The 71,974-nt window shown below is 34.7% G+C and overlaps 3 protein-coding genes, 2 long non-coding RNA genes and 1 pseudogene across 5 annotated transcripts; 2 read left to right on the forward strand and 4 right to left on the reverse strand.

The window, feature by feature from the left end:
• The first annotated feature begins 19,539 nt into the window (after positions 1–19,539).
• On the forward strand, positions 19,540–20,042 carry LOC148206206 (transcription factor PAR2-like). Its single transcript, XM_088113044.1, has one exon. The coding sequence runs from the start codon at positions 19,694–19,696 to the stop codon at positions 19,904–19,906; it is 213 nt and encodes a 70-aa protein (XP_087969170.1). The 5' UTR covers positions 19,540–19,693; the 3' UTR covers positions 19,907–20,042.
• Positions 20,043–26,606: 6,564 nt separating this feature from the next.
• Positions 26,607–37,851, reverse strand: LOC148206207 (uncharacterized). The gene is made up of 2 exons (XR_015785934.1): positions 37,605–37,851; positions 26,607–27,166 (listed from the first exon to the last, which is right to left on the reverse strand). It is a non-coding gene; the product is annotated as an uncharacterized LOC148206207 (long non-coding RNA).
• Positions 31,913–34,551, reverse strand: LOC148206208 (uncharacterized). The gene is made up of 3 exons (XR_015783527.1): positions 34,407–34,551; positions 33,850–33,948; positions 31,913–32,201 (listed from the first exon to the last, which is right to left on the reverse strand). It is a non-coding gene; the product is annotated as an uncharacterized LOC148206208 (long non-coding RNA).
• A 13,048-nt stretch (positions 37,852–50,899) lies between the features above and the next one.
• LOC148206209 (uncharacterized) lies at positions 50,900–52,482 on the forward strand (annotated as a pseudogene).
• A 3,081-nt stretch (positions 52,483–55,563) lies between these two features.
• Positions 55,564–55,908, reverse strand: LOC148206210 (uncharacterized). The gene has a single exon (XM_088107243.1). The coding sequence runs from the start codon at positions 55,906–55,908 to the stop codon at positions 55,564–55,566; it is 345 nt and encodes a 114-aa protein (XP_087963369.1).
• A 173-nt stretch (positions 55,909–56,081) lies between these two features.
• Positions 56,082–56,845, reverse strand: LOC148206211 (uncharacterized). Its single transcript, XM_088107250.1, has 2 exons — positions 56,544–56,845; positions 56,082–56,343 (listed from the first exon to the last, which is right to left on the reverse strand). Exons 1-2 carry the CDS (start codon positions 56,843–56,845, stop codon positions 56,082–56,084), a joined length of 564 nt encoding a protein of 187 aa, XP_087963376.1.
• Positions 56,846–71,974: the final 15,129 nt, after the last annotated feature.

Here is a 71,974-nt window from a genome sequence, read left to right on the forward strand (position 1 = left end):
TATTCTCATTTGAAACGTAATTAATATTTAGAGAAATACTCATAAAAAATAATATAACATAAATTCAATTAATATAAAAAATTGATCTCATCTTCAACTCAAAATCTTATAGTTTTTTTTTATATATTATTTGATTTTTTATTTATAATTAATGCGAGATTTTAAAAGCTTAATGGTATTTGTATTTTTAATATGACTTGATAAACTTTGTATATGAAATATATGATGAAAATAGTAAGGGAAGTGAATATTTATAAATTGAAAAGAAAAATAAGAGAAGTTAAATATTTGAATAGGAAGATAGAAGAAGGTGTTATGATTGAGTTGGGAAAGAGGGTAATAATTAGATTGGGAGGAGGGAGACAAGGCCTAGAAGTCCGGCAACCAACGTCCCAAATGGACCACACACCATGAGACTGGCCTTCCTTCCGGTGAACACGCTCCCACACTCCCACCTGTTCACAACCATCACCCTTTCACACATTCACTATTTCCGTTTCATTCATTACTTTATTTTCTACATCTTTTAAACATTCAACTAATTCAATTTCATCAGAGGATAATTTCTCTACTCTCTATTTCTCTGCAAAATCCTCATAATTATATGTTCTTTCGTATATGAAATTTATATCTTTTATTGTCATGACATCTTTTTCTCCTCTAAATCACTATCTTATTACCACCTCATCTCCTCAATGAAGAGGGTGACAACAACAGGCTTAACATCTTTGCCCACATTCTCATCTATGGCTTTGACTTTTTGAGTTTCTCTTACGATTCCATTACCATCTCTTTGTTTATTTGCATGTTGCTTTCTACTTTTTTATCTACATAGAATTATAGAATTACTTATGTTAGGTTTTAGGTTCTATGTTATTGACTCTGAGTTTGAAGTGAGACAATGATAATAATTGAAGGTGATGATATTAATTTGGGGTGATGCTTCTGAGATGGAGACTATGCTTAGAAGAACAATCACAATAATTTTGTGTGGGAGAAAAAGTTTGCAGAAACACACACAATCAATGTGAGATGAAAAAAGAATTAAGAAATGTTACATGGAACCGGTTTAAACTATATATTTTTTCTATTTATAAATGCATACCACCATGCAGCCTGGTCTTCCCTATCGCATAGTTAAATGAATTAAAATGCATAAAGGTATGAAGAAGAGCTCCCGACTTATTTGTTCACCAAACTCATTCCTAAGAGTAAGCTTATATGCAGAATTTGGAATTGCTAAATTATGATTGTTAATAGAAATTATTTGTGCAACATTATAAACGAACTAAAGTCAAGAGCGAGATTCATTTAGTTTTACTTTTTCTCTTCTAATAGCATTGTTGAGTTGTTTTGTCTAACAGCTATATCTAAATAGATATTCTAAAAATGAGATTGATTTAACTTTTTTTTACCAAGTTTTGACATGTTTTGAGCACATTCGAAGTATTTTGGAGTTTAAAATTTTGTTATAATTTTGTTTCTTAAAAAGAGTATTAAAAGATGGTGAGAAAAAGTATATTTACATTAATTTTGAAATTGACTTATAAGTAGGTGAAAATATTAAATATATCAAAACATGCATTAAACAAACACTTTTTAGTTGTATATGTGATAATAGTGGGTTGTTGGATGTAGCTTAGCATCTACAAATTTAAATAATATTTGAAATTATTATTAGTGTAATGAGAACATGTTGGGTCACATAAAATATTAGAAAAGAAAAAAAATATGAAGTATAACTAATATTTCTTCTTGATAAGCCTACAATGTATCCCATTAAAGAACTTCACTCTTAGTGTAAGATTTCATAATTATTAAAATAAATATACCAAAGAACTACTAAATACACTATAAAAAAGAGGTTTGACGTTTGTTATTTTGATATTTAACGTTTGAGAAAACACTAACATCATATCACGAAACATCAATTTGGCATCAATAGGTGAAAAAGTCGTTAATTGACGTCGAAAAAAAAAACAATTCTGATGTCCTATAGCGTTGAGCGACACACCCTTTCCAGTTATCGAAAATTTATGGGGTACTCTCAATAATGATGAATGGGATTTTTTTTTACGTCAGAATGATGAATTCTACATCCTTTTCACTAGGCCACGCCTTTCCCGCTCAATGAAGGTTTGTCTCTGTAATTGACATTGTAAGGTTTTTGATGATTGAAAATATACTTTTCGACATCAATTGATGTAGAAAATGGACATTTTCAACATCAATTGACGTCAAAAAGTGTACTTTTGGACAATCTTTCTGTGTTTTTTTTATAAAAGCTTCACTTTTACACTTTTAGCAAATCTGAAAAGTAAAACCAGTTTTGACATTTCATATATCCATAACTCATGAACAAAGTATGTATTAATCACAATTCAAACTATAAACTAAAGCTATGACAATTCAAACTATAAACTAAAGCTATCAAAACACAAAGTATTGAAACTAAACTATTGTATGCCTAACTCCATCTCTCCAAAAGATATGTTGCCCATTCCTACCGCATTTTCATCATTGTGGCCTCTGTTATTGGGGATGGATTGTTGAACCATTACAAAAATATGACAACTTTACTACATTTGCATTCTAATGTTCAAAGTTGAATGTGATTTTGTAAGATGTGAAATATATATTATTACCTCAGTCCAATCATCTTTAATTCTTGCTTGGATGATGGTCTTAATCCAAGACATGATGTAGTACCCACACATGCCCAAGAATCTGACTACTTGTTACACTAAACATGACAAAGAAAATAGTCAAACATGATGGTCCAAATTTCACATACGAACATTAATAAGTTAAAGATCAATGAAGTCTAACCTTTGGATAAATTATTTGAATTTGTTGTGCTCTAAGTCTACCCATAACTCTCATTAAGTTTGAAACATAGGTTAATATAATAATGAATTGATATGAAAGAATGTAATACTTACGTTTGTAACAAGGATTTCAAGTTAGGTTTCATCTTCCTATGCAGGGAACAAAATCATACAACTTAGCATTATCTTGGTATGATCATCATCACTTGTCAATGGCCTCTATCATGAATCACAAACAGTGAGTCGATTGATTAAAGCTTCAAAAAATTGTACAATGTGTAACACCTACCCATCAATGTATGGCGTGTTGTACATCTCTCTTTTGGACTCAATAATCCATGTTTGCATATATTATTGCTTGAATTCTATTGTGTTTTCCGATGCTTGAATGGTTTGAGGTTAAAAAAAACCATACATGGATGCATGAACTTGGGCCACAATGATAGTGTCCATGTACCTATAATAATAAAGTTTATATATATATATATATATATATATATATATATATATATATATATATATATATATATATATATTAAAAAGTAGCAATTTGAATATTTAAAAAGGTAAGATAATGAAAAATATTACATGCACCATAGTTGTATGATTGAAATGTTTAACATTCTTTCTCAACCAATGACCTCTAGTGCATCATTTAGAGTAATATACAATGACACATGACATTGGAGACCAAATACTCTAAAGTCTCACTCCAACTCCACTGGTCCTTTATTCAACCTGTGTACTTTTCTCATCAACTTGGATAGAGGATCATCTTCTTCTACTGCCTCATCATCTTCATGGCTCACAGTTTTAGGCATTGGTTGTTTCTTTAGGCGGTAGAACTGAAATAAATATTTTAAAATTTATGAATCATTAATTTCTAAGTTGCACATAAATATACTAGGAATAACAATATAATACATGTGGTAGGCCAAAATATGACATGATCAAAGTCTTAGGCCAAACTTTACATGTGCCTAAGGCCTCCCCCACGAATTGTATTTCAGAAGTTGGCATAGACACTTAAGTGTGGGGGTCTTTGGCTTCATCAATTGTCACTCGCACATAGTGGGGCAATAGAGGAGCACCATGATGGTTTTCCCTCCTATAAGTTGTCGTCCCATGGCCACTATGCATGGGGGATCTCCATTAACCAATAACTCATATTGACAAGTGTAGTAAGTATGATGTACAGTAGAGCGTGACCCTTTGGTGCTCACGCGATGTCCTATTGGATCTTCAATGCAGGTATCGTTCTTCTGCTAGGTCATGGTCTAAAGTCTTTCTTCAAGTGCCCTTTGAATTTCTTGTTGTTTTTTGAGGCATTCCATGAAGCATTGATCCATAATGCTCATGCGCTCATTTAATCTTTCCTCCATCTAGAGCTGTAACTTCCTCAACGCCTCCTGACTCTAAAGTAGTCTTTCATTGTAATAGATCCTCCAATGCCACACACATAACCTAGGTGTTATGGCTTTCCAATGGCTGCTGTGAGGATGTCCTCCCTACCTTGGTTGACATATGTGCCTTGAGTTTGTTGGTCAACCAACTCATCTTGCATATCATAATGAAGTTTGATACGTAAAAAAAGTTTGTTACATAAAATTCATATGAACTATGGTAATGAATTAAGAATTCGTACCTACAATTCTTTGTGATATATGTTGAGTTGTTTATGATGTCATCTGACCATCAGACTTAGTCCGTGCAACCTTCCACATCTCATACTTAGTAGATGGAGGTGCTAGATCATGTGACTCAAGACCTAAAGCCTCTATACAATACTTTCTAGTTTTTATTCTCTAATAATGAATAACCACCACGTGAGAATACGTGTGATGCATCATTAAGTCTCTGTCTCTACTAGGTGGCAATCCATTTTTTCTGTCAAACCATAAAAATTAATAAATTTATATAAGACATGAATGTCTTGTATGAGTATAACAAAGTATTAAGAATCAAACATGTCAATCCCTAAACTCTCTAGATGCTTTAAATTGCACTTACTCATCATTAATTATTCTAGACTTTGTACAAGAAATGTCATTTTGTCTATCATCGAACATATATAGACATGTTAACCTGATCTTAAAGTCCCGTCATCAGATTGCAATATGGGATGAGACCTTCTTCCTTATTTTCTCATTATTAGGAATGTCAAAATTTTGTTGTTGAAAACAAAAAAGTGTTAATGATTGAAGTAAAACATCTTAAACAATGTATATGTTTTAAGTAAACATACCATAATTGTATCCTAGCATAGTAGATCCTTCTCCATCTCTGAAATATCATCCTAAGAGGCAATAATAATCGACACTAAACCTTTTTGCATGTGGGCCATTAGGTGTACTTGATTGAGGATCAATCTCCACCACCAACCTCTCTATAGCAATCTGAGGAAGATGTGACATCAGGCAACCAAGTCACAAATCTACCATGTCCACTCTTTCTTGATCTAGAGCTCATCATAAATGAAAATAAAGTGTTAATGAATTATATACGATGAATAAAACAAATTATTTCTATAAAGTTAGAATAAACAAAATAAAGAAAGTATAAAAGTGGAAAAAATAATAAAAAGACACTTATTAAGGAATTGTTTCCTCACATATGCTTTCGTTGTGATCACTTTGAATTGCATGAATTTCATCGACTACGTCATTGACCTTATTTTCAATGGTTCTTGATGAGAAAGATGTTGTCTTAAGTATATCTAGAGAGTCTTCTTTATCATTTACGTGCATGGTTCTACCTTCTAATACCACTAACCATTTATGATTCGTTTGATAAATGACATAAATATTTGTCTTGCTTGACTAGCCATAATAAATGGTTCATCCGTATAACTCGTCTATTTAAGATCCACCAAAGTGAATATGAGATCATTTGTCACCATACCAAAATTGCTATCAAGCCATTCACACTTGAATATTGGAACTCTAAAACTGACATAGTAAACTTTCCATATTTCTTGTATTATTTTGAAATAACTGATGAATGTTGTAATTGGATTTTTATGTTTAGAAATGACGAAGTGTACAACCAAAACTTGGGGTAATCTCACTTTTTTGAACTCTACTTTTATCATCTTCCTACTTTGAATAGAAACAATAATTGTTTATGTAGTAGTCACCATATGTGATCACGTTGGTATTAGGCCCACGAGCTAGCCTCGATAGATTTTCAGAAACATTTGGAGTCGTGTAAACCTTTTTCTTAAATCAAGTTAAAATAGTTTTGTGTTTGTTCATGAAGTTACCATTTTTCACTCATCCGTGGGGCAAACTTTATTTCATCAATGTTATGTGAAATGTAAGGAATAACATCGTATGTGTTGTTTAAGATATACAAATGAACTTGATTAACTTCTTTTCTACTGAAATTTTCAATCTTTACTCCTTGAACACCCTTACCTTCACATTTACCTTCATGTATATTCTTTGGAAGCTCTATTAGTTCACAACTTGACGAAGCTTTTGATTAATATTGATTATTAACATATTCCTTTAAGATCTTCATGTTTCTCTCAACTGGGTACACCCACCTCAAGAAAACCATTCTATATATTCAAATTTTCCACACTAGATGGACTATTAAATGAACCATGATATAAAAAATTTTGGGAAAGAATTACATTTTCAATTAAAAGAATAGTTTGATGGTCTCATTTTGCAAATCATCTAGCAATCGAGGATAAACAACTTTCTTATAAATGACATTAAAGAACAAACTCAAACGTGTGAGAATATCTCTAACAAAAGCCGTTAATATAATTCGAATAACTACTGGTAAAATTTGTTGCATTAAGACATGACAATCGTGAGACTTTAAACCAACTGACTTTAAATCTTACATAAAACAAGACTACTAATATTTGATGAGTAACCTTGTGGAACCTTCGCACTTAAACATTAATAAAAAAATTATTTTTCTTTTTTTAAAATGAGTGTGCCAAGCTGGGGGAAGGCATGTACGTCTTCCAATTGATTGAGGATGTAACTCAGAACAGATGCCCAAGTCCACCAAATCTTGTTGTTCTTTTACTCCATCTTTTGTCTTTCCTTTTTGTTTAGTAAAGTCCCAACGACACTATCATATACATTTTTTCAACTTGCATCACATTTATGCAATGCCATACATCTAGTTTACATCAATATTAAAGAATATTGATCGTTTCTTCCAAATGTTTTTCTCAATGGTCTTCTTTTGATGTTTTCCAAACACAACAATCAATTTTCTTCACATGGTTATATACTTCTTCCCTATTTTGAGGTCTCAATACAACATCATCTTTAGGACTTCCATTAAACGTGTTTTTCAATGTATGGTAAGGGTCATTTTGAGGAAGGGATCTTCAATGTCTTGTATACACAATTTTTTGGCCATGCTTCAATTGAAGATACTAGTATTTCTTCACAATTGGAACATGCAAAATGACATTTAATACTGTAACCACTCAAGTTTTCATATTCTGGAAAATCATTTTATGGTACAAAACAACATTGCACATAAACAAAATTTTTCTTCAAAATATGAATCGAAAACCTCCACGTCCTCTTCCCACAACATTTTCAAATCATCAATTAACGGTTTTAGATACACATCAATGTCATTTCCAAGTTGTCTAGGACCCGATATCATCATATACAACATCATATATTTTCTCTTCATGCATAACAAAGGAGATAGATTGTAAATCATCAACAACATTGTCCATGAACTATCTTTGCTACTTAAGTTTCCGTAAGGATTCATACCATCGGTAGCAAGTGCAAGTCTTAAGTTTCTTGGCTTTGCACCAAATTCTAGAAACCCTTCATCAATCTTCTTCCATTGTAGGAAATTAGCTAGTCGAAGAAGATTATCATACTTTCTTTCATCCACATGCCATTTAAGGTTCTTTGTGTATTCTTTAGTAGAAAAAAATGGTTTTAACCTAGGTATTATAGGCAAGTACAACATCACCTTAGCAGGTAGACCGTTATTGTCTTCATCACCATGCCATTTAGGTTCTTTGTGTATTCTTTAATGGAAAACAATTGTTTTAACCTAGGTATTATAGGCAAGTACCACATTACCTTAGCAGGTGGACCATTATTGTCTTCATCACCATTATTTTCATCAACTTTATTCTTAAAATGTGATAAACCACATGTTGGGCACACCTTCAGTGAAACATACTCATCTCTACACAATCATTGAGACATGCATGTATCTTTTGGTATTTCAAACTCATTGGACATATAACTTTCTTCGCCTCATAACGGATAGGTAACATGTTATTTTCTAGAACCATTTCCTTCATCATCTCAAACAATTTCGTGAAAATTTTATCAATTAATCCATTTCTTACTTTTAAACTAAACAATTTTAAAGTTGTCGACAGTCGTGTAAAGTTGGTGTTTCCTGGATATAAATCTTCCTTTGAATCATTCTTAAGATAATCATATAAATGAGCTTTTCCAAAATTTTCTTCACCAATATCATGTACCATGTCCTTTAAATGACCACTCATTCATTTGTTTGCATAATTTATTCCTCTTAACATTGTAGAGTTATGTAATACTTCTTTATGTCAAGTCCAAACTATATAACTCATTATTATTCTATAGATGATAACAGTTGTTGTCAAAGTCTTGAAATATTTGATTAAGACAGCGAACACAAGGACAAAAAAATGTCTCGTTCACTAGGTTTGTGTGTTCTTTTGAATATATTGTAAGAACTCAAAAACTACCTTTTCATATTTTTGACTGTTACAACGTTCATTCATCCAGTTTCGATCCATACTATTTTTAAAAAGTTTATAAAAAATAAAAAAGCAAAAATGCACATTAAAAAATTAATCTAACTTACAAGAAACATACAAATATCAAAGATAAATACAGCAAACATCACACAAGGTAAAATAATGAAACTAAAAATCACGTATTTAATAATATATGACTACATTACAATGTCATTCAAAACCAACAAACTAATATTGATAGAAGGGAGTCGTTGGCAGCAATGCACAATGAAGATTGTTTCTCTGTTGGTGGTAGACCTTCATGGAGAACAAAAACACCAAATGAATACAAAAATGACAAACAAAATCATAACCACCATTTGCAAAAACACATACATTTATGATAAAAAACACAAAACTGACCTTTATTCTTCATTGGCTTCGTGAACAAACTATTTGGTTTACTTGGGCGAATGGAGTTCCAACTTGCATAAGCAAGTCAATAATAAACGAAAAAACAAAAACAATCGTCAAAACTAACAAAATACATCAACAAAGTAAAGGGAAATACTTCTGAAAGAGGTAAGTGAGTGAAAACTAACCTTTCTTCTTCCTTGCACTCATCTCTGAAAACGCAAGTTCAAGCAGCATGAAAGCGCGAAGAAACAATGTACGTAAGTCATGTTTTTATAAATTTTTATAAGACATATAACGTCAAAAATAATGTAATTCTGACGTCTTAAAACACTTTGACGTCGGAATCTAGAGTTTCCGACATATTATGGTAGTAAATTTTTACAACTGCTCACAAAAAGTTTTAATGTTTTCACATAATTCAAATGACATATAATGTTTAGAAGGTGAATTTCCAACGTTAATGGACATCGAAATTCACCTTTTTTGACGTCTAGTTGCTCACTAGGCAACCCAAAGGTCTTTTTTGACTAGGTTGACATGATTCATGAAAACATATAACATCTAAAAGGTCCTTTTCGAACATTAATCAATGTCAAAAATTAGCTTTTCTGACGTGTAATTATCATTTAAGGTTTAAAACCTGCACAAAAATTTCCTTTGTGACTGTTCAGTGAGCAAATAAATGAAGTATATGTTTCTAAATTTTAGCCATATGTAACTCTTGAAACATATACTCTTCTCCTTTCATGTATCCTCCTCCACCTTTACTTCTTTTTTTTGTTCTCTCTTTCAATGCTTTTGTTCATGTCTTTCTCTTTATATCTTCTCGAACGTCTAAAACAAGGAAAATATCCATACCTTTTAGAGATTCCATATCCATTAAAATTTCTCTCTTGATCGTATTAAGAGTCATTTTTAAGATTTCATGGAGATCTCTCTTATAGTCAACTTTCAGAACATTTGTATCCTCCAAATTGGTAATTTTTTGTCTTTGGATTTCAATAAGCTCTTTCATGTTCACAATACCTATTCATAAATAGGACCAAGAAAAGAATAGATTTTGAGAACATGAAGGAGTTTATTGAAATCTAGAAACAAAAAATTACCAATTTTGAGGATATAAATGTTGTGAAAGCTGGTTGTAAGAGACATCTCCAGGAAGCTTAAAAATGTTTCTCAATATGGTCAAGAGGGAAACTTTAATGGATAAGGAATGTAAGAGACGTCAGAATTTCCTTTTTTAGACGTCAAATTGCTTCATGGATACCCAAAATGTCCTTTCTATGCAAGTTGGCATGATTCATGCAACCATATAACGTCCAAAAAGTGAAATTCCAATGTTAGTTGACATCAAATTTCCCCTTTTCAGATGTCAATTAGTCATATGATGACATCAAAATATGGAAATTTTTGACGTCTAAATAGGAGAATTATTTATGACAATGTCACCAGTCATTTTTAACGTTGGCTTTTTTTCAATGATGACATTGAACCCTAGACATGGAAGACTTATTTTGCACTAGTAACAACATGAAATTTAAGGTCTTAAAGTGACATGTCATTCTAAATAGTCATGTGTTGTACTCAATTTATGTGAGATTTTAGTGTATCTATCATGGTCTTATCCTTCCTTGATCGTGAGAAGATTGATAATACTATTTGTGTCAAGTTTGTAGAAATTCTAGAAAATGTGATTTGTGAAAAAAAATGATTACCGAATGTAATTTATATAACATAACTATATGCTCTTTACATTTTGCTATGAATGTTAAAATGAGTTCAAAATTTATGAGTTAATCTAGGTTACCATGATTTTGAATTGGGTTAGATTAGAAAAATATATATTTTTTTTAAATTTGAAATGTGAAACAAATTAAGTAACTAACTTAATTCGCAGCAGGTTAAACTATTTATGTACATTTAGAATTAAGTTGATCTGTAATTCACACACAAAATTTTTTTATAATGTTTTTCATTGTAATTATTTATTATATTTTTATTATGTAGATTGAAACTTTGAGTTTTTTTTTTAAATGAAAAAGTTGTTAAATAATATTTGAATGACTTGGATACTTACTTTATTTGTTTGCTCTAATGGTTAAACCACTTTCGTAGTCCTTATTTATGTGGCTTTTTTTCAGTTAGGTCCCCGTATTATCGGTTTCCCCCACTTTAGTCTTTAAAAGTGAAAAATTGACTCAATTGGGTTGGCTTAACGGGGTTAAGTTTTTTATGACCTAGGACGTTGACGTTGACAATTTTTTAAACATGGCATTCACATAGCTTTATATGTGGAATTTGACAACATTTAACATTTTCTTGTATTATCATTATTTGACCCGCAATTAAAATATTATTTTTAAATTCTATTTATCTTCTTTTTAATAATATTTTTGCCTCTACAACAAAGTTTAATCAAAAACCAAACTCTTGGCATGTAAGCCCAACTAAGTTCAATCTAAACCAACAGTGACATTGTCGGGCCACCGTGACTCCTCTCCATAGCCAAGCAAGGAACCCAAAGCTACCATCAAGTCTAAATGAGTATGAATTGGTGTCCGCCATTGCAGGCCACTTTAAAGGTGGAAATCACCACAAACAATCTCAAACCCCAAACGTAAACACAACCAGATCAAGAAACAAGATTTCCCAAACCAGAATTCAAACCCTCAAACATAATTTGAGAAAAAAAAACAAAGCTCCTAAAAAGAATTCCCAAACCAAAAATCCCAATTTTAAGATAACAAGAAAACCTAAATTCCCAATTTGCAATTCTAGAAACCTTAAACCCAAAAATTTCATTCCGTAACCATCAAGAATCATAATCGTGAATAGCAGAGGCAAAAGGAAACCCTAAATCGTAACTCGAAACCCCAAAATTTTCATCTCGTAACCATCAATCCCCGCACTGCAACACTCACTGTGCCACGAGAGGAAGATAACTTATTTTCCACGAGAGAGGAACTCAAAGATTTGGGGGAAAATAAAATCTGAGTTGCGTGAATATTCTATCAGGAAACTAATTTAGGGTTCACTTCAATTGAATCTGATTGGAATTTTAAAATTACCTAGGAATGATAATTAAAAGTAATTAAAAAGGAAAGTACTAATCGTAATCTGTTATAATTGAAAGAAGGTTAAACCACTCTTGCAGTTCCTATTTCAGAAATCCTTATTTTTAAAATGTTAAATGTTATCAAATTCCACATGCTCTATGAATGCCATGTTTAAAAAACTGTCCATGTCCCAGGTCATAAAAAACGTAACTTCGTTAAACCAATTTAACGATAGGGACCCAATTGAATCAATTTTTCACTTTTAAGGACTAAAGTCGAGAAACTGATAATACGGGGACCTACGTGGGAAAAATCAATGTAAATAGGGACTGAGAAGTGGTTTAACTTATATAAATTAATATTTTTATATTTACTTACTATATTCATTATTAACTGTGGATAGTGAGATAGGTGATATAAACATATGATTGAGTGAATCCACTTTGATTTTATGACAAAAGAATATATAAAACAATTTAATAGAATAAAATATATTTAAATGAGACAATCTACTTAACTTACAAATATATGATGGTTCAAATAAGATTGCAAAATTTTTATGAAGAAAGAAAATATAATTAAATTGACTTATTTTTAACTCAATCAAGATTCGTATGAGTTGAGTTAGTTCACTTTAATACACAACATTACCAGTATATCCAAACTAGATGAAAAATAATGAAAGAATGAAAAATAGAACCCTAGAAGTTGAAGAATAAAGCTTGAGCATCCAAAATCCTCCTCCAAGGGGTGAAGAAAGTGTGATTCGCCTCTTTCTGTCCAAAGATACTAACCCTAATTCAGCTAAAACCTTATATAGTTTCCTAAAGATTACAGAAAATAGGCCCAAGCCCAACTAAATGGCGCACAGCGGCATTTTTGCCGCTCAACGGTAAGTGCGGGTCGTCAGAATTGATGCTCAGCTGTAGTTTTGCCCTTCAAGGGTGGTTGCGGGACTTCAGAATGCCGCTCAGCAGTAGAATTGCGCTCAGTGGTGACTGCGACTTTTCTTTTAAGCACTTTCACTTCGTTTCTTGAGTCCAGCTCCTTACTACTTCAACTTCTTTCATCTAATTCATCTCAATTCCTGCAAAAACAAAGAAAACCAAGCATAAAACCCATCCAACTCTCTTATTTCCAAAACATAAGCAAAAGCATTATTCCAAGCTAGTTTCTAAGTCATAAAGGTTGTTTTTTATGTCAACATTAAGTATAAAAATAGCAGTTTTTCAACTGTTATCAAAACATAATTAAGATCATAGTAGTATGCAGACCAATCAATATGTCATCATATGTATCAATTATAACGAAACATTTACATATCAACATTTGTATCAATCACAAATACACATTTTTGTTGTATCATGAAAACATATATGTGTTGTTACAATCAATGTGTCATCCTCATAAAAAACCAAACACGTCAAGGAATGGGTTTAGCACTCATATTGGTCCCCCTATCAACAATTAGGACTTAACTAATCTTAGGTTCATCTCAAAAACTATAAACAGAGGTCAAATGTAAGAGGTAGGTAATCCAATTTATTGTGAATTTAAGACTTTGCTCTGACCCCCAGACCAGTTTGAGCATTAACGAAGGAGGACTTGGACTAAAGACGAATGTAGTTACTCGTGCGACTAAGGAGTAAAAGTGTGAAGGGGTGATTTGTGGAGTTACTTGACTCCACACCCGAAACATTTTAGCGCCCACCGTGGGACCCGAGTGATTCAGAAGACCCAATGATGACCACGAGAAACATGAGCTCAGAGGACCCGACGAAGATTATTATAATGCTTCAAAAACATATGACAAAGAAGCAACAATGTTATGAGGGGGAGTTGGCCGCCCTTAGAGCTGAGAATGCGGCAAGGGCCGCCAAGGAGAAGATTGTCGAAGAAGGGGACAAGATTGTTCATGCGGAATGAACAAAGCAGAATTTTGTGTCGGTCAGCACCAGTCAAGCTACTAGCACGAAGGGTAGGGAAAGTGGGACAAATATTGTCCTAGAGGAAAGTACTGTTATTAGTAGGGAGCACCATATGGTGAAGACGGAGTATACAACTAGTATATTGCCATTCGTCCCAGCTATAAAGGAGGTCCACATTTCGAAGCACTTCGCTCCCCCTAACTTCAAGATGTATGATGGTTCGACATACCTTGAGGACCACCTAAAGATGTTCATTAAACAAATGACGTTCTACACTGAGAACGATGACATCCAGTGTCGTGCTTTCTCCTTGTCTTTGGAAGGAGAAGCGTTGGAGTGGTTCAATTCTTTGCCACCAAATTCGATCGAGCATTTTGCGAGCATCAAGTGCATGTTCGGGCTTAAGTTTGCAGGAAGTTGGGCCCAAGATCTAAATGCTTTCTCCCTTATGAGTCTCGAGCAAGGAAAGGAAGACTCATTGAAGACCTTCATGGTCAAAAAATCGTGCGGCGAGTGAAGAGCTTCAATCCTGAGTTTTCCCTCCAACATGTGTTGACGACTTTCATGGATCGATATCAGAAAACTGTCGGTGCCAAAGACAATGGAGTAACTTAAAAACGGACTGCAAAGTATGAAAGTGTACTCTAAGAAGTTACTCGACCCACACACAAGAAGGTTAAATGCAAAGCTCCTAATCAACCGAAGAAAAAAACAGTGGGACACTACAAATAAGTCATTCAACCACACCAAGCCTTCAATCAATGTGAGAAAAAGTCAATTGACTAAGATATTCAATTTATTTACACTAAGTGACAAAACTCCTAAAAGCATTCACAAGACAAACTCTCTAAGTTCTCACGTTGTCTAACATGTCATAAAACCTAGGGCATTAAGCATGAGCCTCGGCTTGTTCAACTGCCCCAAGCCTCAAAACAAGGGTAAAATTTTATCAAACACAAGCCTAGTGTCATTTAACTATATTAATTAATCGTCAAATCATAGGCTCCAAAAGATCAAGTTCATACCTTTAAGTCATTCATACACATCAAATTCCAAAAAATCAAATATGTAAGATATATAAAGATTAAATCAATTGACTTCTCTTTGAGTACAAGCCTTAATTAGGTCCTCATCCACTCACAAAACAACCCTGAAAAAATTGGCTAAAAGCCTAAGAGATTATAACATTAAGATAATATACACTATTGTTCAATGTGTACGGACTGACCACACTGTTCTCCATATGCCCAAAAAATTGTGATGATTGATATCTAATACCCAACATGCATCACTTAAGTTTGTAAAAACTAAGATGGTATCGAGACAACCCAAATATTACCACAAAAGGCCTGTTTTGTCTCTAACTATATATGTTAACATACACTTAAACATGAATTTCAACGATGGAATTGGAATTCTGAGAAACGGCCATGGATACGACATCGAGCTTTTCTTTTTGTTGTAATCTTGTAAACCTTCCATATCATAAGGTCAAACTCCCATTATGCCATAAGACTTCACAATCCCACTCAGTATCATACAAAATATCTTGTATAATCAAATATTAAATACACAAGGTCAATAATTGATTACACAATTCCCTCTGTCAACATTAGTCTAGATCAATTCCCCTGTAGAAGTCTTTATAATCACATCTTAATAATGAGAATGAACTTGTAATGAAGATTTCCCCTTCTAAAAACACACACATATTGTAAGACCATAACTCATTACAAGAACAATGAGAAAAAACTGATTTATCGGTGCTTAAAGATTAAAAAAAATGTTGTTCCATGAATGGGTATAAGGAATTGGTGATAAAGAATTGAATAATTAAAAATAGGATTTTATAAAAAAAGTGAAGGGAACTAAGAGCATTAAAACTGAAAGTGGGTGGGGGGCAATGAATTAATAATAATAAGTTTAGATATTAATTAATCTGTTGGGCAGGATATTGTGAAACTGGGTGAAATGAGGTGATAAGGTGGGAGAGAATTGGAAGAAAGGGTAAGAATTAATTGGTGAATTAATTGTGAGTTACACGAAGTTCGAACAGCACCATTTATGCGGGTGCAGATAATTTATGTGTAAGTAGGGTAATTACAGAGAGACAAAAGCAAAGGCCTGTGACGTTATTAATGATTTGCACATCCTAGGGTTGTGTAAGTAGATGGGTCTCACTCACTCTACCATCTTCCATCTCAATTTACTACTTCTTACGACAACCCATGTGAATTCTCCAACTTCTTGGTAACCTAAAAACTGTTACTGTTATACTGTTACTATTACTGTGCTTACCCCAGTGGCTCAGCATTCTGCATTAACTCAACCACACTGTGATTTCACCAAGTCAAATAACCATTTTTATATCTTATGGTATTGTCGTGTTTGTGTGTACTAGGGTACGTACGAAGAAGCATGTAGGTGTTCGATTTTAGATGTCTTCTGTGTAATAAATTTTTCACTTCATCTCTCGACAAATGTCATCGTCAACCGTCACATGGCATGGGTTTCAATGACCCTGGAAACTTTCTTAGTCTTCTAATAAGGGGACCGCTTTTTCGCTACCCAGCTCGCGCTAGCAACCTATTCTACAGCTCCAACACTCACATATATTAATATCTATTTTTATAAAATAAATTTAAATTATTTTATAAGATTAGACAGCTCCTATCCTCGTATATGTATCGACATATATAATCTTTAATGTAGTTCATATATAGCTAGGGCATGACTCCTATACGCACATGCAACAAGTGTAGAGTACATATACTTCCTTTTAGATATTATGTGCGTTTTGTGGACAATATATGAATGCAAAACTTCAAAGTTAAGAGTGTTTACTTTTGATATACATCATCAGTGCGAATAATTCGTGTAAAATTTTATTGATTAACGTATACGAACGAATTCGTAGCTGACCAAAAAAAGAAACGAACGAAGTGGTCACTTTTTTTGTTTATTCAAATTTAGGAACTTTTTAGTGGAATGTTAAGTTTCAATAGGCCCTAAATAATATAAAATTGACCAAGGTATTACAATTTATTACGAATAAAAGAAACAACTAATTTATCAATCTAAAGATGTTCATAATATATAGTAGACTAGTTTATACAATTTATTTCACATACTTTCTGTAATGTTTTGTTTGTGTGTGTGTGTGTATATATATATATATATATATATATATATATATATATATATATATATTTAAAAGTTTTTATTAAGAATCTCATAAAAAATAGTATTGAAGGATAAAAGTTAGATTAAATGTGGAAAAGAATGAAGTAAAAAGAAGACTAAATAAATAAAAATGATAAGTAAATAAAAGAGATAACTAATTAAACAGGTTAATGAAAAGTTACTAACTCATTCACTCGAGCTTAGACACATATTTCTAACACAATCATAGACATGTCTAACATAAATTTCGATGCTCAGATATCGTAAACTGATCCAACAAAAAGTAAGGCAATTGGGATTTGATGTACTTATGGAGGAGTAAATTACTTAAAACAAGTTAATTTTATAGCATTCAAAAAGTCAATATATTTGAAAACATTCTTGAAGGCTATAATTGATATAATAATTACCGTAAAGGTCTCAACAACCTAAACATGGTGATTTTATTGTTACATGTCTCTCGTAGGTATCCTAAATGCTTTGAGTTTTCTTCATGTATATTTAACTGCTTAGTTTTTTTTTTTTAAAAAAAGACATTTTCTACCTAACTGTTTTCAACAAACGGAGGTTTTAAAATTGTCTTCGGAATTCTGTCCTAATAACATGTTGTGCTAGAGTTTTTGTATACCTAATTGTTGGTTATCCGAAAAGGAAAAGGGACTAATAAATGGATTCTGCAAGGCCTAATTAATTGTATTAAATATTAATTAGATTTTCACAAAAAATGTAGCCAAAAATCGTTCATAATTATGAAGCCAGGCTAGTTTGGTCCCATGTAATTAATCAATTCGAGAGACGTAAAGTAGAGGCAACTAAATCTAATGTGGTCTTTCTGGAATTAGAAAAAAGTTAAAATAATAACGGAGTGCCATAACATTAAAGAAATGTATCTGTATATTATAAACCAAGACATATAGCGATATATATTTTTCTTTCATACTTTAATATACAACCATTTCATTTCCTAATATTCTATCTAAGTTGCATCACACATGGTCTCGTGTATCCCACTAGCAATGATAAATATCAGGATGAGGAGAGAGAGACTCAATCATAATCTCTCTCTCTATACTATAGTATTCATAATTTGCTACATATTTTAACCACTAACGTTATAAATTTTTCTTAAACTTAGCCAGCCAACACATGATGTTATTTAAATAAATTAATTATGTTTTTTTTTAAGTTTAACCAGCATATGTTCTCTGATAACGCAAACTAAATGAATGTAGCAATTGTTAGACATTTAATATAAAAGGCATCTCTACACCACAACTTAATTAATTAAAGAACCAAACAGAAAATGTATTAAAAAGGTATATGACTCATTTAATTAAATAATGAAAATATATATAACTATTTATAGTTTGAGAGCATAAATATTACGCAACCAAATATCATAGATCAAAGCCTTTACCAACTAGTTTGAGTGGACCATGACCTCAAGATTTTGATTACATCATCCATGGATTTTCAAATTTGATTCTTCTTCTGTCGTTCTAAATGTTTCGAAGTAACAAAATGTTACTAGTTAAGAAAAAAAAAACATTTATTTTCAACTTTTAAGACTAATTTATTACAAGAAACATATAAATAAAAACTTTTTCTTTTAATTTTTCCTTCAACATAAAACTTTATTTAAAAGAGTAAATTTGTCCCGAGAAGACTAAATTTTCAATCACTTAGACTAACGTACTTTAGCTATTTATCTCAATTAATAATGTTTTATTACCTTTAAAAGAAAAAAAAAGAAAGTAGAAAAAAAAAGAAATGGGAAGATGAATGATGGTGGGTGCAGGCAAGGCAAGGGTGAGTGAGTCTCTGGTGAAGAGAAGTGTTCTGGAATTTGGTTGGACCTCACCACCACACGAGAAAGAACAAGGCCATGTGAGGCCGCACGTGGGAAACCGAATTTCGCGCGTGGGGTCCATCGCAGGACCATCGTTAGCCGCACGATTTGCTGACTCACACTCGGATTTACGATGGGGCATGACGCAACCGATCCGATCCCGTGACAGGAGCGAACAACTGTCGGGATTCGAGGATTACTAGGACACGTGTATGCAACGCAAGCCGTTCATAAATCTGGCTGGTGCCAGCCACTGACAGACACGTGCGTGGGCCGCTCCACGACAAACAAGGGCCTGGCCCACCGGCCCGTACACGCCAAACTAAAACCGAGTCTCCCTCCAAAATCCACACGCAAAATACACATAATAACCTACAACCAATAAATAGCGGAAATTATTTCATATTATATATAAGCAGTGCATGTGAATAAAAAAAAATATTATTATTATTTATGTTTTGTTCGGCGCGCTAGCCACTTGAAAATGGGATCGGCTGGGCTCGGCTCTCATGGCCCGTTTCTTGAACTTTGCCTTTTTCTCCATTCATTTATAGCCCTCCCCCTTTTCTCATTCCATGCCATTCTCTTCCACTCCCATCATTGTTTTCTTCTTTCCTTTCTTTCTCTTCTTTCATTTGAAAAAATCTATCATATTTATTAGTATTTTCTTCCTTTGGGACACAAAATCGTGCTAAAAATTAATGGGTTGCAGGGACATGAGAAAGGTGAAGTGGGGGAAGAGGAGGAGGAGGCAAGAGGGTGTGGAGAGGAGGATGAAGAAGCTGCAGCGCCTGGTTCCCGGTGGCGCCGGAATGAACCCCGACCGGCTCTTCCTTAAGACGGCGGAACACATCTTAAAATTGAGGATCCAACTCAATGTGCTGCAAGCTCTTTCCAAGGTTTTCAATGCTTGATGATGATATTCATTATTATTTAGTAGCTAGTGAAGCATTGCTATATCAAGTTGTACCATCATTGTTCTTATATGTATTCATCTATTATATTTATTTTTATCAATTAATGCCTATGCTAATTCCTTTCTGAGGTCAATTGGGCTCGCTTACTTTCCTTTCTCTTCACTTCCACATTTTTTTCTACAACAGCGTTCAGATTATCACACATTTATTTAATTAAATCTGGGGCTTAACAAAATTTTGTGTTTGTTTTTGTATTCGTTCTTATTATTTAGATTAGTAGTCACTTAGTCTTTTACTAATTGGTGTTTAGAAATACTGAAAAAGAAAGGAAATTTTGATAAAATCCGAAGCATGAATGAAAAAAAAAATTACTAGAATGATGTTTGAATAGAGTTTCCCACTCTTTGTTAACTTGACTATTCAGTTTAATTGATTAGTCAGACAGACACCACACCTCTTAGTTGTCTTCCTTAAATCCTATCTTTGACCTTCTTAATTTTTCATGTCATTCAATGTTGATGCATTAGAAAGCAATATAAATGAAGATACATTGTTGCGTACTGAATTTAACTTAATATAGGATCTGATTTTGTCATGCATATATGTAATGCTGCATTTTCTTTTGCGTTTTGACATACCCATAACCACGGTTTACTGTAGTACTTTGCTATTTCTTAACTTCGTTTTTAAACTATTAATTAGTGGTAAAACTTCATACTAACAGCCCTAAAAAATTACTTAGGTTTGTAATTTTTCTTTTTTCTCTTTCAGTTTTCATATACGAATCACAAACGAGTATTCATGTATACAGTAATGTAGCCAACCAATCATTGATTGGTCTTAATTTGGTTAATTACCAGTGAGCAATCTAAACAATATTATCCGAATTGTTGGTTAGAGTCTAAAGATAGTGGTTACCCCACCAAACCTCTGAAAAAAAAAATCCTGATAATAGGGTTTGTGTACCCCTTTTCCTACCACTTTACGTTCTTTGAGGAGGTAGTTGCGCACTTACATTTTCATGTTACCCAACAGGAAACTTTTAAAGTACATTAGTCTAAAAGCAATGTACTTGTGGCTAACCGAACCCTAATTTTACTTCTTATACTCTCTCTTTCGGATACACCAATTCATCGCTCTGGTTTTATGTTGTAGGACGTAGTACAAAGATAATTGATGTATAAGAACATAGATCAATGTAAATGCGCCTTATATGCAACTGTGATACTAAATATTCGTAACCACGCTGGGGCGACCTACAATTGTTATATAATCTCAAAACTAAATAAAATAGCAAACCTAAGGTGACCGGACAAACCATCACTTTTATACTTTTCCGTAGTATTTATATGGCAAACAAAGTTCAATATAGTAATTTTGAGATCGGATTAGTAGTTAAATTGAATCACTAGGGTCGACTTAAAAATAGAAGTTTCAGTAGTTGACAACAATAAAAACCATGTTGGTGGTACTTTTATTGTCTTGTAAGGGAAAATATTTAACTAGAGCTAATTACGAATTGAACTTTTTTAGTTTAGATGTAAAGGAGATTTAATAAAATATACTGGATAATTCATATCCATCCTAATCAAATCAATTTGGTTTAGATTTCTTTTTAGGCAAATTTAAATTATATTAAATATAGACTAAATTCATTTTCTCAGTTAGATTAAATCTATGATCAATTTAATAAATTTGACCTAAGATTAAATCTACTTTAGTTAGATAATGTCTTAATTCAATGTATTCAAACATAGATCCAACTTACTTGGTCTAGCTTGATTAAGATATCTTAATTCCACAATACTTTTAGTAAATTTGGATTCGATTAGACTCAACTCGATCTAACCATCCAACCTTATTCTCTTCAATTGGCATGACATATATCCAGAAAAATTTAACTTGGGTTTGTGTTGTCTCAACTTAACTTCAACTTAGATTGAATTAGCTCAATTTGTGCTCGAATCGACTTTGCTCGACCTTTGGTTTAATACAACTTAGCTCATCCTGAGGCCAAACTAACTCTGCTTAACTAGGACAACTTGAGTTAATTTAGGTCTACATTGGATTGACTCGACCTATACTTAAGCTAATTCAACTTGACTTGGTTCCAACTCAACTTAGTCTTGATTGGACTAGACTTGACTTGGTCTCAACTCAACTTGATCTTGATTGAACTAGGCTTGACTTGGTCTTGATGGGGTTAAGCCTTGATGGAGCTAGCCTAACTTGGTCTTGATTGGACTAGGCTTGACTTGGTCCTGACTTAACTTGGTCTTGATTGGACTAAGTTTGACTTGGTTTTGATGGGGTTAGGTCTTGATGGAGCTAGCTTAACTTGGTCTTGATCAGTTAGGCTTGAGCTGATCTTGATAGGTCTAGGTCTTGATTGAGTTAGGCCTGACTTGGTCTTGATGGAGATATATTCGACTTAGTCTTGATCAGAGCTAACTCAATTGAACATAAATTAGTTATGAATAAAATGAATGTGACTTAATTGAATGTGGGCTTTTTTCGATTCGATTCAACTTAAGCTTATATTGATTTGGCTTAACTTATACTTAGATTAACTCAATTCATATTAAGTCTGACTCACTAAACATGAACTTGGACTAAACCAGGTTAATCTTAGATGAGTATGATTCGATGCTACCTTAATACTAGTCTGACCTATTATTTCATAACTTAAAAAATGAGCTAAATACACTTTGATTGAGTTTTTTTTTTAAATTATTCAATTTGTTTCCATTCAAATTCAATTAAATGAATTGAACTTAAAATTTAAAATTATAAATTTAAATTTAAAATAGATCTATCTAAATAGATTTAAAGTAATATAAAATTTGAATAATTATAGATTGAATTTGGTAACTTGAAACAACAAAGTTATCGTGGCCAAATCTAAGATTCAAAGTGATGGAAAAACTGGATAGTCACAATGTTCGATTGTTTCTAAGTTGACCTGCCAAAAAATAGTCATGTGGACTGATGTGCATAAAAGTTGCATATTATTTTATTGAGTTTGTTGCACATAATTTGCTAACCTATGGGACAATTAGCATGGTTTCGGTGTGAATTGTGAGACCGAGACACTAACCTTCGACTGGTGTGCTTCGCTTGTCTTCTTCCAGTTTAAACTGATCGGTCACCTTCAATATTGGCCGCTCGGTTGTAAAAGAGGGAAGGTACCTGCAAAAGACACTCTGACGCTCAAGTTAGGAGTGATTTTATAAACTGTTTGTTACAGTTAGATATTGAAGTCCTAATAGGACGTATTGTAGTATGAGTTGAATCTGACTTTACCTCAAACCTAACCCTTATTTATAGAGTTTAAAGGAATCTAAATTAATTTACCTCTTAATGGTCATTAATGCAAACCTTAACGGTAACCGTTATCACATTTATTTGTGCATTAAATCTGTTCAACAGTTGTCAAGACCGAACGACAAGAGGTTTGCCGAGACCGACCGGCTGAGAAGCTGATAGACCAATACCGATGGGTTGCGTGCAAGTGCATAGTAACAAGCACATTGATAAAAACATTGAAAAATGAAAAAAAAAAATAAAGCCACAAAATTTCCTAATATCATTCATATGTCGTAATATCATGTTAATGGAGTTCTGCCCTCGCTGGTTGGTTTCCAACTTATGAGGAAACGTTCACCTAAACCGCTATAAATTAAGGAAGGATTGCAAATCATAGGATGGTTGAAATGATAAAGTTCATTGCATTAGGCGAAATAATTCAAGACAAAACAATTTCTCGTTGAATATTGTATGTGTAAAAGAAAGAAATCACCATACAAGTTACTGTCAGTTTTTTAATTTTTCACGATTTTGATTTTAAAGAAAAGAAAAAATATTTAAATTATTTTAGATCTCAGTTATTAAATAATATAAAATTATTGAATGTGATAGAAATATATTATTTTATTAATAAAAAAATTGTCTATAATATTTTTTCATAATGATATTCTAACTTTTCTTATTATAAAAAAACCAAAATAAAAGTTATCTTTTCATACTTGAAACTTCCATTTAACAATCTCCAGATAGTGACTCTGTAAAAAAAAACATTATAAATGTTGTCTCAAATTCTCTGATTTTTGTACCCCAATAATATATGAAAAATAAAATTCCCAAATAACACAATTAGTCCATCTTTATACATTTACAATGATTTTTCTTAAGACCAAAATTTGGTCGCCAAAAACTTAAACTCTAAGCCTATCTTAAAGTATGACATCGAAAAATCAGTTACACTTCGTTATTTTGAAACTGAATTCCAAGATGAGTTTTCCATATTTTTACCTCTTTTTTCGGTCTTATATAAAAAGGAAAAAAATAAAATTAATTAATATAAAAATTCATAGTTTAAAACTAAAATATTAATTTTAATATTTTTTGGAATAACTAATTTATGAAAGATATATTTTAATTAATTTTAATAAATACTTTTAGATTTGATAGATAAATAGTATTGAACTATTTATTTTATAATAATTTTAATTTCAAGTTTTAACATGAAGAAAATTTTACTTTTAAGCATATCCATTTAAAACTATTTTCAACTTTTGCGTAATTACATTTCTATTTTTAAAAATTCATTTAATTAGTTTGCTATCAATAAAATACTAAATAAATACATTTCAAAATTATTTAATAAAAATATTAATTTTAAGTGAATGTGAATTAGAATTAGTTTTACATTCACTCAAAAAAAAAACACCGCTAGTTTTCTTTTGAAAACTTTTTCTTAGAAAATGCATATAAATTTTGCTATAAATAATAATTTGTAAGAAATTGCTGCAAAATATTTTGTAAAACACATTTTTGACATAAAATTTTGTAGAAAATCGTTGTAAATTTTATAATTTTGCAAGAAATAATTATTCATGAAGACATTATTGGCCAATTAAAACTCTTAAGAAAAATAAAAAGAAAAAGTTTATGTTTTGCAAAATTTTATAATAAATTTGTAAGAAAATTTTCATGAAATATGAAAATTTCTATTAGTAAATTATTATAAGAAAATATTGTGTATTGTAAAATTTGAATTTAATATAATGATAACATTCTATAAAACAAAAAAAAAATTAAATGATATTGTTTCAGGTGTGTGAGGTCGAGTCTTCTTTTCAACGGGATGGTCTTCAACTCATCGCCTTTAAGTTCAAGTCTCGTTCGTCAATTTCGATTGAGGGGCATCTCTCAAAGATTCTCCGATATCAAAGTCAGTTCGATTTAGATTGTAAGGACAATAAATGGGTAATTAATGTGTAACCTAGCTCCTAATCTTGAATATCTATTTATAGACTTTGTAATGGGTTTTTGATTAGGATAAACCTAATTACGACCCAAACAAGATTAATCATGATTTGATCGTTTCATCTCTATAATACTTCAACTTCCTGGTCTGATTTCATCTAAAATGGTTGACCGTTTGGATAATATTGATCGAACGAGATGTGCACATGCCTTCCAAGCCCGAGCATTGTCTAAGTTATGAAGTGGTTTGTTCTTTGGCCGCTAGGTTTTGTTACTCTTCTTGTTGGTCATTCGTTTTGAATTATGACCATTTAGAAAAACAATTATGATGCCTTAAACTTGGTGCTTGTCAGAATTTGAAGCGTTGGATTTTTCTGGACCATTAGATGCGAAAAAGTATAACGCTTGGGGCTTGAAGACGGTTGAGATGCCCACTTTTATAAATAGGGGTGGGCTTGACCTATCAATTTTACCTTTTTCTTTTTCTGCTTCTTGCCAAACTGACCATTTTCTTGCTTAAGGTAATAATGTCTGTCATTTCTCTTTCTTCGTTTGAGGAGTCTTCTCGTAGGGTAGCTAGGGATCAATCGAGCAAAGTTTGGACTTGTCTAGGAGTGCGACAATTGGTGTAAATATTAAGGAAAATAAGAATGACTCTCCTGAATTTTTTGAGGAGGATTCAATCATTGAGATTAAAGTGGATATTTCAAATGAAGAGAATGAGATGAATCTCCCTATCATTCTAGGTTGTGACTAGACGTCTTATGAAGTTCGCAAATACATAACTCACTTTCGTTGGGGTAGGGATTTATGTTAATGGGACGAAATATCGAATGTGTGTTGATGGATTGACAAGTGTACCAAATCACACAAGTAATATAAAATGGTAAGACCAAGTATCGTATCCCTGAAGACTCTCGGCACTAGACAGTTGTGTGATAACTCGATTAATTAAGACTTAAATCAAAAGAGATCATTGGTTTAAAATGTAAAGATAGAAAATTAAATATGAATGCAATTGATCAATAGCAAAGAACACAATGATGACCGGAGGTTGTTTATAAAATGAGATGATTATGTTGTTAGGGTTTGATTTCACCAATTTACTCTCATGTATATAAGAATTCTTCTTTTTACATTAATGTTAACGTCACTCACTAAATTACTTAGAACCCGATCCCTCGGCGATATAAGCCTACCTTAATTCCTAGTTCGTACAATTCCTAGCGTTCCTAGAAAATTAAGTCTGAAGATCAAGAGCTTAAGACGACCAAGTACTCATACCCTCATCCCTGAGAAATATTACCCTTGGGAGAATTCAACAAGAACCTGAATTGTAAGGAACCTCTCGACACTCATGCAATTCATAAATCATGCTACTAAATGAGTTAAATAAAGCAAGCATTGAAACAGATGAATTCCCTAACAATTAATGAAAAAACATATAAATTAAGAATCAATTCAAATACATGAGAGTTCACAAGGTTACATCATCCTCCAACAACAAATAAAGTTTAGTTCCCCATAGACATGGAGAAACTAGATGAATAATGGAAAAGCATGAGACAGTGAAACCCTAAAAGTAGAAGAGGAAGCTCCCGCCTCCAGATCCGCCTTCAGAGAGTAAAATACTGTGTTGTTGTGTTGCTCTAGCCAGAGATACAAAACCTAGAGCGCCTGGGTCCTTTAAATAAAGTCAGAAAAGAGTAGAAATAGGGTCCGGTCCAAAAGAGTCGAAATAGAGCAAAACTTGGGCCGGATCTGCGACGCTCGGGCGCCCCATTTAGGGCGCCTGGGTGGTCGACGATGCTCATATAGAGCTGAAGCCTTCAATTGGACGCCCGGGCAGTGGACGTCGTTCTTCCGAGGCTCAAGCCTCCAGATAGGGCGCCCAAGCTTCATGCGGTTCCTCCTTTTGGTGCTTTTCCAGGCCTTTATGAGCTCTAACTCCTTAGCACTTCATATCTGCTTTCCGCATTCTCTCATTACCTATCAAAACAAGGGAAATTAGTCATAAAATCATCAAATTCAACCTCAACTCTCTTATTCACACAACTTAATGAAAAAGCATGAGTCCAAGCAAGTTTCTAAGTGAAAAAAGGGTGTATTTAGTATCAAAATTACATCACAAATAACGGTATTTTTAACCGTTAACACAACCCCAAACTTAGAACTTTGCTTGTCCTCAAGCAAAACAGATTGTAACTCAGCTTTTCAGAATAATCACTATAATGACTCAACCTTTTTCAAAACTTTTTCTTTCAAATAAGCAATCACTTTTATCAACTCATCATATAGATATCAGTCAAAAAGTGTACAGATGCCTTAATTAATTAAAAATCAGTGTGATGCTCATGTACTTCAACAGATGCTATCCTTAAGAATGATCAATCAACCAAGCAGAGATGCAATCAGAAAATCAAAGAACTATTCCTCACCAAAGAAAGTGTTTCACTCAAGCACTCAAAAGTGTATCACTCAAGCACTCAAAAGTGTACCACTCAACTCACAGGTGTATAGTGAGGTGTTGGTGTTTCTTTCACTCTGCTATTACAATGTTTCTTTCATTGTTTTTCATTTAGTTTCACTATGTCTATGGTGAACTAAACCTCCATTGTTGTTGGGGAACCGATGTAATCCTTTGAAACTCTCATGTATTGAATTGGTTCTATATTTTATATGCTTTGCTTCATTAATTGTTAGGGTTTTTCTTCTATATTCTATGCATGCTTTGTTTAACTCATTCAATTGCATGATGATTGATGTTATCTATATGAACACATATAGATAAATCTAGAACTGAGGAAATTCTCCCAAGAGCAATATTACCTAGACACAGGGATAGGAGGATTGGTTGTCTTTAAGCTTCTGTGCGAATGTAATGCATGAATAATTGCTAGGGAGACAAGACATTGTAAACTAGTGATTAGGAGTAGGCTTTCTTCACCAAGACATCGGGTTTAAGGTAAATTAGAAAGTGACATTAACATTAATGAAGAAAGATGAATTCTTGAGTACATGAGAGTGGATAGGATAAATCGGAAACCACAACAACATCATCATTCCATATTTTACATCAATCTCTTTTGCTTCTTTCAATCCAATTGATTAAACACTTGCATTCATGTTTATTTTCCGCAATTCAAACACAATGATTTGGTTTACAAGTATAATTTAATCAACAAATCACATAACTGTCTAGGGCGTGAGTCCTTTGGGAAACGCTACTTGGACTTACGATTTTATTATTACTTGATAACAAGTTTTTGGCGTCGTTGCCGGAGTCTCGTGGTTTAACTATTTGATAGGAATGGTTTTAAGGAGTTGTTTGTGGTCTACTAATGCTTAACAATATGTCTTGTGGTTTTGTGAATTGTGTTTGATGCGGGGATGACCTCCTCATTGGGTAAGAGAATCAAGACTATAGGATCCCAGAGGAAGGATAACGAACCAGAACGCTCCTATTCCAGCAAGTTCCTTTCCCGCAAGCATGAGCGTCATTTCAATATTGTCCAAGATAGAAGGTTATTGATGGAAAGGAAGGCTGGAAAATTTGGAGAGTAATTGGAGAACAGGAATTAGGGGAGACTAGCCACTTATCCTGCACCAGCTAACATAGCAGTAGTGAAAGAATTTTAAACCAATGCAAGGCAGTTGGGTGATCATCCCAATGAGGACTATATATGAGCTATGTTAGAGGACACACCATTCGGTATGATCCTGATGCCATTAACAGGTTCTTAAATACAGAATGGGTTGGTGAGCAGTGTCAGTTTGCTTTGAGTATGGAAGAAGGAGCATATTTTGTTGATGTGGAGAGCGTGCTTTACGTGCTTAGAGGGCACTTTCAAAGAAATAGGAATGGTGCTGTTGTGAATATCGGGAGAGCTGATCTGACTCCTTTAGCAAAGTACTGGATGACGTTCTCTCATGCCAACATCCAGCCTTATTCGCATGTCTCTGATATTATTGTCAATAGGGCTCTTCTTCTGTACTGTATGCTGAGAGGGATGAGCATTAATGATGGACGAACGTCGAGGAGAGATTGATTGAAGATGCGCGAACACAAACTGAACCTCCTCGAAGCTCTCTCCGACGAGTGAAGACGCAGCGGAATGGAAACGAAGCTCTAAATCGAGAGCTGACTCGAAGGAAAACTGTTAAACTAATAACAGACTCAAGAAAACCCTAAGATCTAAAGTTTAATCGGTGGAAATCCTTATAAACACGAAGGAAACCCTAGAACGGTGAGGAATCACTAAACTGACCGATTAATCGGTGGAAATGGTGTTTGAAACGGTGAAAAAGGAAAGAACGAAGGTTGGAGAGGTGTTTAATCGGTCAAAACTCAAAGAAAATGAAGAAATGGTGAAAAGGATGTGGAATCTGTGAAGAGAGAAATGGAATAGAGGCTTACTGTGATGGAAGCAATGGTTCTCGATGATGAGAACTCTCGAGAGATAGTGAGATGCTCTGTGATGTGCAACGTGAGAGGGAAAGATGTGGATTCTGAGATGTGAAGAAATGAAGATCTGTTTTGTGGTGGAATAAGACGCGAGAATGAAATGCGAAGGAGAGAATGGAGACGTACTGGCAGCTGACGCGTGCCAGATGTGGCAGTGGAGGCTCAGCGTGGAAATGAAAGAGAAGCACCGTGAAGTTTGAAGAAATGGAAGAATGAGAGTGTGCTTGGAAGGTGGCTAGAGGGAGTCTTTGGACTCTCTAGCCTATGACTTTCAAGAGAGAATTATTCTGATTTCAGAAATATAATTCTCATTCAGCTCAAAAGTCCCAATACAATAGAGGAGCTGGGTATTTATAGTAACCCATGCTCCTTAAGAGCTAAAAAATAAAAATTCAAAAGGAAGACTAAGTCAAGTAGGATTCCATCATATACAATAGAGGAGCTGGGTATTTATAGTAACCCATGCTCCTTAAGAGCTAAAAAATAAAAATTCAAAAGGAAGACTAAGTCAAGTAGGATTCCATCAATTAACATTGGCCAGGTCATAGCCAATGACATATAGGTGTGTGCAAATACTATGAACAATAAGGCACCTTTGGGGCATCCTTCTCTGATCACATACCTCTGTGAGCTAGCTGGAGTGAATATTTCTACACCGCCGTTTGAAAGGCCTAAAAAGGCGATTGATGAGGCCTACTATAGGCAGTATTGTGGCAGAGATGAGGCAGCTCAGCCAATACCACCACGTCATCCTCGCAGAGGAAGAGGACCACCACAGGCACCTGCACAGCCTCATGATGTAGAGGCGTTTCAGATGAGAGATATGTATATGTCTCTTATAGATGCTAGGATGTAGTCCATCCACAAAGGGCAGGTGACCACAGCAGAAATGATCATTGGGATGTAGGATACACCCCCAGGACATCGGTGGACCACGGATGAGTTCAACAATGTGGTGGCATGGCCAGAGGAGCAAGCTCAGGCTAGTGGAGCTGGAACAGCTGAAGCTCCAGCTATGGATGATGAAGAGGATGATGATGAATTTGAAGATGCAGAAGATGAAGGAGAAGAGGAAGATTCGGATGACAACATGGGTTATGAGGAGCTGAGATAGTATCTACTGATGGATGCTATTACCTCTAGAGTAGGATTTTTTCTATCTTTTGTTTTGTACTGTTGAACTTATTTGCTTATGTTATTAGAATAGGTTGTGATGTACTCAGTGTAAAACTTTATCTGCTATGATGGTTTGCTTGTTATTTATGCATGATGAGTATTGCTTGATGATGCTTGGATATTGATTGATGTTGAGATTATGCACTATATGTTGATATACAGGTGGTTGTTCACAAGCTATGTGAACAAATGCTTGATGTTGTGATTGTGATTACGATGCTATGCAGAATGTGTATGTGGAATGTTGAATGAACTTATGTGTGAGGTTTTGAACTCCAGAGTTTTTGTGATTGAATGCTATTACATTGAAAGCATGAATGACTTTGTCCAGGTTTCTATGATTGAATCACTTGCTTGTATGTGTCATATGATCACGGCCATTTGTTGGTAACCCTTTATTAGCCAAATGCATGATTTTAGCCCAATAAAAGAGAGCACAATGTGTTCTATCCTTTGAACCTTTAGCCTTGAACATGATAGAAAACCCTTTTTGAAAATCTTTACCTTGAGTTGAGCTGAAAAATATATTGTGGTATTGATAAATGTTCAATTTTAGGGTTGTTGGGAGGTCTAAAAAGGGAATATGAAAAGCATTGAGCTAAGCACGTGAAAAGCAAAATAAAAAGGAAAGAAAAGAAAGAAAAAGAAAAGCTCAATGCAAAGGAAAGTTGAGAAGAAGTAAGAATGGTTGTGTTCAATTGTTGATTCACTACAAGAAAAATCGTTATTATCTACCGTCAAAATCCGTATAAAACTTCAAAAATCCGTATATAAAATAGTATTACATACGGATTATATACGGACAGAAATCCGTATATAAAATGATCGTAGCTAATATTATATACGGATTTTTCCGTATATAATTACATACGGAAAAATCCGTATGTAATTATATACGAAAAAATCCGTATATAAAATCCGTATATAATTACATACAGAAAAATCCGTATATAATTATATACGGAAAAATCCGTATGTAACATTGTTTATAGAAAAAATTATTTTATTCAACACCTGCACATACATTGATTACAATTAAACTTGTAATAACAACCAACCATCACAATAACTTTTATTTAACACCATATCAAACATTTCACATTAAGAATAGATATATATTACTTAAAAATCATTATCAAATAAGTTTACAAAATGTCTAATATTCATAAATAGATTGTACTGTTCCTAAGATGTTAAACAATATAAATTCTACAATTAATAACATGTCAAACAACATAGAATGACAAGTCTATAATTTCCTAATAATCACTAAGGATTTTGTTCATCTTGGATTGATATTGTCGTTGCACTCCATCACCGTGATAACAACTTCACCACATTGCATTTTCCCTTTAAGGTTATTGGCCAATAACCACATTGCATCTGTAAAAAACAGAAAGCTTTAAAACAAAGATATTCTGCACCATTTTAACCAAAACAGCAAGACTTTTTGGGCAGCAAACAGCAAAGTTTTAATTGCAATAATAGCATCCAGAACAGCCCAAACAGCAAGGTATTAGGTGCAATAACAGCAAAGGTTTTATGTAGATTTTACAGCAAAGACAGCAAAAGTTTTATGCAGATTTTACAGCAAAGACAGCAAAGGTTTTATGCAGATTTTACAGCAAAGACAGCAAAGGTTTTATGTAGATTTTACAGCAAAGACAGCAAAAGTTTTATGCAGATTTTACAGCAAAGACAGCAAAGGTTTTATGCAGATTTTACAGCAAAGACAGCAAAGGTTTTATGCAGATTTTACAGCAAAGACAGTAAAGATTTTATGCAGATTTTACAGCAAAGACAACAAAGGTTTTATGCAGATTTTACAGCAAAGACAGCAATTTTTTTTTAGTGTAGCATTTATGTAGTCTATACAGCAAAGACAACAATATATAAACAAAATTTATAGCAGCTAACAGGAAGTCTTCGTGACAGCAAACAATAAGGTTTTTTTTTATACAGAATTTTCTTTCTAAAGAAGCTTCCCAACATATCATATTAGTGTCTTTACTCATTAGTGATGATCTTACCCCCTGCCCTACCAGTTCATACTATATCCAATTATTTAATCACTAAAAAAATTATGGTTCATCAATTGTCTAACATATCAAGAGTTCATTTCACTGTTCTCATTTAATCAAAGCATACATTGACTAATATAATATTCTAGCAATTCCAAGTTCTTTTCTTCCAAAACTAATTTATAATCAAGTCATACTTGGCTCTTCACTAATCATTCTAAAAACCCATATATTGAGTTTTTGTAATTTTAACCGAACAGTACGTGAAAGCATAGCATCTCCATTCCCTAACTTATACAAACTCAATTCAAGGAATAAAGACAATTCATTCACCACTTTTAAATTCGCGTCCCAATATTACTTGTTTTCTTTTCTCATGATTTTAATAGATTAAAATAAACCACACATCACCACTCAAATATCAACAATTCTTTACCTTAACCCATTTTCTGAATTTTGTTTTTAGGTCTTGATTCCACGTAGTTCAAACAGTTCCCATTTACACTACACCTATATTATCCCTATATTACTCTTTCCAACTCAATTATTCATTACTACCCCAAATTCCAACTGCATCAAACTTATTCCCCTGTTTTCATTCGAACATAATTGCTTCCTCTCACGTCCCATTGCACAATGGATTCCAGGATTTGATGGCTTCTAGGGGAGGAAGAAAAAATGAGAAGAGAGAATAAGAAAAAGGAAAAGAGGAACATTCAACTTTGAAACCTAAACACAGAACTTGAGATTCAAGAATGAACAATCTCATATTAGCTCTCTTAGACATTTAAACAAACAGTTTATGAACAAAATCACAAAATAGAACTCAAGACAGTAATGAACGAAAACAAAATGCAGGTTACAACAGATCAAAACATAAAAGGAAAAGTAACATTAACAACGCGGAAAAATTGAAGAAAACTCAACAAGCAGATGCACAAAAATCAAAACAGAGAACAATCAACTTGAATCAATTGAAGACAAACAAATAGAAACAAGGAAAGCAATACTTATCTCTGGTAGCATGCTCCATCGTGCTTCATGGAAGAGCCTCCAAGGAGATGACCAAAAGAGCGACGCGGGCTCGACTTGAACTCCTTCGAAGCTTCCTTGTTGAGCAAACGCAGCAAAATAATGAGACGAACTCGAGATCGAGAGCGAAACGGAGAATGAACAGAAGAAAATATTAAAAAACCCTAAACAAACGAATAGAAGCTGGAACAATTGGGGAAAAACTCTAAAAGGGAGAACGAACCCTAATCTAGACCGAAAGAACCCTAAAAATGGGGAGAAACTCAATATGAACCGATTAATCAGTTCAAACGCAAGATTGATCGGTACAAAAGTGTTTAAACGGCGCAAATGCAGGTTTAATCGATGGAAATCGAAGAGCAAACGGTAGAAAGGGTTTTAATCAGTAGAAAAGTGCTTTTAATCGGTTAAAAATGAAGGAAAAGTAAAGAGGAGGACAAAACCCTAGGATTCAGAGGTGGTTATGCATATGAAAGTGAAAGTAAAAGGAAGAAATGAAGATTATGAGGATGAAGTGATTCTGTGATGAACAAACCTGTGGATGGTTGAGAGGCGCTCTCGAGAGAAAACAAAGAAGACGCGAGGCAGTGAATGAAAATGAAATGTGGTTGAACAGAGAGGTGAAAATACGCATGGTTGAAGATGCACGAATGAAAGTAGCTGCCTCTTGTGTTAGGTTAATTAATTTTTTAATTTTTTATTATTATTTATTTTATAATCCGTATATAATATCTGTATATAATAAATTTTTATCTACGAATTAGATCCGTATATAATAATCCGTATGTAAATGACATTTTCTTGTAGTGATTCTCTTAACTCAAGGATTTTGTGATCTAGAAAAACCAATTTTCTTCTTAACCCAGCCACATTGTAAGCCATAGAAAAGTCCTTGTGATGATGCTTGCTTGTGAGGGTGTTTAATTGTGGTTAAATGAAAGGCAAAGTTGATTCATGTGATATTGTGATAGTAGAGTGAATGAGTGACCTCTATACACTTGTGGGATTGAGTGAGACACTTTATCTAGTGAGGAATAATTCCATGAGCACATGATTACATCTATGCTTAGTTAATTGATCATTCATGAGAATAGCATTTGTTGGATACTTTGTGATTATGTGAACACCACAATGAGTTTGATTGAATTAAAGCATGTGTGCATCTTGACTGAATTATTTTTTATGAGCTGATTTGAGTAATTACATGTCTTGAAAGAAAGAGTTTTTGAATGTGGTGAACCATTGTATGGATTGGTGGAAGACTGAGTTACATTTTGTTTGCTTGAGGACAAACAAAGTTCTAAGTTTGGGGTTGTGATAACGGTTGAAAAATCGTTATTTTTATACTTAATTTTGATATTAAAAACAACCTTTATGACTTAGAAACTAGCTTGAAATAATGCTTTTGCTTAAGTTTTGAAAATAAGAGAGTTGGACTGGTTTTATGCTTGGTTTTCCTTGTTTTGGCAGGAATTAAGATGAATTAGATGAAAGAAGTTGAAGTAGTAAGGAGCTGGACTCAGGAAAGGAAGTAAAAGTGCACAAAAGAAGAGTCCCATTCACCCCTCAACGCAACTTTTACCGCTGAGCGGCGTTCTGAAGCACCGTAGTCACCGCTGAGGGCTAAAACTGTAGCTGAGCGCCATTTAGAAGAACCGCATTTACCGCTGAGCGCCAAAAGTGTCGTTGAGCGCCATTTAATTGGGCTTAAGCCTACTTTCTGTAATTCTTAATAAACTATATAAGGGTTTAGTCGACCTAAGGTTTGTATCTTTGGACAGAAAGAGGCGCAATCACACTTTCTTCATCCTTTTGAGGCAAATTTTGGATGCGGAAGCTCCTTTCTTCAAATTTTAGGGTTCTATCTTTCATTCTTTCATTGTATTTCATTTAGTTTCACCATGTCTATGGTGAACTAAACCTCCATTGTTGTTGGGGAACCGATGTAATCCTTTGAAACTCTCATGTATTGAATTTGTTCTATATTTTATATGCTTTGCTTCATTAATTGTTAGGAATTTTCTTCTATACTCTATTCATGCTTTGTTTAACTCATTCAATTGCATGATCATTGATGTTATCTATATGGACACATATAGATAAATCTAGAACTGAGGAAATTCTCCCAAGAGCAATATTACCTAGACATAGGGATAGGAGGATTGGTTGCCTTTAAGCTTCTATGCGAATGTAATGCATGAATAATTTTTAGGGAGACAAGACATTGTAAATTAGTGATTAGGAGTAGGCTTTCTTCACCGAGACCTCGAGTTTAAGGTAAATTAGAAAGTGACATTAACATTAATGAAGAAAGATGAATTCTTGAATACATGAGAGTGGATAGGATAAATCGGAAACCCCAACAACATCATCATTCCATATTTTACATCAATCTCTTTTGCTTCTTTCAATATAATTGATCAAACACTTGCATTCATGTTTATTTTCCTCAATTCAAACCAATGATTTCGTTTACAAGTCTAATTTTATCAACAAATCACATAACTGTCTAGGCCGTGAGTCCTTTGGAAAACGATACTTGGTCTTACCATTTTATTATTACTTGATACGATTCGGTACACTTGCGGAGTGTTAACAAGTATCAGTGCTACTTCCACCACTCTTCTAATAGCTTCACTAGGTATCACAAACATAAACTCAATTCCATAAGAAATAAACCATATTATGCTCACACAACCAAGCGACAAACCCATATATGATAGGCATTCTCGAAACAATAATAAAGAAATCATCAAAATGATGACAAGTCAACCAAACCATAAAATACTATTTAACTACCCGTGTTACACTCAAAACAAGAGTTACACACGTCTCAAATTAAGTTAAGAACCATAACAAAGCAACTCAATATTTTGTAGAAACCATGCACTTGATATCACTCAACCGACAACATTTCCTAATTCAATCATGTTTTGTTTCCCTTCAAAACCGCATGAATTATTATAAATTTCAATCATCCAACTACAATATAAATGACCCCTAATACTGTATCTTTATATAACATTTATATAAAGGAATACTAAAAGAATTCAGGTGAATAATTCAATTAAAAGCATGCAATACTTACTAGTAACGTTATTATATTTTGCATGCCACTTAATATATTAATACTTTGCTTGCATTCATTACGAGAATCCGAGAATCTACTATTTCATGATAAAAGAATACTATTTGATAACATTATTATAAATTTAAGATACCTAACAACGTGTAATGAACAACTGGACTTTGTCTTTGCATAAAGCAAAAGCACATCACACGTAGAACGAGGCATATTAATTCATGAAGAATAACTTGGAGACATTAGCTTATTCGACATTTCCTTTTTCATGCATTCACTATTTGCTCAAAAACTCAAACCCAGTAGAAACTACTGCATACAAAACCTTACAACATCGAATGGAAGTCTTATCCCCTGCTACAACCATTTAAACAATAACATCCTTTCTAGCCCGACTCTAATATAATTCCACAGACTCACACCATCCCATTGTGTAGTCCAATTTATTACAGTTATAGTCATTGAGATAACAGTGATGGAAACAAGACGAAGTCAGACCCAACTAGCAACCAAGGTACACACAACCACATTATAGAAGAACAGAACCGCAATTATACGTTCTATAACAACAACCATAATCACATACATTCATTCCATGGATATCACACATTAAGCACACCAAATAAAATAAGCAAGGTCAGTTCCCCTTACCTGGATTCCAGGGGTTTGTTCACTTTACACTTGCTACTCTTCACGGTTTTTGATTTTCTAATCCACCTACACACTCTCACCGTGATGTAGGAATAAGGAATCTTTCCCTTCTCTGTTTGGCCAAGAAAGTTGAGAGTAGGGTTGGTCTCCAATCTCTCTCACCACACTCTAGGTAAGAACAAGGATGCTAGGTTTGCTCTCCACCATGTCACGACTACTTCCAGTTATCATCTCCCTACTATCAGTACTTTTCTTTCACAACTCCAGGGTATCCTTAGGTTTTATCCTAAATCCCACTTAAATACCTCCACCCTAATAACACTTTCAGTTTTCCTATTGTTATTTCATTTAATTATTTAATTATTTAATTATTTAATTAAAACCTAAATTCCAAACCCTCACTTTTCTGCATGCACGCACCAAACTAAATTTAAGAAAACCGTCAGCCCCTCCTTATTCGAATAACCTAAGAGAATTTCTCTCTCCTCCCTTAAACTTAGGAATCCATAAAAATATAAAATAAAACAATTATTAATTAATTTTCCTATATCTCTTTAACACTTTTATCATCCAATATCATGCAATTAATAAATATTTAATATTAGAAAATATAAAATAAAAATGAAATATATTTTTATTTTATCCGGGTCTTAGATTCTTTCCAACTCCAAAAATTTCGTTCTCGAAAATTTAAAGTTACCTACACTTGTATCCTTTAACCGAAATCCACCATCTCCTAACAAAAACCTTGCTAAACCATCCAACACATAGCTACACTAATGGTTAAACAACATAGAATAGGATTTCTAAGGCTACAACCGGTCAAACAATAAATACACAATCAAGGCATTTTGATCAAACCACACAGCCACTTAACCACAACCTAATCTATCCAAAATATTCCATATACCTCATACTTATATCAAGCTACATTTATCCCCAACAAGATATGTTTGGCTCTCCATTTCGATGGAGAGCCTTAGAGCTTACAAAATGCCAATAGAAGAAGAAAAAGAACCCAAAGAGGAAGAAGGGAGTGTTCCCACGAACCCTAGTAGCCCTCCAAGCTCTCCTCTAACTGAAATCGCGCCTCCAAACCACCAAAGACCCAGACCCCTTCGTGTTTCAGTATTAAATAGAGCAGATCTGATATGTCAACAAAAGTCGCGCTTAGCGCCCTTACAAGGATGCCCAAGTGCCAACTTTACGAACTGAATGACGCTCAACACCTTAAATGATGTGCCCAAGTGATACGCTGTCGTTGAAGCTATCAAATTAATACTACTTTTCAAGGCAACTTCGGTATTTCCAAGTCAGTAGTCAATAAAGTAGATAGGGTTAAAGTAACCCTGAGAGACGAATACGAAATTGTTTTTCAATATTTGAATCTTATGAATGTTATGCAATGCTCAAGAATGAAAGTGAGAAACTATGCTAATGGAATTAATGTTTGAAGAATGTTTGAAGAACAAAGAGGAAACTTAGAAAGAATTATTATGAGATAGGCTAATTCCACTACTTTTCCAAGATAGATTCACCATCAGTTATCCACATATCATTGTTCAATTGATTATTGTTCAAGTTTTAAATTAATTAAAGTATATTCTTAATTAATTTCAGGGTGGTCATGCAGTTAACCAAAGTATATTCTCAATCAAATGAAGACCTTTCTAGATTATTCACTATGAATTCAATCAAAGTACATTCTCAATCAAATTTTGTTGTGTTTAATCATGTCTATTTTTAAATCTCCTAACCAAATTAAAAGATAATTAATCAAAGTAAATTCTCAATTAATTATAGTTGAAATTATTACCACCAATCAAAGTACATTCTCAATTGATAGCAAAACCCGTTTATCTTATATCTAATATCTTCCAAATATTCAAAAGATTTAATCGGTTTTTGAGAATATTTGATAATATCTTTTCTAGATTACAAAAGATTTGGCAAATATTATCTTTTGATATTTATTGATATAGTTAAATAAGGTAATTATTTAACAATATCAAATAAAATATCTTAAGATATATTTTCTCAAAATTATCTTTTAAAATAAACACGCCAAAAATTACATTTCAATCCTTTTTATTTTATTCAAAATTGCACAGAAGTCCAAAAATTTCCTCTAATTGCACTTTAGCCTTTTCTTTTTTTTTCAGAATTGCAATTCAAACTTTAATTTCAGTTGCATCAACAAACATTAGACATCCAAAATAATTTATGCAACTAAAATCACATTTTAAGCCTCTTTAATTCCCAAACCCGATAAAGCCAATAATGCAAAATCTTATTTTAAATCAATCATTTAAGCATAAGAATGTCAAAAAAAAATTTGGTTTTTAAACCATAAATGTGGGAATAAATATGCACTCATCACCAAGCGTGAGATTTCCGAAGCAAATGGCGCTCAAGGCCTTGGATGGGGCACTTGGGCACGAGATTCAGGCTGCATTACTACTTTCTCCCATTTTTTGCAGATCTACTTGATCTTGTGGCTGGCTCAGCTCTATACATTGGTGGAGGTTCTTCCAAGCACAATATTACAAACAAAATAAGGGAATTAGTGATGAATTTATACCAATGTAGCCCAAAATATAGATAGACACTAAAACAAGATAAAAGAGAGGATTTAAACAAGTAATAAGCTAAATGGGAGCTAATTTTGTTTCTAAATGAACCTTAGATAATGGTAAGAATTACTGTTATCAAACTACCCTAAACTTAGAACTTTGCTTGTCCTAAAGCAAAAGGTAACTTGGCTTAGACAAAATAGTCAAACCATAATGGTTTAGTAACTTAAGAAAACAATTTTAATTAACACAAGTAAATCAATCATGCTTGCTCATCGCGTAAAGACTAATCAAGAGATAATGAGCCTTTAACAAACAAGCTTCAACTATGGTGCTCACAGGACAAAGATTACAAGATAGATGGAAAGGCTTTATGAGGGATTAACATACGTGGCAAAATATTTTCGTTAAATGCATGAAACCTTTCCTCACCAAGATTTTGTTTAGGTTATTTATTTTTCTTTCTCTAAACCCTAATTTCAAAAGTTTCCCAAATTGATTTTGGGTTTTCCCAAACCCATCTATTGCGCCAGTAGCGAGAGTTTCTCTTTCTCGTGCATCCAATCCAACCCATATAGGATTCTTCTTCTCAAGCTAGGAAATAGGACTTCTTCGTTTGATTTGTTCCCCTCTCGTGCAAGGAAGATTGTGGTGGCGAGATTCGACGGTGCTACAAAGGCGCAACTCAGGCATGTTGATGGAAGCATGCCTAGGCTTGGAACTCGCAAGTACCAACTCCAAACAGCAAGCATTGATGGTGCAGCGGAATGAATGAAAATGAGTAGTGTTTTGGTGTGTTTTTAATGGAAGGAGGGTGTATAGAGACCTCTCAACTCAGAAGGCCTTCCTACTATGGAAGGAAGCTAGAGGAAAGGGTAGAGCAAGTGAAGAGAAAGAGTGACTCAAGAGCATATAGGGCTGGAATCAAATTCTGCAGCATTTCACTAAAGCTCAAAAGTGAAAATTTACAATGGAGAGGCCCTCTTATTTATAGGTGAAGAGGGGCCTCAAATCTGGTCCAAATTCTCTCCAAAATTCAAATGATAAAACGAGCTTGGAGGCTAAGCTGGCTGGGTCACATGGACAATGCTGCCAAAACGTGCTTCAGGCAGCTACGTTGGCACTGGAGCGCCCCTCTCCTGATGGTGCTTAGGCGCACATGAGATGGGAAGTCCAAATGTTGCATTTGCGTTGGACACCCCCTGTCTAAGGGCGCTTGAGCGGTCCTGGTGCTGATTCCTTGAAGAATGCTTTTCCCAAATTTGATTGGTTGGCCATGGTTCTTGACTTTATTGTATCCTAAACAAAACAACCATATAGTATTGAAAGAGGAATCCTTCTAAGACATTGAGAAAGAAAATCAAGAAAGAGCCTTTAAAAGTTCTTCTTCGACTTTCCTTTCCTAGCCTTAGCATGAGTTAATACTCCTTTGGATGGCTTGCCTAATTAGGTTTCCATCACGTGTTCTCACCTTCGATGGCGGCTCGCGGTGGACTCGTAGGGTTCTTCGTCGCAAGTAGAACTCTTTCTTTTTCCTTTCTTTTCCGAACTCGCGATGCAAAGAGGAGGCAGTGTCACTCTCTTTGTGCCCAATCGTTTTTGTTGTTTCGATTCACGACAGAAGACGCCGTTTTCTCATTCTCTTCACCGGTTTTGATGCTACTTGTAGGGGAAGAAGAGCGTAGGCGTTTTCGAGGCGTAAGGGTTCTGATTTGGGGAATTTCAGGTTCTGTTTTGGGTTGAGGTTTCTGAAGTTGGGGATTTCTAGGGTTGTTCCTTTGTTCTTTATTGCAGGTTTTGGATCACGTGTTTGAGTTGAAGTTTGAATTGAGATTTTGATTTCTGATTTCGCGTTTCTGAGTTTGAAACTGATGGTTTTATGTGAGTTTGCATTTTTGGTGTTTGATCGTATAAACATGATGAGTTGTTTGGTGTTCTATTTCTGCTTCATTTTGGGTTTGCTTTCTCGTCGTGGTTGCAAGGGCAACGACCTTTACGGGTGGTGGTTGGCAGCGTGTTCGTGTTAATTAACCATGACAAATCTGGATGGTATAAGTTGGGTCTCTAAATTGTTTGTTCTGACCTTTGGGATGGATTAATTAGTCCTAAAGACCTATCAGTTTTGAAATGGCTAATAATAGGAAAAAGAGAATTGGAAATAAATTTAATTAAAAAGGGAATTGGAAATAAACTTAACTTAAAAAGGAAATTGGAAATTTAATTTATTAAGGAAATTAATGAAGTTTAATGAGATTTTAAAGTAATTGGAAATCAAATTAGTTAAAATTAAATATTTTGGAATTAGAAATTAATTTATTTTCATAAAAAGAGACGTATTGAGGTTTTAATGATTAATTAAAGTAATAATGATTTAATATTTTTGAATTGGGTTCTGATTCTTAAAATATTATATAAATTTATATTGGGTTTGTATATTGGTTTGTAAGTGATGAAAAGAGAGGTGTGGATAGTATTTAGTTTGACTATGGGTTATGTTTGGTTGACTTCTTGGATTGATAATTGTAAAACCAATAAGTGGATATCCATAGAATGGACTATAAATTTTAATATCTTGATAATTAAGTTGAGGTCTTGTTAGCGGTATACATTTGAAGAGAGAGAGAGGTGTCTATCTTGTACCTAGTAAATCTTGAGTTTTGAACTATTTACCGTGTGTTTATGAGCGGGAAAGCTACAAGTAGTATGTTTATGAGCCTGTATGAGGAAGCTACAGGTAGTATGTTTATGACCCTGTATGGGGAAGCTACATGTTGCATGTTTTTGAGCCTGTATGGGGAAGCTACATGTAGTATGCTTATGAGCATGTATGGGAAAGCTACAGGTGGTATGTTTATGAACCTATATGGGGAAGCTACAAGTGGTATGTTTATGAGCCTATATGGGGAAGCTACAGGTGGTATGCTTATGAGCATGTATGAGGAAGCTACATGTGGTATGTTTATGAACCTGTATAGGGAAGCTACAAGTGGTATGTTTGTGAGCCTGTATGGGGAAGCTACAGGCGATATGTTTATGAACCTGTATGGGGAAGCTACAAGTGGTATGGTTGGATACAAGAGATAGATCAAGGACCTTCTCGATGATGTTGGGAATTTGTAGTGACAATGTGTTGAAGACATTGTCGATAGGATAACATTGATGGTATAATCATGATAGGGTTAATGAGGATATTGATGATGTAAATGGTGTAAAAATGATTATGTTAGTAGGATAACGCTGTAGATGATTGATTTGTTATTAAGTTGTGCTTGTTTTCTATGTACAAATTTTATTGTCATTGGTTGTGCTAGGGTAGCTTACCCATATTTGTTTGTATTGTGGTTGTGTGGTGTTTTGTGATGATCGTATGACATTTGGTTATACGGGAGTAGAGGATGTTACAGATGCTCCAGATGCTTGAAAGAGCCGCGAGAGTGGAAAGACGACTTGGGTTATTTAAAGCTTTTGTGCTATAAATTTTAGAAACAATGTAATTGGGTTTGCTTTATTTCGTTTTGATTTTATTAATTCGAAATTATATAAGTTGACTATATATAATGATATTATGTTTTTCTAAAGTTTTCAGCTTAGTCATAACTGCTATAACGATCATATTTTTAAATATGTTTGACTAGCATTAAATGCAAATCGATGACATTAATTGTGCATTCAATTAAGAGTTGTGTTAGTTGTAATTCTGTTACACCTAGTTTTTATGTAACCGATTACATTACTAACATAATCAATTACTTTGCGTCTGATATGATGAAAACTATAAATTAACGCATTACTTGTGTTTCTAAAGACTTTTTGATCAATTGTACACTTTCATATCTGACATCTTTGATCTGAGAAAGCTTTTACAGATTACATATACGCTCCAAGAATCAAGAAGTGAAGATTGTAAAGAAACTTGAAGGATTCTTGAGAGAATTGTTAAGAACTTGACTAGTTGATCTGATTCGCACTAGTGAGGTGTATCTGCTATGATCAGAAAAAGTTTCTGCACTCGTTGATTGTGTTGTGTCCTTGGTCGTGTGCGACACGAAGAAGAGTGAGGAGCTCTTGGACTTTGAGAGGGGATTCTCAAAGGGTTTCTGTAGCAAGAACGTGTGTGTGCAAGTGTTTTCTTTTCTATATTTGATTGTGAGTGGGAAAGGTGTTTACATTGTGAGAGTGTGTTCACTGTAAAACCTTTGGTATAGTTCTCAAATCATTATAGTGAAATATCCTTCAATCTAAGGTTGATTGGAAGGGTATTCATTGTAGGCATTAAGGCCGAACCAAGATAAAAACCTTGTGTTTGTTCTTCTTTCCCTATCTCTTTTACTTTAAACTGCATACACGCTTACTTACATTGCAAGAAAGTTTAAAGATCATTCTAACTTTGCAAAAATATTTGAAAAGCACTCATTTTTATAAATCACCAATTCACCCTCCCTCTTGGTGTTGAGAAATGATCGAGATCATACCCGAATTAAATTAATATGCAATTAAGTGCAGTATAATACTAGGAAGTGACTCCTAGGTCGTCTCTCAAGGACCAACTTACTCTGTCAAAGGTTTAGACACAAAATAGGGGGTTGTGAAGATTTGTGCTAAATAAAATTAATTCAACAAGAAATGCATATTAAACAGTTATTAAAAACGGTTGGTCACTAGCTCAATTACAATTTCAATCACAGATTAGCAACAATAAACACTACTCTAACTCCTCATCCAACACAAGTTAACCAATTAAGCAAAGACTAACCATGTTTTCGTAATTGTAAACTATGCAAATGCAATGCACAAGTTCAATCAATTCCGCACCATACAGTCCAATCAACTAAGCAAAGATTAAACATCAATTAGCCAACTAAACGTATACCCAATCGCTAGCACAAAACAAATTGAATGTTGAGCCAAATCAAAGCAGCAAAATCACACTTCCAACACAATTACTCACTCCTCTAACCCTTATGAATTAACCAACTAAGCAAAGACAAATCATGCTTACATAAAAGCGACCTAAGCAAACGCAATGCTCCCATTTAATCATTTTCATGCTGCCACAGATTAAGCAAATGTGGTTTAATCGACTAAGCGAAGATTAAATACAATTAGGCAACTAAGCGTGTACCCAATTGCAAGCTGATGAGTCAATATTTTCTTGACTTCACTTAGCTTATTGTACTACATTTAATTAAGGAATTGGGCAAGAATGTCCATTATTTCCCCAATTTTTCTATTTGTGCTTAATTTTCTCAATAATTCTTATTTTAATTAATTTGAATTATCTGAGGCTAATTATTGTCATTATTAATTGTAGGGATATTTTTGGAAGTATATTTTGGGACAAAGAAGAGCTTGACCACGTCAACATTATAGTTTAATTTCATTTTAAATTCGTTTATAATGTAATTGGGTCAAACTTTATGACTTTGGACCCATTTTTTGTCAACATTTAGAAGAAGTCCATTAGAAGAGCAATTTTGTAATTTGAGGTTTTAAATACCCAAATCAAATTTTAGGTTTTCTAACTCTCCTCATTCTGCAAATTCAGATTTTCTTTCTTCTTGGAGAGCTCCTTTCTAGGTTTTTCCTTTTTTCCTGTTCTTTTCTTAGCTTAATCTTGTTATGAACTTGTTTGAGATTAATTGAATTCGTTTCCGCACTTTAACGTGTTCTTTCGTTCTCTTTTCTGTTTTTAATTTGGTATTGCAGCTCTAGCTTCATTCCCAACTTCGTTTTTTTCCATTTGAATTGCATTTTTGTTCCGTTTATTGTGTTTAATTTGCGTTTTCAAACACTTTCAATCCCAATTGCGTTTTCTATTTTTTTCTAGGTTCTAATGTTTCGTTTTCTGCATTTGGGTGTTCGTTTTTGTGCATTGAATTTGAGTTTTTCTCCATTGGGTTTGCGTTTTGTGCATTGGAATTTTGTTTCTGCATTGATGTTTCAATTATGTTTTGATTGTTTACAACTCGTTTCGATGAAAGGGTAAATCTGTTGTGTTGGTAATTGGTGGAACTGCATTGTCTCCATGAGGTTAATTTGTTGTCATTGTGCTTTTAACCTTGCATAGTATTAATCTGTTATGGGCTTTTCAAATTAGGTATACGCTTAGTTGCCTAATTCGTGTGTGCAGAATTGATTAATCATGTGCAATTGCGTTTGTTTAATTTGTAATTTGAAAACTCAATCCGTCTTCGCTTAGTTGGTTGATTGGTGTTGGATTAAGGAGGGAGCGATTAATTATCTCTAATCAGGGATTAGAGTCATTGCAAGGAAACCAATAACCAACCTGCCTTTAATTAGTGAATTTAGTTAGCAAAACTGTCCACACAACACCCCCTCCCCCCCCCCCTCCCCCCACTACGTGTTCGACCTAATTCCTAAACCACATTTGGTCCTTGAGAGATGACCTAAGGGTCAATCTCCTAGTTTATACTACACTTAATTGCATATTAATTTGAGTCAGGTACGACCTCGATCACAAACATATAACATAAGTAAATATGGAGCAAGGTTAAAACAACGAGATCACCATGAAAGACCAACAATCTCAAGGAAAACGAAGTAATTTTGTCAATGACCAACCAAATAGAATTGAAAACATTAAACTAAATGTGGACATAAAAACTAGAGCGAAAATGAGAAACTGAACGATATTATTAGGAAAGTCGAACGGTACTAACAATAGCCGAACGGTTCTAACAGTGAAGTGTGTTAGAAGTCGAACGGTACAAAGAAGTACAGCCGGTAAGAGGGAGAGGAGAAGAGAAGTAGGAAGCAAGAGCTAGAAACCGAACGTACTAGTAATGAGCCAAACTATACTAACAGTGACCGAAAGGTTCTAACAATGAAGTGTGCTAGAAGCCGAACAGTCGGTATGAGGGACAGAAGAAGAGAAGCAGGGAGGAAGAGCTAGAAACGAAACAGTACTACAATTATTAGAAAGGGAAACGAAGATAAACAAGCGAATGGAAACGAGAATGGAAAACTATTGCAATTAATTCCAAAATGAGTTCATACAGAATAAAGTCGAACGATATTACATCAATAAAATGCAAATAAGATCAGAATGCAGAAACTACAACACCAAAAAAACGAACAAGAACAAGTTGAATGGTTCCAACAATAATGTATGTTAGAGACCGAACGATATCAAAAGGAACAATGTGGCATAATTAAAACCCCAATAGAATCAAAACGCAACTGAATTGAACGAAACTCCAAAGTTGGAGCGAAAATATGGGAAAACGGAATAGAAACCGAGTACAAGGATGGAGAACAAAAATGAACAGTAAAAACCGATTGGCATCAACAAATGACCAAAGAAAACATACATGAAGAAGAAACTTGAGTGCAATAACAAATTCAACTATGAAATTGTGAAGAGAGTGAGTTCAATACATGAAGTGATGGCAACCCCTTTAGGGACTTACCGTCCAAAGAAGTATCAACTTCTTTCTAAGACCAAGAAAGGGAAGTTGAATAAAGGACTTAATCTTTTCTTTCTAAAGTCTTAGAATGCTCTCTTTGCTAAATACTTTTACATTGCTTTTGTAGAATATTAATAAAAGGGAGGAACCATGTTTATGCAACTCCAAAAGGCTGCCACGTAAGAAAACCAAAGAAGCACAAATGGATGGTTGGTGTCCACGGCCTTTGCACTACGTCAATGCCAAAGACAGCAACTCCATCTTCTTCAAACGCTTTGCTGAGTTGGAAACTATAGCTTGCTCCCCAAGCTTCCTCCATTTGTTTTACAGCATGTGCATCTTTAAAATAACTTGCACATTACGTTTTAGAAGCTCTCCTTCTTCTATAAATAGAGAGTTTCATCACTTGTAAATGTAACTTGATTTGAAGTAAGGAAATGCTGCCAATTTTCAGCTTTTACTCTCAAGTTCACCCTTGTGCATTGTTATCTTGCACCTCCTCTAGCTTCTTTCCCCTTTGGAAAGCTTGCTGAGCTAGAACTCTACCAAACAGCCACTCCAAAACACTTCCAACATATTCACGAACACCTTGCATGCGTCCATAAACTCCACTGCATTTCATTCAATCCGCTGCCAGTTCTTTGCTTCGGGAAGCTTCTTCTGCATTTCCTGGAGTTGCTTCCATCATTTGGCATCAAGAGCCAGCCGTTCCATACACGCTCCAAGAGCTAAGCCACTCTCATCTTCATTTTTTTTTATTTTCATTTCCGTGTTGTTTTGTTGTGCATCTGTCACTGTTTCATTGTGTTTCATTTTGATTTCATGTTTTGCTGTGGATGTTTGATTCCATTCACTGTTCCTTAGTTTTTAATCATCATTTTAATCGGTGCAACTTCTTTAATTTTCGTTTGAAGTCAGCTCAATCATAATTCCAGTTTTGTCTAGTTTTGTGCAAGTCATTGCCGTGTTTTTACTGTTTCATTGGAGTACATCTGTTCCAGCAATATTTCTTTGTTGTTTAAGTGTGTCCAGTGCAGTGATAGCACTTTCTTGATCATATAAGCATCCAGACATTGTCTAGCTTTGATCCTATGAGCTAAAGCATTGACACAAGTTCATTATGTTTTGCAATTCTGCATAAAACGTGATTTCTGCTTGGATTTGGTATATTCTGTTTTGTCCAGATTTATTGATTCTAATGACTTGAGACAAGTTTATTTGATGATTTTATACATGTTTCAAGTACTGGCAATCTGTATTCACCATTAAAATTCAAAAACAGTAGTTGAGTTGCTCAAAAGTTTGGATTCCAAAACTGTCTCAGTTTTTCATCAGCTTTGCACTGTGCTGATTTCTTTGGTTTGTCTTAGGCCATTTAAGATCTGCTAGCTTAATTTTTCCAGCTAGATTTAGTTGCTCAAGACCTTTCCTACATGTTTCTTGATCTAGCCATCTTTGCTTCTGCTGTTTTAGTCATTTAAAGTGATGTTTTACCACTTTTTGCTGCATAATTAGCAACTACAACAGTGATTTTGGAATTCTGAGTGTTTTGGTGTAGTTTGCATGTTTGAGCAAGTATATTTGGTGAATTGAAATCTATTTCTACTGTATATTTGGTAAATTTTCAGTCTATGTGCAAAAACACTATCCAAACCATTGAATTTGCTTGAATTTTGCAAGTGGACCATTGATTTTATGTTGTGGTTCCTTTCTTTGCTGTTTTATTGTTTGCACATCTTCAAATCCTTGATACAATGTTGCTCCAAACATCAAATGTTGTTTCCAAAGGTGTTGATGCAGATTCACCCATTCATCTATCAAATTTTGGTCAATTTTGGAAGTGAAACGGTGAAATTCTGCTAAGCCTTTGTCTTTGCTGTCGAAGTGTTTGTACACATCAAAATTGATGACATAAACTTGTTTGAAATATCATTAGAGCCTTAGATACACTACCATTCATTTTGCACACTGCTGTTCCATTTTTTCCAGCCACATTTTTGGTGTAGTATGCATTTCTTTGCTGTTTTCTACACTTAAACGTTTCAATTTGCAATTTGGATTGGCAAAAGCTAGGGGATTCTGTTCCAACCATTTGTGAATCATTATACAAGTGAATTCAAATCATCAAAAAGCACATAAACCCTACAATCCAGTTTTCACGAATCCAAACCAGAAAATACAACAATCTGCTGTTCTTTGTGGCATTTCATCAAACAGTTTTACATTTTCATCAAACACTTACATTGCACAGAATTCCATCACTGTTTTGGGTTTTTCTTACTTTTGTAATCTGTTCTAGACCCTATCTTAAGTTCCTTTCGTGTGCTAGCCTTTATTCCAGCCCCAAAGTGTTTAGCAATCACCTTTTCTTGACTTCCATATTCTGCTGTCATATTACTTTTGCATTCAACTTGGATGCCCCATTCTTTTGATCACTCACGGGTTTTTGTGATTCTTGTTTGCTGGAACATCATATTTTGGTGGAGTTTTAACATCCAGCTAGGCCTTATCAAAGGGGTAGCATCTTAAGGAGTGGAGGTCTTACTAACATTGCTTCAAGTGGACTTCAAGAGGAATTTACATTGGCTGTCCAACACCTCCTTGCAGCAGAAAAACACCATTCTAAAGTTCCATTTCAGCTCATTTACTTTGCCTTTGCAGCCACACTTGGCTTTGTTTAAATAGTTCTACATTTCATTGTATATTTGGCTTTCTATCACGGAACCTTTGTAGTATATTCTTCTTTGCTTTTGAAACTTGAGTTACTTGGGGAAAATGCTTATCAAGCAATTCCAAGTACTCCATTAAACATTGTAATAGTCTAGTTGCGCATCTTAGTGTGGAAGTGTGTCAAGTGGCTCCCATTGTCATTTGCACTTTCACATAGGGTCGTTTTTTCTTTTTCCATTCATTTCATACTTTCTTTCTTTTACTTGTTGAATATTTGTGTTCTACGTCTCCGTGATAGCTAGATGCGCTACCATACAGACAAACCTTCGATTGGTTTATTAGGGGCATAACATCGTTACATTCCAAAAAACGTTTTGAAAGACTTCTATCTAGAAATTTGGGTAAGAAACGTCAGGAGACACTTTGGTTAAGGAAGGACAAGGTTTCTAAGCTTGTCCATTGTGACTCACCTCTCCTTCCTAGGAGCTATTCGATTTCTTCACCTTTAGAATCTCAATAGAAGTCATTCACCAAAAACAAGCAAATCCTCTTTTCCAAAAGTTTTGATTCATACTTGTGCAAGGCTTTCAAATATTTGTGAAAACACTTTCTCTACTTCACAAGCATGAGTCACTCTAGTGTTCAAGGTAACACCAATCATGATTAGGACAACATAGAGTTGAGAGAAGAGCTCAATAGAACCAAGGCTGAGTTACATGAACTAAGGGAAATGGTCGCCAATCTTACTCTCATTCAAAGAGGGCATTCACAAGGGGATCACTCTCATAGGCAAAACCATGATCATGATGATCATTCCCAACATAGTGGTCACCATAGTTATCACCCTTATGATCACTATCAACGCCCTCCTAGGCGTCATCATAACCATAGAGACCATCATGTGGAACCTAAACTTGACCTTCCACCCTTCTATGGAAGAGACAATGTAGAAGAATACTTTGAGTGGGAGATGACGGTCGAACAGATTTTTGAGTGCTACCACATAGATGATAGGAGGCGAGTGACCTTAGCTACTTTGACATTTCAAGGAACAGCCCTCTATTGGTGGACATCCATCATAAGAGATCAAAAGATGCATGGCGACTGCACCATCCAATACTGGGATGAATTGAAAGCAACCTTACACAGAAGGCATGTCCCAGCCTATTATGCTAGAGAAGTCATGGACAAGCTCCATCGACTTCAACAAAGAAACATGAGTGTTGAGGAATACCGAAAAAAGTTAGAATTACTCATGTTAAGAGTTGGGATAAAAGAGGAAGAGAGATTCACCATAGCTAGGTTCCAAAGCGGTCTTAACTATGAGATAAGAGATAAGGTAGAACTTTTACCTTATTTAGATCTCAATGATTTTGTGCAGCTATGTGTGAGAGTGGAAGAACAAATTAGAAGAAAAGCTTCCACTAAAAGGAACTACCCTACCACCTCCAACAATAGGACAGATACTAAGACGGACGGTAGTCCAAAGAGGTATGAAAAGCCTTAAGAAAAAGAAATAGAAAAAGAGAAAGTGAGAGGTAAAGAAAAAGAGAGAGAGCGAGAAAGAAATACCTTTCACAAAGAATCTTCAAAAGAAACAAGGGGTAGAGAGACCAAATGCTTTAAGTGTGGAGAGAGAGGACATTATTCTTCTGAGTGTCCTCACAAACGGTCTACTTGTCTCTTAGACCATCAAAGTCAAAATCTTCTAGTGACTCAAATACTTCTATATCTGAGGAAGAAGCCTTACCTTGTGAAGGTGAGTTATTATTGGTAAGACGACTTCTTGGAAGTCAAACCCATGAACTAGAACAATCACAAAGGGAAAACCTATTCAGAACAAGATGCAAAATCTTTGAAAACACTTGTTCATTGATTGTGGATAGTGGTTCCTCTTGCAATTGTTGTAGTTCTAGAGTGGTGCACAAATTGGCCTTACCTACTATTTCTCATCCCAAGCCTTATAAGCTTCAGTGGATAACAGAGGATGAAGAAATAGTAGTAAAGACACAGGTAACCATACCAATATCCATTGGCAACTATGAAGAAAATGTTTTATGTGATGTTGTTCCAATGGATGCTGGGCATGTATTACTTGGTAGGCCATGGCAATTTGATCATAATTCCACTCATGATGGCTATACCGACAAAATAACTTTCTTCCATAAAGGAAATAAAATCACATTGATTCCTCTTACACCTGAATAAGTGAAAGAAGATGAGATAATAATCAAAGAAAAAATTGAAAAAGAAAGAAAACAAGAAAATAGGTTGGCCAAGCAACCTTCTCAAGAAAAGAAGAATGAGGCAAAGGTATGCATGTTGTTAACTTCTTCATTAAAAGGTAAATACCTTGAATCTTCTTCTCAAAAACATCACTTTGTTTCTTCATTTTATCATGGGGAATGTTCAAAACAAAGTGAATTCAAAAAAATATTAAAGGCCAATACTTCTTCTAAAACCATTTTTGTCAAAAGGCCTTCATTTTATCTTCTTATCTTTACATATACTTCATTCATCATACTAATTTTTGCTATTTTTTGTAGATATATTTTTGACCCCGGTGGCCAATAACACCCAAAGTTGTGCTTCTTTCTTTCTTCTCGATTTGAGGACAAATCGTTTTAAAGAGGGAGGGAATGATGGCAACCGCTTTAGGGACTTACCATCCAAAGAAGTATCAACTTCTCTCTAAGACCAAGAAAGGGAAGTTGAATAAAGGACTGAATCTTTTCTTTCTAAAGTCTTAGAATGTTCTCTTTGCTAAATACTTTTACATTGCTTTTGTAGAATATTAATAAAAGGGAGAAACCATGTCTATGCAACTCCAAAAGGCTACCACGTAAGAAAACCAAAGAAGCACAAATGGATGGTTGGTGTCCACGGCCTTTGCACTACATTAACGCCCAAAGATAGCAACTCCATCTTCTTCAAATGCTTTGCTGAGTTGGCAACTATAGCTTGCTCCCCAAGCTTCCTCCATTTGTTTTACAACATGTGCATCTTTAAAATAACTTGCACAATAGGTTTTAGAAGTTCTCCTTCTTCTATAAATAGAGAGTTTCATCACTTGTAAATGTAACTTGATTTGAAGTAAGGAAATGCTGCCAATTTTCAGCTTTTACTCTCAAGTTCACCCTTGTGCATTGTTATCTTGCACCTCCTCTAGCTTCTTTCCCCTTTGGAAAGCTTGCTGAGCTAGAACTCTACCAAACAGCCACTCCAAAACACTTCCAGCATATTCACGAACACCTTGCATGCGTCCATAAACTCCACTGCATTTCATTCAATCTGCTGCCAGTTCTCTGCTTCGGGAAGCTTCTTCTGCATTTCCTGGAGTTGCTTCCATCATGAAGAGTTAAAGAAAGCAAAACCTAAAACCTCCCAAAGGGGGTGGGAACTCTCCAAAGGGCTGCCAAAAATGTGAATGAAGGAGAGCCCCTGTTAAACTGATTTTTGTCGCCTAAAATCAGAAAATCCTAAGTTTCCCCACTAATGTAGTAAAGGGACAACCTAGGTATCAATCCACAGATTCAGTACAATTATGTTAAAAGTGTAAAGTTAATTCTTGTATTTTATTCTACCTAATTATTTACTAATAAGGTGGGGAAAATTTAAAATGAATGTAAAGGAATTTAAAAAGAAAAGAGTAAAGAAAAGGAATCTGTAAAAAAAAAAGTGTAATTTGAAATAAAAAAATGAGAATAGAAATCTAAACTACCTAAGACAGAAATAGAACTTTAGCTAATATGAGAATTAAATGCAACTAAAATGACCTAAAACTAGAACTGTAAACAAACAACTCAAATTGGAAATTAAAAGCTAAACAAATCCTAAAAGTTAAATGAGTGTGAACCTATATGAAATGTAAGGATAAAGTGGCTATTCTAATATGGAAAGTAATCAATGATGAAGAAGATTAACAAGCACTAAAACAATTCTACAGAAATGCTAAAAACAAAGAAGCAAACTAAAGATATTAGACAAAAACGAAATAACAGATGAAAATGTGTAATAGATTGAATGAAAGAGTCTCAATTCCTCTTCAGAAAGACATTCTGAGAAATTTAAGCTCTCCTTGGGGTCTTTTTAGTTCATATTTCAGAACTTAAAATGGAAATTCTCACTCAATTATTCAACCAATGCACACTTTCACAAGAAAGTGAATACAACACTAAAATTGAACTTAATCTGACAATTATGAAGCTTAACATCTCTCAAGAAGACCTCTTGAAAATCTAGGCCCACCTTGCGGTCCTATTACATCCAAAACAGATGTAGAAATGTGGATGTTTTCCTTCAAAATTCTCAAACATAGTTCAATTACAAAATTAAAATCACACATACTAGAAATAATAGAAAGAAAAACATATATATGAGTGATTCTTTATTTATTGAACTCCTACCCAACTCGAGAAGACATCTTGATAAGGCACGCCCACCTCGGGGTTGTTTAATTCCAAAAAGGAATTACAAATGTGCATATTTACTAGTTCAAATCAATTTTCCTTTAAAAACAACACAAGAACACAATCACATAATCACACAAGAACGAAAAAAAATCAAAACAACATAATCATATAGCACTTAACACAAAGAAAAATCAAGATAACAGAATCATATCACCACGGTTGTCACCACCGTGAGTTTGGTCAAACGCGAGAAAAAAAATGAAAACCTACTCTATAGAAAGCGTAAACCCTAAGCTAAAAAAATGTAAAGCTGTAAAGTGAAAAGTTTCTATGTAGAAGTGTTTACATAGCAGAAGCAAACCCCTTTATATAGGGTTACAAAAAAGAAAAGAGAAAAGAAAGGGGAAAAAGGAAAAAAATGGGAGAGGGGGGAACCTTGCTCGAGAAACCAAAACAAAATATCTTATACACTCCTCAACCAACTCAGCCTTTATTTTACTCTCTCTCTCTCCCCCTAACAAACTAACAAATTTTCCCGTCATTTAATTCCCTAACATTAACTCTCTACCGTTCGGTATTATCACTTTATATCGTTCGACCCTTCGCTCCTTCCTCCCTTGCTGCCACCGTTCTCGATATTAATATATATACCGTTCGGCCCTTATTCCCTATCGTTCAGCCCTTACTTCCCACCTCTTTTATTCCTCCTCTCATATACCTTTAGCTTCCTAACATTACCCTCCCCTCAAACATCAACCTTGTCCTCAAGGTTGAAGTCAGGAAACTGTTGTCTAATGTAATACTCCTCTTCCAAAGTGGCGCCCTCCAATCCACCTTGTTGGCATTGTATTAGAACTTGGGGTATCTCCTCCTCGTGCTACATTTTATTTCGCCTCTGCAACACTTTCTCTAGAGCATATATGGGTCGATCATTATGTAAGTCAACTGGTAAGGCACCTTCAACTGTATGTGCACCCATGGTTAACTTTAGTTGGGAGACCTGGAAAACTAGGTGGATTCGTGCTGTTTCCGGTAGCCGCAACTGGAAAGCTACTAGCCCCACTTGTTTCTCCACTAGAAATGGTCCATAATACCGCGCGGTTAGCTTAGGATGTACTTTGCCAGGCATAGACGTTTGTCTATGAGGTCTGATTTTAAGGAAAACCCGATCCCCTTCCTTGATCGAGGCTTCTTTTCTTTTCTTATTAGCATAATGAGTCATTTGTTCCTGGGCCCTTGCCCTGCAACTGTTTCAGTGCTTCATCACAGGTTTGCAGATCTTGAGCAATTGATTCTACTATTGTCTTGCTTAGTATGTAGCCTATTATGGTTGGTGTTGGTCTCCCGTAAACTGACTTAAAAGGTGTACGTTTATAAGCTCCCTGGTAGCTGGTATTATACTAGTATTTTGCCCATGGCAACACCAAACTCTAGACCTTGGGCTGCTCTGAACTGAAACAACGTAAATATGTCTCCAACACAGTTTAGAAATTTTGTTTGTCCATCCATTTCTGGATTGTAAGCAGTGCTCATGTGGAGTTGTGTTCCTTGCAACCTGAAAATCTCCTTCCAAAATAAGCTGATGAAAGTGGGGTCCCTGTCACTCACAATAGATAGCGGAATCCCATGAAGTCTAATAACTTCCTTCACAAAATTTCTGTTATGGATTTGGTAGTGTAGGGGTGTTTAATGGGAATAAAATGCCTATATTTACTTAACCTATCCACAACTACCAATATCGTGTCATATCTTTGGGATTTTGGTAGTTTCACCACAAAATCCATGCTAATTTCCTCCCATATCGCCTAAGGAATGGGTAGTGGTTGAAGAAGCCCTTGAGGTGAAGATGTTAAGTACTTATGTTGTTGACAAACTAAGTAAGCAGCCACATATTCTGTTACAGTCTTCTTCATGCCCACCCAATGGAGAGACTGTGACATCCTCTTATAAGTTCTATAAACTCCCGAGTGCCCTCCCGTCAACGTGTTGTGAAATTCTGCTAACAGTTTGTGTATCCACTCAGACTGGGCAGAGAGAACTAGCTTCCCTTTATAATGTAATCTCCTGTTCTCCATTGTATAAGTCGAATGAGAGTCTGGGTCAGCCTTTAACTCTTCCATAATTTTTATCAAACTAGCATCCCTTTCTACCTCTTCCATCAATTCTTAAAACTTTGGCCAGATCGGTCTGGATATCATTTTCAGCACTTTTTCTCTCTCTTCCAATTCCTCCCCTTTCCTTGAGAGCCCATCTGCCACCTTATTGGATGCTCTCGTCCTATATACCATATCAAATACATAACCCAGCAATTTAGCCAGCCAATTCTGCTGGTTTTGGGTAGTAATCCGTTGCTCCAACAAATACCTCAAACTCCTTTGGTCAGTATAAACAACAAACCTTTGGCCCAAAAGGTATGGCTGCTGGTGTTGGATAGCTAACACCAAAGCCATCAATTCCTTCTCATAGACCGATTTGGTGAGTGAAACTTCTGATAACGCCTTGCTAAGTAAGCATTCGGTTTTTCTGTTCTAAGATAGGACTGCTCCTAAGCCTGTATCGGATGCATTGCATTCTACTTGAAACGGTTGTGAAAAATCATGTAATGCCAATACTAGAGTCGTGGTTACTGCTTCTTTGAGCCTCTTCATGGCTTATGTCCCTGTTGGAGACCATTCAAACCTCCCCCTTTTAAGCATGTTTATGAGAGGTCGAGCAATCTTCCCATAATCCCTAATGAATCTCCTATAATACCCAGTCAGCCACAAAAAAACCCCTCAACTCCCTAATACTCTTGGGCTCGGGCCATGTTGTCACAACAGAAATCTGCTCCTCATCCATCTCTACTCCTACCTCTAAGATTTTGTGTCCCAAATATCGAATTTGTTTTCTCCCGAATTCACACTTTTTTCTATTAGCAAATAGTTTCTGTTGCATTAGCACCTCCAAAACTTGTCGTAAATGTTGCATATGTTCATCCCAAGACTTACTATATATCAATATATCATCAAAAAATACCAACACGCACCTCCTCAAGAACGACCTTAGGACAATATTCATCATGTCTTAGAACGTGGCAGGGGCATTTGTTAGCCCAAAAGGCATCACAAGGAATTCATAGTGCCCTTGGTAAGTTCTGAAGGCTGTCTTTGGAATGTCTTCGGTTTCATCATGATTTGATGATATCCATCCTTTAAATCAACCTTGGAAAAGTAGGTTGCCCCTTGTAACTCATCCAACAATTCTTCTATAACATGGATTGGGGATTTATCTGCCACGGTGACCCTATTAAGTGCCCTGTAGTCCACACAAAATCTACAGCTCCCATCTCTTTTTTTTCACTAGTATTACTGGACTTGAGTATGGGCTATTGCTAGGACGAATAATGCCCAGACTCAGCATTTCCTCAACTTGTCTTTTTATCTCCATTTTCATAAGATGTGGGCAACAGTATGGCCTAACACTTATGGGTTCGGTACCTTCCTTTAGGGGTATTCGGTGGTCTACTTTCCTCTCAGGTGGCAACCCCTAAGGTTCTTGAAACACCCCTTCAAAATCTGTCAGAATCTGTTTCAACCCTACTTCCTGCACTGGTGCCCATCTCTCTGCTTCCCAATTTGCCTCAACCGCTTCTGCTTGGCTTAAGCTCCATACTAGAGTCATAGCTTCTATCTCTTTATCTTTTAAGAGAACTTCTGGAGTCACCATTCTTCATGTCAAAGTGGGGTCGCCTTTTATCTCCACTTCCTTCCCTTCTTGTTCCACCTTCATCATGAGTTGTCCCCGGTCTACTTTAATCTCTCCAAGGGAAGCCAACCAAGTGACCCCAATATCACATCCACACCGCCTAACTCAAAGAGATACAACTTATCTTTGACTTCCAAACCGTCTAACTTCACAGAAATTCTTGTATAATACCCCCTGGTCACTTTCTTTTGCACATCCCCTAAGCACACTTTATAAGGAAGTGTGTCGGTGCTTTCCAACCTCAACTCTTTCACCAATCTGGTGGATATAAAGTTGTGACTCGCTCCGTTGTCAGTCAATACCAAAACCTTTCTCCCTTGCACCCACCCTTGCAATTTCATAGTATTGGACTGCATCAACCCTCCTGTAGAGAAAACAAAAAGTTCCATGGTGGTTTGCTCCATGTCGATAGTTTCTTCAGTCTCATCTTCTTCGTCTTCTTCCACTAATATCATCACCCTCAGGCTCCTCTCCGCACACCTATGGCCAGGGTTGTAAGGGCCTCCATAGTGGAAATAGTGCCTATCTTCACGCCTCTTAATATACTCAGGGTAAGGCAGTGTCCTTACTCCCCCTTCCTTAGGCATTCCCTCCTTCACTACTACCTGCCCTGGAGTTCGCGTTACTGGAAACACCCTCTTTCTTCACCTCTTGCCCTTCGCCAGCGTTCACAAACCCCTCCAACAAACCTCGGTAGGTTTCCATTCTCACGACGGTCCCTAAACTCGAGGAATATCTTCCCCATGTCGCCCCTCCTTTTCCTCCTATTCTGCCACTTCCTCGCGATACAAATCCAGCCTGTTCGATGTCTCGAGCTCGCTCCATCGCCGTCAATAGATCACGTGGGTCGTGCGGTCTCACCTTATTTTGCAGTCCCTCCTACAACCCAGCGAAAAAATACCCCAATAATTTCTCCTCACTCACTCCCGCTGCCTACGCCAACAGGAATTCGAACTCTTGGATGTACTCGTCGACACTCCCCTTCTGTCGCACGGTGGCCAATTTCTCATACACCGTTCCCCTATTCAGTCCACCGAACCTCCGCGTCAGAGCGTCAGTAAACATTGTCCAAGTTGGATGCCTAGTCTTCTTCAGCCAGAAGCAGAACCAATAACTAGCGCCTCCCTCCATACAGATATATAACAGTTTCATCTTCTCCTTCTCCGTCACATTCTGGAGATCGAAGAATTTCTCGGCCTTCGCGATCCAGCTCATGCGATTCGTTCCTTCGAATGTAGGTAGTTCAACGCGCTTCATCCAACTACATTGCAACCTCAAAGGTTATAGCTACCATTGTGAACTAAAAAAAACCATTATCCTTTATGCAAATTTCAAAGTCACAAGCATCCAAAGGATAAACAAAGGAAGATACTATCATTAATATTTATCAAAAGAATTTTGGTGTGTTTTATGTGTCAAATTCAGAAATATACCAAATGAGAAAACAAGAAAATTGGCGAAAGAAATGGGGAAGGTTCAAATGTCAACATGAAAACCCCACCCCCACTTGGCTTGCATTATGCCATATTTTAACCTACCATGACACATGGAATTTTAATATGGGATATATCATTTCAAGATGGGCCTTCCTTGCATGTTTCATCCAAATTTCAATGCCTCTCTCATTTCTCACAAGAAATTTTCACACGTAAACAACATAACTTGAATATGCAATTTTTATCTACATTATTACTTTATCTGAGCTGATGAAGTGGCTTTCCAACCGTGTGAAAACCTTTTCTCTTCAAATGCATCTGACGCCGTTTAAGTTCGACCAAGCCAAACCCTGTGATTTCCTGCTCCGTGATCGCCACCTCGGAGCTTGTCGTTCCGTCCAAGCTCGAGCAACTTGCGGCGGAGTTTCGATCACTGCGGGAGCCGCGAGACATTAGGGTTGGGGGAGAGTCAGAGTGGAGAAAATGCAAAACGTGCGGCGAAGTGAAAATTAGGGTTAGGGAACGAGTGACAGAGTGGAGAAGATACAAAAGGCAAAGGAAAGTCGATGCGAAGGAGAAGTTAAGGTGAAAGAACGAGAGACAAAATGAAGAAGATGAAAAGGCAAATGGAAGGTATGGTGAAGGGAAAGTTGGGGTGGGAGAATGAGAGGCAGAGAAGAGAAAATGCAAAAGTGAAGACGAAGTGAAGAGAAAATTAAGAAATTATTTACACACTTACATGTGGTTCGACTGAAACCGCCAAAAAGTTTTAAAAGAAACATAGTTGTAATTTCTATTAAAACCGCAGAGAAAAAGAACTCTATTATATTATATATTTTTGTAGTGCAAGAACAAAAGAATTTGCATAGTTTAGTCAAAATGACTTATATTCATGACTATGATATTTCATGATAAGTATTTATAAAATATAGCAAATATACATCGAATAAACCCTTCAAGTATACATCGAATAAGTTTACAATTGTAATATTTCACCTCTTTCCAATTTTTGGAAAGGTATATCAGGTTGGAAAGGTATATATCAGGTCCAGAAAGTGCTTGTGTTTTGTGTATTTTTGTGTTTTTGCCTTTCTTTGCAGGACTAATGTTGTTGGAAACACGAGAAGGTTAATTGGGACTCAAAATCATTCGTTTTTTTTTTCTTGAAATGTTGTGAAAATAGTGAGCATTTCAATATTAATATGGCAATAAGTTGAACAAGGAAGTATTGAGTATTTCTAAGTCGTTTTTGTAGTAAGGACAAAGCATTCCTCTAAATGATCTTGTAGTATTTCTAAGTTTTTGTTTTTTGTTTTTATTATATATGTATATGGGTTGAAATTACATAATAATTTCATGTTAGTAAATAAAATATTTTTATATAATTATATTTATGATCATAAATTAAAAAATAAAAATAATTATATAAAAATTTATTAAAACAATATTATATATTATAAAAATAAACAACAAATAAAAATATTCAAAAAAATAAAAATATCATACATGTGTACATTAATAACAATTAAATTTAAAGATAAAAAATAATTATTTATTATATTAATTAAATTACACAGTATTTTATAAATGAAAATTTATTGATATCTAAAATAATTCTAATTATTAATAAAAAACTATAATTAATTTGTAAATTAAAGTTTTAAAAACATTTAACTACTGACTATTATTATTATTCTAAATTAGTCTTTATTTTTAAATTAAAGAACTTAACATATTTAAAAGATGAAACACAATAAAACAAATTACTCTTTTTCCAATTGATTTGTTTTGGGAAACATAGTTTGACTTTGTACGTAATTAATTAACGAAAGTAGGAGTTTGAGATAAGCTAAGCGATCATCATCGAATTAAATAACGAAAGTTAGACTTTCATATGTTTGACTTAAATAAAATAATAACTGTAGTTAGTTAAAGTATCAACATCGAATTCATATAATAAATATGTAACATTTTCATTGGTCATTAGACTAATTCCTAATCAATCTTAAATGAACCTCCCTCAAAAAACAATTACGGAAAAATGAGTAAAAGAAATTGAAATTAATTAAAAAATTTATAAATTTTTGTGTATATAAGTTTTCTAATTTTATTAAAATAAATTAATTTTAATTAAGGAAGAAAATTATTTTGACCTTGGCCCTCCAAATATGTTTTACATAAAAGTATTTTAGTACGTAAGTGAAATATTTTCTTAGTTTCTAAAATACTTGACCTTCTAAAATTTATATATAACTACAAATAATTACATTGCAATTTATTTTTTAAATAATTGTCCGGTAATAAGAGATTATAATATTAAAGAAGATGACGAAGGAAACTTGGTAAGGTAGACAAAAACAATTATATTAAATTATTCAACTAACCTTATACAAATTAAAGGCTTGCTTTGGAATGTAAGAAAATTTATTAATGATAAAAATATTGAATGTGACGAGGATTTGTCTTTTTATCGGTATATGAAATTCAAAATATGAAACAACTTTTATAAAGGAAGTAATGAGTTTATTTTATGATAAATATATATGTTTTTTAAATTATATGTGCGATATAATTTTATTGTGATTCTCCTATATTTTTTATTCTTTTTAATAGCGTAAATTATTTGGAAATTGAGAAACATTTTTAGGAATATTCAACTTGACGGAAAGTAATATATAAGAAAATGATTTTTTAATAATTTTTTATAACAGTTTATTACGTAATAATACGTGATTAATCCATTTCAAACATACAAATTAATAAAATAGTATTATAAAAAATTATAAAAAAAAATGGTTACCCTGTCATAATCCTAATATATAAGTCGATTAAAAGATATATATTATAAAACCAGCTAAAGTGCAATATATAGCATTGGAGGGATGATTGTATTGTATGAACCATTTCTCTTGTATCTTCATATTTGAATCTTAGAAATGGGAAAGAACACTAGTTATCCTTCTTCTCAGAAAGGACACAGGAAAAGCAGTTCCAACAGTAGTAGCTCAGGCAAACACGGAGTCCATCATTCACGAACTGGGAGATCATCTTACCCCAGTTATGGCTCGAGGATTGAGGATGATATGAGGAGTACTAGCTCGGCGTATTCAACAATATCCACTTTTTCTTCTAAGGTGGATAGTGATATCAGGAGTACTGGCTTCGCGTACTCAAGAATATCGACTTTTTCTTCGCGGGTGAATACAGATATTAGGAGTAATCTTTCAAGGGACTCCTATTACAGAATATACTCTAGTTATGCTTCCATGGTGGACGATGGTACCAGAAGTATCGCATCAACAACTTCAAGATCATCCCTTGGAAGTGCCCCTGCTTGGTCTTCGCGAGTGGATTCTTATATCCGAAGCAATACTTCAAAAATATCATCATATGGATATTACTAAACAACAAAACTTATTTTCATTTCTTCACCATGCTGTTCGTGTTGTTTTCTAATAAATACCTATAGATTTGTTTATATGTCAATGATCTATATTTGTGTGGAAGTTTTATTTGAATTTAAATTCAGGATATATGGGAGACGCACTACGCGATTCATCGCCGTGGTTATTTGTTGGGGTCAACGTCCATAAAAATGTCTACAAGGAAGCCACTTCTTGGATGACAAGCTTATTTCGCAATGCTCGTACACAAACTTCTGATGAAGGTTAAAAGAGTATTGGATTTATGTGCAGACTCTCCAGTGTTGTTGTTTTGTATTGTTCGAGAATGGGAAGAAAATAAATGTGTGTTTGGATACAGTGTTCTACATTAATAGTTCTTTTTAGAATTTCAATCTTTTTTCTGTTGAAATGTTATAATTCGATCATGTGTTTGAAATATATATCTAATTTAAGTTGTTTACTTTTGAAGCAAAGGCATCCACACTGCAACATGCTATGACCAATACACCAACGTAATATATATCACTAGTGCAGAATTGGCCTTTAACGTCACCCAATAGACGTCGGTCCACCAAAACCCCAACGTAAATAATTGACCGATGGCATAAATGTAAATAATTGAGTGTGGAGACAGTCCATTCTAGGAGGGGGCCGGACGTCTATAATATTGTAGACGTCCGGCCCCCTCTAACGAACGTTCAAAAGGCTGACGGGGGGAGTTGAAGAGTTGATTGCTTCAGCCTTTTGAACGTCCGTTCTGGAGGGGGCCGGACGTCTATAATATTGTAGACGTCCGTCCCCCTCCAGAACGGACGTTCAAGAGGCTGACAGGGTAGTTGAACCCGTCAGTCTCTTGAACGTCCGTTCTGGAGGGGGCGGGACGTCTATAATATTATAGACATCCGGCCCCCTCCAGAACGAACATTCAAAAGGCTGACGGGGGAGTTGAAGAGTTGATTGCGTCAGCCTTTTGAACGTCCGTTCTGGAGGGGGCCGGACGTCTACAATATTATAGACGTCACGCCCCTCCAGAACGGACGTTCAAGAGAATGATGGGTTCAACTATCCTGTCAGCCTCTTGAACGTCCGTTCTGGAGGGAGGCGGACGTCTACAATATTATAGACGTCCAGCCCCCTCCATAACGGACGTTCAAGAGACTGACGCAATCAACTACCCTGTCAGCCTCTTGAACGTCTGTTCTAGAGGGGGCCGGACGTCTATAATATTGCAGACGTCCGGCCCCCTCCACAACGGACGTTCAAAGAGACTGACGGGGGAGTTGAAGAGTTGATTGCTTAAGCCTTTTGAACGTCCGTTCTGGAGGGGGCCGGACGTCTATAATATTATAGACGTCCGGCCCCCTCCAGAACTGGACGTTTAAAAGACGTTTAAAATAAGGACATATATACCAAAACGCGAACCCGCGAGGAGTTACGCGAACTCGTGAGAGTTCCCTCTGCGCCTTGCATTTCCAGTTTGATTTTTATCTGTTTTGGACCATTTAATCTTACTTTTATTCCGATTAAATTGTTCAGTGATGAAATATCTTTCATTTGGACCGATTAAAAATCGTTTTCGGTACATTTTGGTGCAGTTTGTTGCGTGTTCTTGGGCGGCGCTTTTTGGCCTACGTTTTAGGTCGTGTAGTCCTCCATTTCCCTCCATTTTCATTTCGAATCTGCTCTTCAAGTTAGTTTCTTCGTTAATAATTTTTTGATAGGGTTTTGTGTATGCATGTTTTTGACGTGTTATTATAATTTTCATTGAGTGACCCTTAGACATCTGGCAGTGCACAAACAGACGTCCAAACCCCGTAACCCTAAATAACCCGTTCAGCCATATATACGTCCGTTCCGACACAAACTGACGTCTATATAGACGTCTGTTGTGTCGGAACGGACGTCTATATAGACGTCTGTTTGTGCCAGAACAGACGTCTATATAGATGTCCGACCTGGCACAACAGACGTCTGATTAACGTCACCCACAAAGACGTCGGGTGCATGTCGAACGTCAAAAGGCCAAAATAACAGACGTCTAAAGCCCTTTCTGCACTAGTGTGTGTATATATATATATATATATATATATATATATATATATATATATATATATAAAATAAATGATAGATATTGAGATATTTATCTAATTGTCTTAAACTTTATTATTGTGTAAAATTAAATTATTTACTTTAAACTGTAATTCTATAAATTAGAAAGTAGTTAGAATTTCTTAAAAAAAAATATTGTGAATCCTAATTAACTATAGTTTTAATCAATCGCTATTTGTAAATAACCCGTTTGAAATAACGGACATTGTATTAATTTGAAAAATAAGATAAAAAAAATACATCATTTAAAATTAGAAAAAGTCAAAGTTGAGCTGCTTATTAATATAATAATATAATAGTTAAATTTCAATTTATTTCGTCACAGAGTATTTGCAAAATCTCACATGAACATTTGCAAAATCACACAATATTGTGTGTGTGTACGCACACAACCCATGAAGATTAGTCTTTTAAATTTCATGCTTAAAACAAAGTTATCGAAAGAGCAAAGCAAACTAAAGACGTATTAGTAACATTCAACATTCTGGATGTCTCTTTCTATCTCATGTCATATTTATATCCATGCTTGTATTTAGAAAATACCCCCTCAAAATCAACAGAGAGGCAAACCAAACTTAATCTCACCATTTTTTTTTTCCTAATGTCCTAGATAAGTGGTATTTTTTTTAGAGCAGTTACTTTGCTCAAGACAAATTTCATTTCTTCTAATATTTTTCTTTAGACACTATTATTTTTCAATTCATGCTTTTGTCATTGTATACGTTATCGTTGAACTTAGTAATTTCTGATGTTAATTATTAGGTGGAGTCCGCATGAATCAAATGAACGTATATGTTGAGGAATGAAGTAGAGAAAATAGTATTCTTATCAATAATTCTTTATTGTTTAAGAGTTAAGGTTAAAATTGAGTTAAACACAGTTTAAATATTTTTTTTTCTTTTTTCTTTTTTGAGATATTTTTAAAGAGTAAAATCGTAAGGAAGATTCAAATTTTAAAATGAACAATTAAGAGTTAAGGTTAAAATTGAGTTAAAGATAGTTTAAATATTTTTTTTCTTTTTGAGATATTTTTAAAGAGTAAAATAGTAAGGAAGATTCAAATTCTAAAATGAACAATATTATAAAAATATGTTAGTTGACTTTAATAATGTTTCAATGGCAGCACATGATGATGTTGAACGCAACATTCTTAGTTAATGTCAGATGAATCACACTAAAGTTTGTCGATCTAATAACTTTCAATCTAATTGTTCTATCTCGTCTGGCTTTTCCCCTCTTAAGAGTAGATACAACTTCTTCTAATATAGATAGTTCTCTATCTGCATCTTCCATAACCCGAAGTCCTTGCTTCCATTGTCATTAATCTCCCTACATTTGAAAAAAGCTCTCACAACTTCTCTAAACTGATATTCCCAAGAAAAAAGAAAACCAAACCAGTTTTTAGGAACAAGACAATAATTTAAGGTGGAAGACATTTCTCTTCTTGATCAAATTTGGCAGATGAAGCAATTCTTCGGAAGTTCCTTCCTTGTTAGGGTATAAAGTGGGAGGTAATGAGAAGGAGAAGAAAGGTAGGAGGGAAGTGAGACCGAACGGTATTGACCGTAAAGGCCGAACAGTGGAAGGCGTGGAGAGGTTAGATTGAACGGTGGACAAAAGGGGAAGTGAGGCCGAACAGTATTGACCGTAAAGGCCGAATGGTGGAAGGCATGGAGAGGTTAGGCCGAACGGTGGAAGACATGGAGAGGTTAGGCCGAACGGTGGAAGACATGGAGAGGTTAGGTCGAACGATGGACAACGGGGAGTGACCAGGCCGAACGGTGGGAAGCAGAGAGAATATTCAGTATAAGTTAATTAGAGTAAATAAATAAAGTATAAGTTAATTAGAGTAAATAAATATATATTCAGGGAAATATTCAATATAAGATATTTATAATTAAGGATATATGCTAGGATAATATATGGGAAGATATTTATATTAAATATAGGGATATTTATATTAAATGCAGATATATTCTAGGAAAATATTTAATAAGAGATGTGAGGGAAATAATTAGTATAAATAAAGTTAGAGTTTTGGGTTAAAGGTATGCTTTTGATTATTGAGTTTTGTGACAGACATTATTGTCTTCTGAGGGAGGTTATGCTCTCAAAGTAATTGAAGGAGGTTATGCTCCCAATTATTGTTTACCATTGTTTATTAAGATATTACCATCAATAAAAGATATTCATTCATCCATTGTCATTCGTTTATTGTTCTGTTACGTGTGAGAAAGTGTGAAAGGTTGTATTTGGCTAGTTTACGTACTCAGGTACGTAACATTCCTTGATCTAGTTGTGGAAAACATTTCTCTTCTTGATCAAATTTGGCAAATGAATTCCCTAGAAGTTCCTTCCTTGACCTAGTTGCGAAAGACGTCTCTCTACTCAATCAACTTTGGCATCTTTCACCCTGACTCAGGGGAGTTTTCTTTTCCCTTCTCTTCCCTTCCCCACTTTTATTGCACTTGTCCATGATCTCTTGACTGTTCTGATTATTGATATTATGCTTATGACACATTAGAGGCACTGTGTAGTTTAAGTGTGGTCTATTGTGGGAGATTTTTCTTTGTTTAGGCTTTTCTTTGTTTAGATTTTTCTACACAAAAATTCTCCAAAAACAACCCCGCCAAATATTGGTTCAGTCATTAGATCGAACACTTGGTGGGGGGTGTTTTTTTGAGAATTTTGTGTAGTAAAATCAAACAAATAGCACGAATTTAACATTAATTGAAAATGGTTGGTCATTAACTCAATTACAATGCTTCTAATCACTAACAACAATTACACACTATTCTAATCTTTAATCAAACATGAATTAACCAACTAAGCAAAGACCAATCATGCTTTCATAAAAACGAATTAAGCAAATGCTTTGCTCATATCCAACCAATTCTACACCACATAGTTTCATCAACTGAGCGAAGATTAAACACCAATTAGGCAACTAAGCGTATACCTAATCGCAAGCGCAAAACAAATTCAATATTGAGCCAAATCAAAGCAGCAAAAACACACTTCCAACTCAGAAATCTGAAGGCACTAGTGCAGTCAGGGGAAACGACAACGATTATTTTTGCCCATAGGCAGCGGTTCCCGAACCGAGGCATCGCTTGGATATGCCTCGGTTCGGGAACGCTGCCTATGGGCAAAAATAATTGCTACCTATGGGCAAAAAGTTTACTACTTTTTGCCTCGGGTGAGAACCGAGGCATAAAAGGAGGAGATTTGACCTCGGTTCAGCCTTAACCGAAGTAGTAGATGTTTTGGTTTTTTTATTTTTTTTCGTAGGACTTTATGCCTTGGTTTCTTCTGAACCGAGGTAGTATGTCCCCCTCTATTGCCTTAGTTGAAACCCTAACCGAGGTAGTAGAGCCCATTTTTGTTTTTTTTTTAATCTGCCAGCCTTTCTGCATCGGGTGTGACCTTAACCAAGGCCATAGGAGGCTTTTATACCTTGGTTATGACCTCAACCGAGACATATTCCCTTGTTTTTTTTTAAATGAGGTATGTTTCTGCTACATTCCCAACTACAGAAACAGACCTGCATATATATTTACAGCCAGAACAGTCCAGAATCATCCAAAAACGTATATTTTGAATGAAAATTATATTAAAACATAAATACATTTAATGGAATCATAAATCAACTTCTTAGAAGTATAAATCAATCCAATGTAATCATAAATTAAGTTTGAAGCATAAATCAATGCAATGTACAAAGTTAAACTAATAATAATGTAGAAAAGCATAAAACAACTTAAAAACATAAACTTAGAACTTACTATATCCTAATATCTACTACATACTATTATATTATTGAATTACATATTTAGTCAGTGTTTTCCTCCCGAGTTGAAGTGACTTCTCTAGAATTGGAGCACTCCTATTGAATTTCTGTATAAAACATAATGATTTCAATTATATATGAAATCTAAACTATAGAGAAAATAAAATTCAAACCTAAATATTATCGTTTCCCATCCACTGGTGTAATGTGCACGAATAATGGTCATCATCCAAAACATGACGTAGTCATTCATATGAAACTTTATTGTCATATTGCCAATGACACCTAAAATTGGCGACATGGATGACACTCGTCCATGTCAGTTATATATTCTCTCTGATACCGGGACCATGCTAGTGGCTCGTGGTACAGTTTATGAGACAACCACTGTAGTGCATGGTGTACAACTTGTAGAAGATGAGGTCAAGGTCACGTTGGATGAAGTTGTCATACCAGATGTCGTTCTCTTGTGCCTACAGATGAGTTCTTCATTGTGGAAGAGGCATTTAAGTCCTTTGTCGCCTGGCCTAGACATTTGGTTGGTGATGTATCTGATCCTCCGGTAAACACACATACTATATACTTCTCAATTTTAATATTTACTTCTAATTGACGTCATAACATTACCATTTTTTCATGTAACAGCAGATAGGAGGTGAAAAGGGTAGTCCTACACCGAAGAAGACTCATTTATCTGGGGACGATCCTCTTGGTGCGTTAGACGAGCTTGTTAAAATCATTTCAGATGCGCCGATGAATGTACATTGGGATTCTACTACATTTGGAAGAGAAGCTCAGATCCCATTGTACTTGCATCATCAAGATGTTAGGGAGCTTGCGTCTAGGAGAGAAGAAATTAATATTACACTCATTCAGCTGTGGATGATGTAAGTTTATGAGAACTTTTTTATATAATTATTTTTTATCAAGTTACTTATATCAAATTATTTTTTCATTTTAGGTATATGTTTGATGTTAGTAATAGGAAGGGGTTCAACGATGTATATGGGTTCATTGACCCCTCTATGACTCATGAAAGAAATAAATTTGATGATATCCAAACATACATCACCACATGCTTTGGAATGGGGAAGGAGATATATTTTCTCCCTTATATACATGGGTAAGTGAAGTTTGTTAACTTTAAAGTTTCATTTATTAATTTTGGTATATGACAATGAAGTTATTACCAATTTTAGGTGTCATTGGCAATATGACAATAAAGTTTCATATGAATGACTACGTCATGTTTTGGATGATGACCATTATTCGTGCACATTACACCAGTGGATGGAAAACGATAATATTTAGGTTTGAATTTTATTTTCTCTATAGTTTAGATTTCATATACACTAATTGAAATCATTATGTTTTATACAGAAATTCAATAGGACTGCTCCAATTCTAGAGAAGTCACTTCAACTCGGGAGGAAAACACTGACTAAATATGTAATTCAATAATATAATAGTATGTAGTAGATATTAGGATATAGTAAGTTCTAAGTTTATGTTTCTAAGTTGTTTTATGCTTTTCTACATTATTATTAGTTTAACTTTGTACATTGCATTGATTTATGCTTCAAACTTAATTTATGATTACATTGGATTGATTTATACTTCTAAGAAGTTGATTTATGATTCCATTAAATGTATTTATGTTTTAATATAATTTTCATTCAAAATATACGTTTTTGGATGATTCTGGACTGTTCTGGCTGTAAATATATATGCAGGTCTGTTTCTGTAGTTGGGAATGTAGCAGAAACATACCTCATTTAAAAAAAACAAGGGAATATGTCTCGGTTGAGGTCATAACCAAGGTATAAAAGCCTCCTATGGCCTTGGTTAAGGTCACACCCGATGCAGAAAGGCTGGCAGATTAAAAAAAACAAAAATGGGCTCTACTACCTCGGTTAGGGTTTCAACTAAGGCAATAGAGGGGGACATACTGCCTCGGTTAAGAAGAAACCAAGGCATAAATTCTTACGAAAAAAAATAAAAAAAGCAAAACATCTACTACTTCGGTTAAGGCTGAACCGAGGTCAAATCTCCTCCTTTTATGCCTCGGTTCTCACCCGAGGCAAAAAGTAGTAAACTTTTTGCCCATAGGTAGCAATTATTTTTGCCCATAGGCAGCGTTCCCGAACCGAGGCATATCCAAGCGATGCCTCGGTTCGGGAACCGCTGCCTATGGGCAAAAATAATCGTTGTCGTTTCCCCTGACTGCACGAGTGCCTTCAGATTTCTGAGTTGGAAGTGTGTTTTTGCTGCTTTGATTTGGCTCAATATTGAATTTGTTTTGCGCTTGCGATTAGGTATACGCTTAGTTGCCTAATTGGTGTTTAATCTTCGCTCAGTTGATGAAACTATGTGGTGTAGAATTGGTTGGATATGAGCAAAGCATTTGCTTAATTCGTTTTTATGAAAGCATGATTGGTCTTTGCTTAGTTGGTTAATTCATGTTTGATTAAAGATTAGAATAGTGTGTAATTGTTGTTAGTGATTAGAAGCATTGTAATTGAGTTAATGACCAACCATTTTCAATTAATGTTAAATTCGTGCTATTTGTTTGATTTTACTACACAAAATTCTCAAAAAACTTTATTGTCATAACGCTGCTGGAACTGGCGCTCAACCATTTCAGCAACTTCATCATACAACTCTGCCCGAACCTTCTTTGTGATCTCCTGCGTCGTCTCTTTTCTTATGTCCTCCTTCATATTTTCGTATGAATATGGACGCGAGGAAGACCCAAAGAACTATCGTATGCCTATGCCAGTCCCAACACCACACACCCGTCCTGGG

This window comes from Vigna umbellata, chromosome 1 (assembly GCF_029865625.1).
Source record: "Vigna umbellata cultivar VRB3 chromosome 1, Vumbellata_1.0, whole genome shotgun sequence".
NCBI classification, from domain to species: Eukaryota; Viridiplantae; Streptophyta; class Magnoliopsida; order Fabales; family Fabaceae; genus Vigna; species Vigna umbellata.

Bases quoted from the DNA above. Each gene is read 5' to 3' on its own strand.
- LOC148206206 (XM_088113044.1), top strand. From the start codon at position 19,694: ATGGGTTGCAGGGACATGAGAAAGGTGAAGTGGGGGAAGAGGAGGAGG.
- LOC148206211 (XM_088107250.1), bottom strand. From the start codon at position 56,845: ATGGAAGAGGTAGAAAGGGATGCTAGTTTGATAAAAATTATGGAAGAG. The intron at 56,344-56,543 runs GTACTTAACATC...AATCCATAACAG, and splicing joins TTAGTTTGTCAACAACATAA to AAATTTTGTGAAGGAAGTTA.
- LOC148206210 (XM_088107243.1), bottom strand. From the start codon at position 55,908: ATGACTCATTATGCTAATAAGAAAAGAAAAGAAGCCTCGATCAAGGAA.